This window comes from Amia ocellicauda, chromosome 18, assembly GCF_036373705.1.
Source record: "Amia ocellicauda isolate fAmiCal2 chromosome 18, fAmiCal2.hap1, whole genome shotgun sequence".
NCBI lineage: Eukaryota > Metazoa > Chordata > Actinopteri > Amiiformes > Amiidae > Amia > Amia ocellicauda.
The window spans coordinates 18,027,815-18,088,762 of NC_089867.1; the positions used below are offsets into that span (position 1 = coordinate 18,027,815).

The window sequence follows — 60,948 nt, forward strand, 5'->3', positions numbered from 1 at the left end:
TAATTATTATTGATTGCCTAATTGGTTGCTTGATTGATTGATTGGTTGGTTGATTAGCAGATATCCTAATCCAGGGTGATTAGTTTACACAATGGGTGTTAAAAAAAGATGTAAGTCATATTTACAAATATACAGGTTCAGTTTTACTGCTCTGCATAAATAGAAATCTGTGGGGTTTTATGTTTAGTTTTTTAAGAACAGTCAACGGTAAAAACACAGACCTGTTCTACAGCTTAGCTGACAGTTTTGTGAAGTGCATTAGAGAGACAGCTTGGCAGAACGATGTATTGTTACTCCACTTCAAATCACAAAACAGCAGTCATAACTTGAATCCCACATATATTTTATGTTTTAAACATATTTAAAAATAAGCAACACAATAACATCAAGAGCATGAGAATGTGAAAATTATCATTAAACCCAACTGGAGGTTGGGCTCGGTGTAAAGACCTAACTCTGCATATATATCTGATTCAAATGTAAACTATATGCCATACATTTATACCTATAGATACAGTTTTAGGGGAACCTGCTTCAGTTAAAATTGAATAAGCAATCATTCCACAAAAGGGCCTATAGTGTCATCGAATTCAGATATTGTAAGAGACGCGATAGGGTTAGGCACACCCTTAAGCAGCTTACTAGACATATACATACCGGGTCCTAGCGTTAATATTTATCCTGAACCTCTCCCCAGATGAGCTCAGATTCTCTTAGGGTTTGGCTTTGCTAGATACACTCTGACCCTGAGTTCCACCACAGCTGCAGCACTTGCTTTGATGGAGGAGGGGCGCTGTCTATTATCTGGAAAAGCCAGATCAAAGAACAAGTGTGATGCAGGTTATATTTCCTGCCTGTAAACAAACAGCCGTTTCTGGAATTGTGGAAAGGTGGTGCACCCAGTGTTAAATCTTGTGCCTTGGGGTGATTTTTCCTCTTGCATTCACATGTTTCCAAACAGTGGGGAAAGCGTTGTGGTGTCCAGTTACATAATGCCACATTCCATTCCACTACAGCCTTACTGACTTCAACTGCGTCTCTGTTACCCCTCCAGAGGTCACATCCTCTGTTTCTAATATGATCAGCCTACATACATGCTACAGGGCTCTGTCTTTTACTGGCTGCAAGGTTTAAATAAAAGAAAAATAAACTCTAATCCACCCCTGTCCTTTTTTATTATGATCTTATTGTTGATTGTGTTATATGATTTGAAAACCAGACTCTGTCTTCACCTAGGGAACTCTCTATACTGACCTTCACAGTCCATAAGGATTTTTAGTCCATAAGGATTGTGACAGCTGTGCAGACTTTTCATTATTTAACCACAAGGAGGAAGAAATTACTTTATACTGGGATGATCTCCCAGGGTTCACTTTTGTTTGTTTGGGGGGAGCGTATTCATATTATATTCTCTTATAAATCTCTTTAATATTCACTAAACCTCTGTTGGTGCATTAAGTAAATCACACAAATTGATTGTTTACCCAGTCATAGGACAGGAAGGTATGACCATGGGGTGTTTATGGATACATTGGCATACAAGGCAAAGAGCACAACCCTGCAGGACTGTGACATGCAGCTGTACACCTCAGCCTTCTTCCAAACTCGAGGGGGTACTTCCATTACAGAAACTCCCATTTGAACTCACTGCCTTCAGTAGGAATTAATCTCAGTGCTCTTCTAATGATTCAGTCAAGTCCTTCCCACAGACAATGGTTGAATTTTACCATGAAAGTGACAAACTGGGAGAAATCCTATTCCATATTAACATGATGGTTCCAAACACTCTAGTGCATAGACTCACTGAGGTCCTTATAAAGACCTCATCCATTGGAAAACAGCTGACCAACTCATTGTGTATGTTCTGTAGTCTTTGTGTCCTTACAGAATCCATACTATTGTAATTTTGAATTTTTTGAAATTGTGTCTTGTTTGGAGTATCACCCTTGTTAAGTTTGAACTTTGTTGGTTTTCAGCAATTGTGTTTGTCATACTAGATCAGTGCACAATAAAGTTATAGACAAAACAGGGAGACCAGATGTGGAAGAAAGTTAACTTTCTGTATTATGCCTGTTTGTATTTTTTAATCCTGACTATTGCCACTTTTCTCATTTAGAAAAGGAATAAACCTTAATTTGTTGGAACCCTTGCATCGTCCTGTGTTGTTAAACACTAACTTTACACTATCTGTTCTCCCATGAGGTCTTCAAAGACTAGAACACACATTTAGTATAAGAATAAGTATCCATTTATGTTATTTTACCACTATTATATTATTATTATTATTATTATTATTATTATTATTATTATTATTATTATTATTATTATTATTATCATCATCAGTTTAATTTATTTTGATGTTAGAGCATTTACCATTCAGTTGTTGCTTCTAGAATCTTTGCTTCCAGACCACTGCAATGACAGAGTTATTGACATCTGCACTTGCTCCCTTGGCTAAAACTTGCTGTTTTGAAAACACAAAGCCATGGCCCAGCTTCAGAACTTTGAGACAAGCCAATTGCCCCAATTATCTGTCAGTAAAGTATTTACTAGCAAACACTCACTGCTCCCAGCTTCTTCACCTTATTTTAGTACCCCTCCCACAACACATCCCCCATCGCTATCAGCAGCACAGTTAGAGACCAGTGACAGAACATACAGTGCACAAGTCCATGTTTACAGCCAGAAAGATATGTGTTATAGGTGAACTAGGATAAACATGTGTGCCCCTGTCATGTTTCTTTGACCACAGTGATAAACTTGAACTATATCCCTCAACAAACTCTTCTCTCATTAACAAGCTACAATATTTCTGCCCCAGATGTCATCTCACTATACATGCATAGGGGCTATGTATGTATGTATGTATGTATGTGTGTGTGTGTGTGTGTATGTTCATTGTGATTCACACCAATATTATTAAATTCAGCAGCTGGATAGAGTTGGATGTCCCCATAGAAAGTCACAGTTTCTCTCTTGGGGTGTAGGGCTACATTTCCAAAATACCCCTTATTTAGTCTTTGCTGCACCATGTGCTCTGGATTTTATTTTATTTTATTTATGTATTTTATTCAGCGAGTCTTAAATATGAATACGATTTTGTAAATATATTATTATAATTATTATTGTTGTTGTTGTTGTTGTTGATGATGATGATGTTGTTAAAATATATATATATATATTATTACGATTTTATACACATCCCAAAATATTAATAACTCGTGATACAGTGGCTCAGACTTCAATCAGCTGTTTTTTCTAGGCGTGTTCGGTTGATGACCCTTTCGATGACGTCACGGACAACACCCCCGACCCTCCTCCTGCGTCATCCCCGGCGAGCCTCATGATGGAGTGACCGAGCGCAGCTCCGATTCTGCGCACTGCGGAATTTCCTGGCGAGAATCAGCCGGCTGGATCCGAGGGCTGCGGGGAGCACGTTTCCCTTCCTTGAAACCTCAAATAATTTCACATAACGATTGAGTATGTTATGATGAAAGCATAAACATGTCGCAGAAAGATACGCTTTTACATCTGTTCGCTGGCGGGTGAGTTTGATTTCAGTTTGATAAGTATTTTGTATGAATTATGTGTTGGCGAAAGCTTTTCTTCAACTCGGATGAACCACGGCAACCTTTTATGGACATTAGTTTCATATGTAGATTCAACTATCTTTCCAGCGTTTATTTGGTCTGCAGATCCCGTGTGTCCCGGGGGTTTCGGGGTCAATTTGAATTGAATTTGCAGACCTGAGGCTGGACACGCACGGCGGTGGCTGGGGCGTACAGTGGCATGTTGCAAATGACATTCATTAGTGCGCCTGCAAGGTTAAAACACTCCCACACTGACAGTGTGTTTAAATGGCGTTGGCTCCAGAGACGGGTTTAACGTGGAGGAGGACCGGTGTGTCCGATGCTTTTTTCGGGAACAGTCCTGCATTTGGGCTGTGTGGGCCTATACTTTCATTTTTTAAATGTAATTGCACGTGGAATGATGGAGTTGGATTGAGGGGATCTGCAACCCGAAATGTCGAAACTGTTTCTAATGATCAAAGAATAACACATTCAAGAAGGTGGTCAGCCACCCAAAATGTCGAAGGTGTTTCTAATGATCATACAGTAACGTATTCAAGAAGGTGGTCTGCAACCCAGAATGCTGAAGGTGTTTCTAACGATCAAAGAGCAACAAGGTGGTCTCTGGTCGGCCTATATCGTATGCATTCAGTAGAAGAACAAAGTTGAGACATTATATAAAACTGTCTGCTGTATGTAAAACAGATGGCACTGATCTTAGCATAAATATAGTCCATGTTGTTTGGTGTGTAGCCTCTTTCCTTTCTTTGTTACATAACAGCAGGCATTAATTGCAGTGACAGCGAGAGACTCTATTGGCTATCAGAGACACTCCTTCGCTGGTGTGTGTGTGTGTGTGTGTGTGTGTGTGTGTTAATATGCAGGCTGCGTTATGTTGGTTATTCCTCTTCTAATCGACCAGTTCATCCGACAAACAATTACAGACCTGATGTTTGCATTGTTTTTTATAAAGTTATTGCTATATCAAATAAATAATTTACTGTCCTGGTTTTATTGTTGCTCTTATATGCTGTGCTGTTAATAAAGTACTTATTTTAGAACTGAAGCAAGTGTAGATTTTAGTTCCCCTCAGGGATAGGCTGACATTAAAAGCAAAGGCCTCGTCACAAGGTTCAGATAATGCACCTCATTCCAAAATTATCATATGGGACAGGGAATGGGAGCTGCACACGTTGGAAGTCGATTGCTTAATAGGCACTGTGCATCTGTGTAAAACAGCTCCCAGGCGACTGGGTCTGAGGTATAATGATCTGGTTTCACAGACTACCAATCAGTTGGAGTAAAACTGTAAAAGTCTGTTCTTTGCTGTCAAGGATGTCTTGCTCTACTGTATCTTGGAATTTGTCTGCTTTTGAGAAGGTGATAATGTTGTTACACCACAGGAGTACACATGTGACAAAAACTTTGAAGATTGCTCAAATTCCAGGCCAGTCTGAAGCTGTGGAAAATAAATCTATTTTAACTTTGCGTCTGTCAAAACAAATGTACTTGAAAGTGAGCCATACCAGGACAAGTGTAATTAAATATTTAATTCCTGAGCAAAACTGTTTAAATGTTTGTTGTTGGGTTTTGGAAACTTATCCTTATTTGAACGCATTGCAAATATTTTCCTTGAAGCAAATATGATTTGAATAATAATCAAAGATTATTTATGCGGATTAAAATAATTGGAAAATATTTCACAAAATGCAGAAAGTTGCTAATAATTTTTCAGAAACCATCCCTAGTCTTTCCCACAGGAGCTTTGAAAGGCCAAGCTGTCAACTCATTCAGGGCCCTTGATACGATTGTGATGTCCGATCCCCTCATTCTTATGCTGGATAACCACCCGCCTTCAGGACTAATGTGCACACAGTTAAAATGCAGCAGAAGAGACGTTTCCTGATGTGCTCGGTTGAGGCAGAAATATTTCAAACACACCCTTGACACAGGATTAGAAGGCGCTGTAATCTTTTTTTAACAGCACCACATGACTCGAGCAGTCTTATTTGATCTCTTGGAGGATATCCAAAGGACTATTGCAAAGGCACAAGTTTAATGTGACTGCGTTGTATATCTGTTAATATTATTAGATTTTCATGTTTGCTACCTGCCTTCTGTTTACAGAAGCAATGAAAAGTCCGGGAAGTGCAATTTAGTTAAACAACATGGGGGATTTCTTATTTTCTTTAATTCCCCACCGTACATCTTAAACTTCACTTTGAGTGGCTTGATGATGTAAGAAATGCTGTCCAGCACAACCTTCGGGCCAGCCGATTCTAGATCATGGTTTAAACCTGTTCTGTGACTGGTTTGTGCGTCGCTTTGAAAGTATTTGTTTTGCAGCCATGCTGACTGGTAATTGCGGAAGTGCATTTGCCAAAAGTAAGTGACAACAAACTGGACCTCCCATCTCGACTCAACCACCTTCATTTCCAAGTTATGTAATTAATTACAGGTTTGATCAGAGTACGTTAAGAAATATTCTGGGAGTGCTTCATCATAATAATAATAATAATAATAATAATAATAATAATAATAATAATATACAAAGAAATATTCTGGGAGTGCTTTGTCATTCTATTTATTTTTGTACACTTCCCCAACCTGTCTTTAATTGAAAGCCAGACAGTGGGATACAGAAACTCAAAAGCTGTAGGTATTGAACAAATCTCCAGGCTTTGTGTTAGATCTCTGGTGGACAAAGGCTTTAATCGGGCCAGGAGTCGATCTCTGCACTTCAGTTTATTAGTGTATTGTCTTGTTATTTATTTTGGTACTTGTTGGTACTGCACTGGTAAATTTCCAGTACAAACATTATGTAACTAATAATGCTAACTTGATTAAGCTACGTTTTTGAACTACAGATAAGTAGGTTTAATGCACTGGAACCCTTTGTTTTTGTTTATTTAATTTTAAACTCGGATGATAAATCAGTGACTAAGAAAAAACACTTTATAGTTAGTGTATAATCTTGTTTCAGATTAAATGTATGTATACAGTTGCATAATTGTATTGTCCCCCTCTCTCACACAGTATTGTAAGGACCTCTTTTTAGTTCAACTTTTAACTTTTTTATCAAAAACAGTACCTGTGCCAAGGGCTCCGTGTGCATAGGGGATGGATTTGTTTTTGTTGTTTGTTTTCAGTGAACTTTAGGTCAGTTCAACAGCGTAAGCTCTTTGTAGTCTGTGCGTAGGCCATCTGTGACGAGCTGAATTTTGATTTGGGATTTGACCTTCAGTTTTAATCTATAACAGGTAGTCAAATTTCCTGGACATTTTTGAAGTTTTAAAAGAAATAAAAATAGGCACTTGGCTGATAGAAGAAATTAATGAAAAGAATGACAGGATAAGATTTTCACATGAACCTCCGTGTCATTTTTAACCATATAGGCACAGTCAGTGGCGTGGCATCCAAGACAGCAGGATTTAGGATCAGGTTATAATACCATGTTATTAGCCTGAAATTTCCTGTTGAGTGTAATAAAATAGCACACTTTAATTATGGCAATTTGGTGTCTTCATCGGAACCGGTTGAAACAAAAGTACATGAAACTCAATTGGGTTGATTTCGATGAGATTTAATATGCGTCTATGTGTCTGTATATTTTTTTATTTTGATTTATTTTAAAATAAAATTAATCAAGTTACTGGCATAGGGGGAAAGATCGCAGCATGAGATTTGAAAGTGGGTTCCAGTGAATGGGTTTGGGCCTCAGCAGCCCACAGTTCCTGTTTCTCCCTTGGACTGGGCAGCTAAGATATCGACACCAGCATCCAATGTGGAACTGTGCAAGGAGATTGCCTTTTAATCTCGCCGAGTAGAGACCGTCTTCAGTCCTGACACACCCTTTTCTGGACAGCTGTCTGCCGTGATAGTTAGACAAAGGGAAATTTATTTTCTTTTTCATTCCAAAATGGAAAAGCTTTGCACACCTTTTAAACTTGCACCTATTTATGGTTTGTTTGTTTGTTCTGTAGGATATTCTGTGACTGTAACGTTGTAGCACTTGATTTGGTTACAAACATGTTGTATTGTGTTTTCTATATGTAAGAATTGTTTTCTATCATTATTTGAGAGGACAGATTTGCAGTATGTTTTTCTTATCTCCTCCAAGATTTTGCACTGTTTATTTTGATATCTTGCCTAGTATCGAGCTAAACGCCAAACAGAATTACTGCTTCCAACACGGGGGGTGGGGGTTTATATGCAGGGTAAAATCTGTTTTCCTTTCTCATGAGGTGAGAAAATACATATTTTGTGCACTTTATCTATTTATGAAAACTTATAATCATGTCTTAAAATAAGTGAAAAGGTTTATATTTATAAGTACAATTTAAATAATGATACTGTGTTATCAGAGGGATAGATGCAGATCCTGGTAAAACTTTGCCTGGCAGAAATCAATATCAGTAGTGGCTCTCCTCTGACGTCATTCTCCTATGTTCCTGTGTACCTATGCAGGTGTGGCGGCACTGTGGGTGCGATTGTGACCTGCCCCCTAGAGGTCATCAAGACTCGTCTGCAGTCGTCCGGCCTCGCCCTGCGGCCTGTCTTCCAGGTCCAGCTGGGAACTCTCAGTGGCACCGGCGTGATCCGCCCCTCGCAGGTCGCCCCCGGGATGTTCCAGGTGCTCAGGTGAGAGGCTTCTGTCAGCACTCATCTTCGGTCCACTTCACAAGGACACAGTCCCCCCCATTATTTATATATATATGGGTGTGTGTGTATGTCTATATGTATATGTGTATACATAACTTTAACCTTCTCTTTCTACTGAATATATTTAACACCAGAGCCAAATTACACAGAAGACATTCCGAAAGCGTTTGTGTTGACACCATTTGTGGGCAACATCCATCGGTTTGCATAGACTGTCATCTTAGCGTGCCGGAGCACTTGACCACAGTGCCTTGGTGTAGCAAAGACACCACAGTGCCGTGGCAGAGTAGCTGTTCTGTGCCCAGGTGTCACTCACACAGCCTCGTGAGGTTTGAAATCTTATTTCCTGTCTGGAGGAGAGTTGTAGTGCCAATCTGCATGGTTTCTTTTGCACACTGACATTTCTCTTGTTCTGGCAATGTTTTTTACAGAGCACAATTCCCTTGGTTAATGATTCTAGCTTTAGTTAAAACATTTAAAAAGTAATAAAGAGAGGGGTTGGTGGAGGAGATTTAGTGGACACTCACTTTTGTTCAGCGAGCTGGATTGTACCGGTCTGACTCCTGCACAGCTGCTTATGTAATCCTCGCTGAACATGTGCGGACGCAGGCAACTTGTCGTGCAGCCGAGCGAGAGAAGACTTATTTTTGTTATAGGCCAACAAGTCTGGGGAAATGGCCAAGGAAGCTCAGATGAGCAGTTTTGGCTCCAACGTGGTCTCAGCCGTGACTTGGTTTTGAATTGCACTGCTCCAGTGGCTCTGTCCCCTCCTCTAGCAATGGGCCTCTTTGAAAGTATTGAATGGTAACTTGGCAGAGGATGACGAAGAGGATTGATTTTGTGATTTGAGGAAGAAGAGATCTTGTAGATTTAAGTCTGAACAGGCTTTGTGATATCCACTTGTATGTAGTCACCTTATGGTGTATTACAGCCAAAAGTAGTCGTAATCTGCAGGCCCTACAAAATTAGATTTTGACCTTCTTTTAACAAATTAATCTCGTCTTCTCTGTAGTGTTGAATACATGTGAAACCTATCAATGCACCTTGAATTTAAAAACTTTCTGAATAATAACAATATATATATATATATATATATATATATATAATTCTTAGTACCTCAAATCACTGTTATCAATTGTTGAGACAACTGAAAGTAAACTAAGGCTCAGTTCTCTGAAACTCAAAATGATTATTTACAGTTGCTTTTGTTTAAACTTTGTAATCTTGACAGGGAATACATGACATGCTTTGCACTCTCCTTCCTTAAAAGTTAAGCTTCAATCTTGGCAGGTGTTCATCCTTTTCTGTAGTTTATTTATTTATCCTTGCTTGAACTGACAGGTCTGGCACACAAGGCATTCTGAGGGATCTTCAGAAAGTTCCACAACTTCAGCATCAGTGGCACGTAGCTCAGTGCACAGCCCTGGAGCTTAAAGTAGAACTGACTGACACTCAATGCTGTACTTAAAAATAGCTTCTAGTGAAGCATCTTCATACTCCAAATCTGCTTTTAAACACACTGAATTCAGTATTTCCTCCTATGATCATCTTTGGGCATTGCTGTCCCTTCCTACAGACTCGCATCCACATGTTTGTGCACGTTTTAGTTTGAATGTTTGCATACTTCTGACCAGGTTCTACATTACTGGTGTCATCCACTTTATGGCCCTAGTCCCAAGCCAGTGAGATTGTGATAATTTTAATATGCAATTCCACGCGCGTAGTCACAATAGCTCCTCCTTGCTGCTTTATTTACATTAGTGATAAGGAGCTGTGAAATGAAACAAGTTATCAGTCATGCCCTGATTGTTATAATGTTGCTGTGACACCAGGTACCATGCAACACAGCATTGATGAAACCTTTAGTGAACAAAAAGTTAAACCAACTGCTTTCTTTTTTGGTAATTCCTGACAGTTACACTTGCAGAAACACAATGCCTTTAAAACTTGCTATTCTTTGTTCCCCCCTAAGAAAAGTAATTTTTCATACATAAGGTCTTGTGGTCTTGTTGTGGTTTGTTTGTGTTTCTGTCCGTTTTATTCCTTTACCCGTCTCTCCAGCCTACTGTCTGCTATTCTGGTTGTTTTCTGTTGCGCTGTCTCCACTCTCCACAAGTTTGTGAGCAACTGTTCCAGTACTGTAGCAACTGAAATACTCTGCATGCGCACTAGGCAGTTGCAGGAGTGGTGTGCATTACGTTGATAAAAACTGCTTCTTCACTGAGGAACGGGGACTCTTTTGGTACAGAATTCAGTTCTTTTAGTTCTTCAGTGCGATCCAGGACACAGATTGCCCTAGAAACTATGAAGTAGGGCACAAACAGCATAAAATGGGAATGCGAACTAACTTTAACACTAATCTTTGTGCCGATGGTTTGGGGGATGGCGGTGGCAGGAGGTCAGGATTCTATGTTGATGCAGCAAGTGATGCCAGGGAGCAAGGTGGGGGCAGCTGGCCACCGCCATCTGTTTGCCTAAATATCTCTGATGTAATATCTTTGTTTGCTGAATCAATACTGTGGTTTTGAATATAGGGCAATAGGTTTACTAGCAGAGAAGAGTGGAATGTGTCCTCTTGCGTTACAAATGGTTGTCTTCTGAATGTTATGTTGATTATGATGTCAATTTCATATAATGCTTTCAGTTGCATAGATTAACGTGATTGTATTTGTATTGGTATGCCTCCTTTTTAGTATTTATTTACTTTATATTTTACTTTATATTATCACATCCACAAACTTTCTCAGTTGGTTTGTAAACCCTATAAGTTGCCTTGGATAATTACCTAAGTCCAATGAATGAATGAATAAATAATCACAATAATAATGATTAATCATTATTCTTCTTTTGCTTCCAGGTCAATATTAGAGAAAGAAGGACCAAGGTCTCTGTTCAGAGGTTTGGGACCTAATCTTGTGGGAGTGGCGCCATCCAGGTAACCTACAGCCTGAGTTTTTCTGTGACTCTGTACAGTGGGAATGGTGGGGGGGATAAAACTCAGTGAAAATGTACAGGTCTTTATGTCTATGTAGGTAATCTTAGTAGTTAGGCCACACACAAAACAACCACCAGCTGTGGGCCAAACTAGAATGGGTAAAAAAAAAAATGTGATTCCAGCTATAACTTATCCCTAAGCTGTTGTGCACTATTCCATTATCTTAAGTCATGGTCTTTATCAACCAGAAGATTATCATTGATATGCAAACTCCAGCTGTGCGGTTTACTATAATAGAGATAATTTAGTTTATGTATAGTCAATTAAATGAATGGCAATAGTGTGGTGTGTCGTATAACCCCACCATGCTTTGACATTGACTTGTGTTTGTCTGGTGTCGTTGGGAAATAGCGTTGACTTATATTGGTGTTTTTTTCTTTTTTTTTCTTTACTGCAGTTAATAAGTGATCTAAAAGTAAGAGGGCATAGGGATTGTTAACAAGAACATTCATAGAAGCTCTTGTTTTAATAAAGGTCCTTGATTGCATCATTTACACTTTCACCTTTTGTTCCATCTGGCAAGTGGTACAAATAAAACTTGGACCACAGACCGTGGAGTGTTGAGATTTTTGGGGTTAAAGGTTAATTGGGATAATGGGAGTGGGGGCAGTGTTTGTATGCTAAGAAGCACTATCTATTTGTTTTATTTTTTATTTTTTATAGAAAGTTTTTAATACTTTTAACTTATGCTTTGCACTATGCTTTTTACACAAGTGTACACTGCCATGTTTTTTGGCCTTAGTATAATAGCAGACAAAGGGATTGAGTTAATACTTTAAAGTCATTGCCCTTCACCACTGCAAGGAATAAACACAACCCAAGCTTCACTAGGAGACTGTTGCAGTAATATTGTACCTGTAGGTTGCTCAGTTTGGACTCCTCCCCTCCCAGCTATATGTGTCCGAGTCCCACCCCATCTCATTTTCAGTGTTTATGAAACCCTCAACCTCAATTGTCTTTCGATTTTTATACATTTTTGAGGTTTCATAGCATGTACAGAAGCAGTTCACAACTGCTGGGAGCAGGAGGGGTGGGTGCTACGGGGGTGTTTAGTACACTGTTCGTCTGTCCCTTGCCCTATGGTATGCAGCTTGAAAGCCCCCATTCAGGAGGCTGCAGGGCAATAGAGGAGTCCAGGGCTTATTCAGCTGTTTCAGCCGAATCAGCACCGTTTGTTCCAGAACCAATTCAGCCAGAGCCATGTGGAAAGGACAGGTTTCTGGATTGTGTGTTTGGAATTCAAGCACATAAAACAGCTGTAACGAAATGTATTATGAGCAACTCTCATGTATTAATGGTGTTCTTTCTGTAGTCAAATCTGGATATTAAATTGAGTCCCCTGCATTCAGTATGCATCGACATAAGTACAACATAAGCAGATTACATTCCTCACTCTCACCAGTGATCACACAGCTGTGCTCCTCTATTCCACTGGAAACCGTTTTAGTGGTTTGAAAAGCTACTGACCGCAAGTTGAGCCCTAAAAAAGAAAAGAAAAAAAAATGTCCCATGTTTTGTGAATGAGACTGGAGCCAAAGAACAGATATTTGCTCTCTGTCTCTCAAGTGGGGATACTGAACCAGTGATTGCTAAAGGAACTACTGTTGAGACTTTAATTTGTATTTATTCATTTTTACATTTTTTTTCTTAACCATGTTTCTCTCTTTTTCTCTCTTATTTGTCCTCACAGAGCAATCTACTTCGCTGCCTACTCCAAGTCGAGGGAGAAGTTTAACGCCATATTTGTGCCCAACAGCGGGCCTGTGCACATGTGTTCGGCTGGGTTCGCAGGTCAGTCTCAAGTCTTTTGAACTTGTTTTGTAAGAAACGTGTTTGTGTGGGGGGTGTGGGGGGTGTGGGGGGGGTGGGGGGTGGGGGAATGGACACCTTTGTTACCTTTATGTTCCTGTCTTCGGATTAAGAAATCCAAATTTTAGTTTTCGTGATGTTTGTGAAAACAGCTGGCATTCCCTATGGAAACAGGGTTAAAATGTTCTTATGTAACACAACTGTTTAGCACAAAGGTTCGTCTAGTCTTTGTGAGGCTGTCTTTGCCAACAAGGAGTGGTAATAATTATACATGCTTTATATGTGCATGATTACTTTAGTGTGACATGTCTACCTATTGACTATTTTTTACTTCATATAAATAGTGAGACACCTACTTTGTTTTGAAGAATACACCTGGATACATAAACAAATACAAAATAAATGTTAGTCTGTAGATAATGAGTAGAAACAGGGATCGGTCTACTTTATATAAAAAGTTCTACTTTATTTTGGCTTTTGTATGATTTTTTTTGTTTGTTTTTGCTCAGTCTGGCAGTGAAACGACAACATTGTCTTCACACTTACTCAGCAAGAAACCTCCTCTTTGTTGTCTGGGTTCAGTCCCATGTTTAGCACAGCTCACTGGATGAAAAGAATTCAACAAATTACAAATTAATAATCTGACTTAGCATTTGTGCATCCGAAAAGGAAAAAATCTGAAAAGCATATATGTGTTTATTGCAGCTTTCGTTACAAACTCCCTGATGAACCCGGTCTGGATGGTTAAGACTAGGATGCAGCTGGAGAGGAGGTAAGGTTATATATAGATATGTGTGTGTACATATTTAAAGTGCCTTGAATGAAAGGGCTTGTTCAGTGCTGTAAGGACTGTGCAATCCAGAGTGCAGGTTGCATGTACTACAGCCTGCGTGCTCCCGAGTGCGTCTGCTGTGGCATTATAAATACCCGTCTGGACGAAAGAGAAAGTTTGTGCGCACTGCCTGTATCAGGTGTGGGAAAGAGCACAGGTCAGCAGTGTGATCTGGAACAGGGCGGACTGTGGGCCGGAGCTCAGCTGCTCGGGAGTGTTATTTTAGAATGGGAACTTTTCCCTCTGGGCTTCTCAACAAGGTTGTGTTACAGTTCGTTGGAATAGAACTATAGTTGCTTGCATTTCCTTGACTTTTTAAATGTTTTAATTTATGCACGATTTGTTTTATTTATTTTTTCCAGTCATCCATGTGCACAATATGGTTTAAATCGGACAAACAATTCATAAGCAAAAGTGAAATCTTGAATCTCTTGCAGTGAAAAAACACAGAATATTTAATAAAATCCACAACTGTCTAAATGCTTATGTTCAAAACACCAGATGAAAGCGGTAACACTATAAACAGTGTCTGCATCCTACACAAGCAGCCTTAAACAGCTGCTCTCCACAAACTGTGGCACTTCTGATCTCTCTCTCTCTCTCTTTCTCTCTCTCTCTGCTCAGGGTACGAGGGGTGAAACAGATGAACGCCTTGCAGTGCGCCAAGAATGTGTACCAGACAGAGGGGATACGCGGCTTTTACAGAGGCCTCACAGCCTCATACGCCGGCATCTCTGAGACTATGATCTGTTTTCTCATTTATGAGACTCTGAAGAAAAACCTGGCGGATTGCAAGCTAGAATCTGCGAGCGGCCGTAGTGAGAAAGTGGCTTCAGACTTCTTGGGCCTCATGTTGGCGGCAGCTTTCGCCAAAGGATGTGCTTCTTGCATAGCTTACCCACACGGTAGGTGACTTATGTATCATGGTAACAGGCTGCTTGCTCCTTTTAAAATGCATTACGCTGACTCTTGACTCCTGATTTATCTTTGTGCCCGTCCAGAAGAGAACTTGCATATATATTTAACATATTAGTATTTAATCTTGATTATATTGCACAGCAAATGTTGAAAAAGAGCAGGCCTAGATGTGTATGAAAATACTTTAAACGTATTTAAGAAAGGTTGCCAAAGAGCAGAAAATGGGGATTTGTTGTATGTGATTTATCCATGAATCATTTTCCAATTCAGTTGTTCTTAATTTCTATTCTTGAACTCTGTGGTTTAACAGGTAGAACTGCAACACTGCCACCTTGTGTTGAATTGTGCATCTGCATGTGTGACTTGATGCATGCTTTATTGCACAGAGAGGATAAGAGAGCTCGACTCTTACCAATGGATACAATTATCAAGGTTCAAATATAATATTCTAAAGTTTAATGGTATTTCTGTAGATCACTAACAGCAGGGCATTCCTTGCTATGAAAAAACAAAGAACACTACATGAATGTATGTATGTAAGAATTGTGGGGTCCTCTTTATTGTCATTGGTGGTCTGTGACTGACTTTCTTTTCGCTCTCTTTTCAGAGGTGATCAGGACGAGGCTTCGGGAAGAGGGCAGCAAGTACAAGTATTTTTTCCAGACAGCGCGTCTTGTGTTCATAGAGGAGGGCTACTCAGCTTTCTACAGGGGACTGTCGGCACAGCTTATTAGGCAGATCCCAAACACTGCCATAGTGCTCTCCACCTATGAGCTTATAGTCCATCTACTAGGAAGCCAAACCAAATAGAGCAGCAAGAGGAACCATGAGACTGAGACGAACCAAATTGAAAACAGCATACAGACAAACAGAGCATGGTGTGCATGGAACAGTTGAAAGTGCTTTTGTGGTTTACTGTTGGATTTTGAAGGAGGACCTTTTTCTGAGGATTTCTTGGACATGTACTTGAATTGAGTTAATTTCATTTCAAAGTTCTAAATACAATTAAAGAGGGGAGGGGCTGTGAGCAAGACAGACAGACGGACAGAGAGAGAAAAACAAATTGGTGTTGTTTCATTGTGTTTTCTCACCATGTTTGTGTAAAATAAGGTACTTTTTATTTCTGTATCATCCCCGTATCAGTTGACCAGTAAATCGCAACAAGAACACGTACATGTCAACTAAGAAGTATAGTACCGTGATATCAACGAAGATTTACTTCAGTTTATTTTCATACAAATGTAAAATATCCAAAGATGATCAGTCAAGTTTTTGTTTTTTTAATTTTATCATGTTCGAATGCTTGCTTGACAAGTCCACAGAAAGGCCTTGAGGTTTGCTGTAAAGGTACTGGTCACTGCCCACATGGCACTGTACAGAGTTGGCTTACCTGCATAGTGTATTATAGTTCTTAGTTCTGCAGGGGTTCTGAAGATCTATGTGTCTGTTTACCATCCGCACCTTCAGTAGAGTGGCTGCAGGGTGGAAATTCACTTTAAATTATTACTACTACTGCTGACTTTGCCACCTGTCCTAGAATATTTTATTTGATTTTATTTTTTTGGTTACGTTTGTCTGTTTAACTGTAACATTTATTTTATTGTGAATATAATTATTTCGTCTTGTCTTAGGAAATGCGATATTGTGTTTTTCAAAGGAATGAGGACCTAAATGCATATTGAAACAGTGGTTTAATAAAAAAAGAAAAAAAAAAAACACTAATACATGTTAAATGTGTTACTTTTCAGAGTGTGATTCAAAGAAACCAGTGGCCACACAAACAAGAGTAACATTTGCTTTCCTTTGGGGAAATTATCATTACTTCCAGAACACAATCACACTATTACAAGCATTTTTCTCCATTTAAATATTTTTCACCACATTTTTAAACATGTCCTTTGTGCCACTTCACTTTGAACAGGTGCTGGTGTATTATTTTCTTCAACTTCTGATGACAATGAGTAAAGATAGAATCCAACACTGGAATTTCCAAGGAAGAAATTGACATCCTAAATGGTAGAGCAAGTAAATGAGTCTTGGTTCCTGTAGTCCTTACGTCTGCTGCATCTCTCATTTCAGATTTCGGATTCCTTTTGATTTTCTTTTATCATTGCAGTCCAAATAAAGAAGACTTAGCCAGAGTGGGCCTGCTGTGTGGTGATTTTATAGGGGTGGGGGAACATTTTGCCTGAACGAGAAGACATTTAGGCTGCAATCAAACAATGTTTATTAGCAGGTCATTTGAGAGTCTTACGGCGAACTGTAATGATGGGAATTGGAGCATGGATGGGAATTGGAGGTCAATAGTGTAGAGATGTATTTTCTTTGCTGCAAGATTCCCTGAGGGCAGGATGATATCATACAATGGGTACAATAAAGGTTTCTTTATTATTTTGTTTATCTGGGGGCAGTGTGCAATTTGGAATTGTCTGCATTATGGGTGAATCTGGCAGTACATTTCAGTGTATCCCAACACAAAATGTTCTTTCAAGCTGCAGGAACAGAAGGGGTGCTTTGTGCTTTGAAACTTGAGATCTGTATAGTAAATTCTGTGAACCCAATCTCACACTGATTTTTTTTGGGGGGGGGAGGGGGTGGACATTTGTGGGTTGTATGTGTACTAAATCTGATTTTCTGATTCAATAACCTAGCTACCTTTTGATGATGTGAAAATGTGGAAATCTCATGGGGCTGATATTGAATGGTTACGAATTTGATTGTCCAGAGCCATCGAAGACTGCGACGGCCTGTAGGCATACCTCTCAACACCATCCTCAAAATCTCAGCAAATACAAATTGTAATTATGTGTTACAAAGGAGTCAGCAAGCAGATGGAAGTTTTGATCCTGGAAAGTCCCTTTCAGAATATGGACAACTCAGTTTGGACCAGATCAAACTCAATCCAGACCAACTCTTGCAGGAATATCCCATAGGAATCGCTTGATCAATACAAAACATTTCAATTACTGCAGTGTGATCATATTTTACTATACAGGTGTTATCTTACTGTTCATATTGTTACAGATTGACCTCCACACTGACTTTTTGTTTTGTCTATGAAAAAATATAGGATGACAAATTCTGAAGACTGGACTTATGGCAGAAATTATTATTAAATGTGTATTATGTGTTGTACTATGCTGGTTCATATCAGTGATGGTTTGTAGATGAGTCTAAGCAGTTTAAGATTAAGTGATAGTGACAGTAATTAGGTTGGTAACAGGGGAAGTGTATCCTATAATAGGGCTTCCCAAACCTAGTCCTGGAGGACCCCCTACCCTGCGGGTTTTTGTTTCAGCCGTGCTTCAATTACTTAATTAAATTACTTAAGTAACAATCTGCTTAGATTGGACTTATTAAATTGTGTAAAATAGATTAATCTTCAATAAATTCTACATACAATTCTATAATTAACTTAAAACCCCTACTGTTGAAAACAATAAAAAAGCTCTGATTTTGGAAATTATTTGTTCAATTAAGGGTTTAATTAAGCAATTGAGAGCTCAACTGGAACAAAAACCAGCACGGAGGGGTCTTCCAGGACAAGGGCTGGGAACCACTGGCCTCTAATAAGTGTGCAGTATTTGGCCTATATGGTCTGTGCATGTGTATTTGTGTGTATAATATACCATAGGTTTACCATGCTACACCACACAACACCATATTATACTATGTTTTTACCATTATTTAACCATTAGTTTAACTTGATTTGACCCATGTTAACATTTTACACCATCATGTTACACCATACTGCACTTTATGATATACTACCATGTTTTTGGTATGGTACATCACACTACACTTTACCATATTTAACCATATTTGTACCTTTGTAAATTGTGACCACATGTTGACTATGCTACACCACACCACACCACACCACAGTACACCACACTACAATTTACTCCTGTAGGAGACAAAAGTGTCCCAGCCTCATATTTGGCCCATGGTCCTTTTTGACAACCATAACATACTTAGTTTTACATTGGCTTAGTATACTGATGCACACTGTTTCCTAATCTAAATTCCACTTCTACTACTACCTCGATTACTATCAACGGCATAAACATTTATACTATAACAAAAATAATACACATCATAAAATAGATCAATCAAGAAGTACACTCACTTGCAGACAAAGTATCTTCAGATACTTAAAGTCCATATCCCACATAGAAAACATGTTTTTGGTTATGGGCTTCTGATGTTGTAAGCAATCTGAATGAGACTGAGGATAGTTGGAGTGCGGTGTGTGTTTGTTTTTTGGTGTTAAGTAGGTAGAACATGAAGAAATGGTGGGAGGTCCGATTCCCTACAGATTTGAACCACCAGCAAGAAAAAATAACCAGGTTGGAGCAAGCTGTTTTATTGTAATTAATGTGTGATGTTCTACTTTGCATAAGGGTGTTTATATCTGAATTGTTTAAAACAAAACAACATTATAGCTGCTTACTTTGTTTTAATAATGCGTTCTTTCTGCCTATATAGGTTTAGTTGAACTCTATAGCAGGCTCTGGTTCAGGCATGCCAGTTTGGTTCAAGCACTTAATTGATCTGAGTCACTCATGGTCATTGCCTGCACAATGTGCTTTTGCTATGTCCTTGTGGTTCTGCAAAAAATGTCACACAATTGTCACATAGGCAACGTGTACTACTATACTGAATCACTATTTGACGTTTGGTATGTGTACTGCAAGAACTGTGGTTGGAGTTAGTGATTGTCCGAACGGAATATTTTAAAAGATTTTTAAGTAATCATAATTTCTGCAATCCACTGGGACAACACAGATCCTACTACTGTCCACACAAAGCTGAACACATTCACATCAGTCACACAACCGCGCCTGCAGAGCACGGCGACAGATGCGCGGGGCTGGCTGCGCGTCAGAGGCGGCTCTCTGATTGGCTGCTTGCCCGGGGTCGAGGGGCGGCGCTCGGCTCGGCTACCCTGAGGTTACAGAGCGGCGCGCTGCTGCCGTGCGCTTCCCGGGAAAGAAGACGCTGGAGTCCGCCTTCACTGTGCTGCTCCGTGGCGGTCATGGACGTTTTTAACCAAATATTAGCAGAATACCCTCAGCTGACCCTTGCCGGTGGAGTCGGGGCGACAGTGTGCACTGCTGGAGCCGTCATTTACAGAATTGCAACGAGGTGGGTAGTAGTACTAGTAGCAGGACCAGCACCGCACTGTAGTATAACAATACAACAGGCCCAGGCTTGAGCGGCCGAGGTGGTGCTTTCTGCGGAAAGGTCGAGGCTTTGAACGCATTGCAGTGCCGTGTCGGGTCTTCACCAGCATGCCTGCTCGTTTCTTTAATCGCTGTTATGTTAATCCTATGGCCGTGGGCTGTGCTGTGCTTTGTGCCGGGCGAAAGGGTCAGCTGTCTCGCCATAATCTCGGCACCACGCTGTTTGTGCTGCTAGTGGCACCGCCTTCTAATGCGTTTCTTTCCCCCTTGCTTTGGAGCCGCGCCGGGCACTGTGCTCCCGGGATGTGGGCTGCTCTGCACGTAGTTACTGTAATTCCCATTCTTCCCATTTTAGCAGTGACGTGTTCGCAGTAACATTTCATGCATTTAAACCCTTTCTCATGCGTTTTGGTATAGTACAGTGATTTGTATCGTGTATAAACTTTCGCAGTAGTGTTACATTGAAATCGCTGGAATTCCTCAGGCGATTGTTTGCTTTGGGGGAGGTCCGTTAGACATTGTAGTTATGGCTTTTACCCTCTTGTATTGTGTTGGTTTAATTTAAATAATAAACAGCCTAACAGCCAAGTGTTTTGTGACCCACCGTTCAAGGTGACGTCTAATATTTTATTAAAATGCCTGTTTAGCACCTTAGAAGCGCTGTAATGCAGAGGCGAGTAAAGGAGATGGATGCTGTATAGCATTTCCATCCGTGTACTGCTAAATCCCGCTTCAGCACCGACTTATCTTAGTCTGATTGTATCTGAAGCGGTGGCAGGTACTGACTAAATCATACATGCAAAACAATAGTTATGTGATACATCTGTGAAAAACCTTAGTGAAGTGAAACCCGTGCACGGTGGTATTTGTCTTTCTATTTGAAATGTTTATCTTTTGTGTGAGATTCGGTACCTGGAAGCCTTCATCCTTTAATACTTCTATAGTATATTTAATTTGCCTTCCTTGAAGGCAGCATTAGTTAAGTGCAGTATAATTCGTGACAACTGGGACAGCTGCTGAAAGCAAATGTTACACTGATTGTGTCTAATGGAAACAACTGCTGGACGTTTGGATTTCTTCACAGCTGCTTTTAGATTTTGGCTGGTGATTAAGGAGGCACACTCCCAACATAAAACCTCCAGGAGGCTTTTCTTTTAATGCATTTTTTTTTTTAAATCCGTATAGTAATATTTTTTAGATGTGAAAGGGCATTATGATGCTATCTCTGAAAAACGTGTTCTTTGTTTTCCTCAAATACAGTTTATGGATTCGTTTTTCAGCAGGCTTTGCAATAGTGCACAGAGATGCTTTCACATGTCAGCTGGTCTTTGTTCTCTGTCTGTGATATTCTTTGAACTGCAGAACAAGATGGCATTGATCTCTTTGACACTGAGCTGATATTTACAGGGACAGCTGAGATTAGGGATCCTCATTTGCTTGTGGGTTTTGCAGCACAAAGGCTGCACTAGTAGGACTGTGATTTGGTGGAGAGGAGCTGTATTCTTTAAGGTTAGCTTGGCTGTCTGATATGTAATTAGAAATGAAGGGCACATTTTCTCCTGCTGTGTCCAGTACAGCAGGAGGCAGGTCAGGTTCCATTTGCTTCCTTATTTTTACAATAATCTTTGAGAAGATTAATGTCAAAGCTCGCTTTGGAGGACCACTAGTATAGTAAATTATTAGACATCTCTAGCTATTTTGAAATTTTTTTTTTTGAAGGTTTCTGGTTTTGAAAATAGATGGCACAGTATTTTAGTTTCTTGCTAATGCAAATGTCTTATATTGGATCAGCCCATTATAGTGTTCCTGGTGGTAGCAGATTAAAAATGTTATGTAATTGACACAGTGTATCGGTTTCAATTAAAGCACGGAGCAATTAAAAATAGAAGCAACATCCGTACGGCCACCCTTTTCTCTTTAGGACACTGATAACCAAACGTCTGATATACTGCAGATAGTAATGCACTCCCTTATCACTGATCGCACCCTTGCAGTGTGATGCTTCTTCACAACAAAAGGAAACTCTTCCCTTCTCCAGCATGCTAAACATTGCTCATTTAAAGCTGTGTAATATACAATTTTAGTTTAACGGAAACAAGACCCAAATGTTGGCTGCATTTTCATTTAGATCTGTCCTGCAGTACAGTCAGTGGCTCAATAATAGAATTAATATCCCCATTAAATGTTATAGGGTGCTCCCTTCATGAGAGGAAGGTCTCTAGATGTTAAGCTGCAAAACCAGACGCCATATGTGGTTGTTTCCCCCCGTCCTCTATTCTTCCTCCACTCCTAATCTTGATGAGGTTTTAGAACATCCACATTGGGATTAAGGATGCCAGGGGAGGACGAATGTCCCACTTTTTTTCCTATTGAGTACCTAGCTGTCAATCTGGTTTGACTCACGGGTGAAATTTCCTAAATTTGTATTATTGCACTTTATATTACTCTTATATTTTGTAAGTACCCTGGACAAAGGGTATCTGCTAAGAAATAAATAATAATAAATTACATGCCTCTAAAAATACCCATCCACCCACAGAAATAAATAACAATCTATATTTGTGAATTTCATATTTTGGTTGTGCCCGTTTGACTTTATAACAAAGTGAACAATTGTATTGTTCCAGATGTCACTCGGAGGGTGTAAAACAGAAGCTTGTGTGGATCTCTTCTGCTCTTGCATAAAGAGACGGGAATGGGTGATCACTGAGCACACGAGAAACTGTGCAGCTCAGAGGGATCACTCATCTCAGGAGGTTCTAGCAATTTATCCACCTATTTCAATATTCTTAAATTGTGTACATCTATGTATGAAAATATGCAAAAAGAAAACCACAATGTGAAGGGGTCTGTAAACAAGCAGGGGAAGATCTGTTTTAAGGAGACCTTTATTGCTTCTGTGAAATGGGTGTAATAATTTATTTTTACATTTCCTTTGCAGAAAGAAGCCTACTCATGTCAATGTCAATTGCTGGTTCTGTAACCAGGACACAATCGTGCCATATGGGAACAGAAATTGCTGGGACTGCCCAAACTGTGAACAGTACAATGGCTTTCAAGAGGTAATCTGCCAAATACCCAGCAGTATTAAAGGGAAATAAGTGGAAAAACCTTTTAATAGCAAAACTGCACCTTTTCAACCCATTCACCTTTTTTAATGTAATAGTAATTATTTGTTATAGTTTTTCTGCAACGAACAGCTTAGTTTGATTGCAAGGGCTCAACATTTCAAGACTCTCAAGGAGGGAGCATGACTGCAGATTAAAGTCTAATAGGAGGAAATTATTAATTTCATTTTTAAAAGTATAAGATTTATGGCGAGTATAATATATAACGCAGGTACATTTCATGATGTGCGTGTTAGTTAGTTACACATTAATAAACCAGTGTGAATTGCCCAGGTAAGTTAGCATTCAAACTCTCAATAGGGTTCCTGTTTACAAGCGATATCTGCCACAGAGTGGAATCTCCTTGGAGGTTATACACTATCCTCAAACACCTGACTGGCAAAGGAGCCTGTTAGGCCTTGCATGTAGTCCTGTGTGCATTTAGTACAAGATCAAAGCTGTCTTTTTGACTGTGTTGCATCTGCCTGCCCTTCAGAATGGTGACTACAACAAACCCATTCCTGCTCAGTACATGGAACACCTGAATCACGGAGTTTCTGCCGGTCTTCCTGTGCCAGACACATCCAAGACTCTACACTGGGTTAACTGCCAGATGTTACTGTGCAAGAAATGCAACAATAACCAGACTCTGAAGATCAAACAGCTGGCTTCGTTTGCACCAAGAGAAGAGGTATGTACAACTTTGATTAGTTTCTCTCCCCCCCCCCCCCCAATAAATAAATGGTAGTGTATGTGCTATTGTCAAAGGACAGCTGCGCTCTGTGTGTCTTATAGGGTCACCATTCCAGATCTGAAGAATGGAAGTGACGACTCCCAGCAGGAAACCAAATGCTTTCAGTACTATTCTCCAGGAACCCTATTCTTAATCAATCCTGACGGGCAGAGATACTCAAATCTACATGATAAAATGTAAACTGGCAGGAAATAGTGACTTTAAGCAAGCCCAGTTCTGCTCATTTAAACTGAGTAAATAAAATTGTATTACATGTTGTACTTGCTAGTGTATTTAATTGAAACTCAAATTTGAATGTCTAAATGCCTGCTGGTTCACTGCTGATTTAACACTACCGATTTGTTAACACTGTTGGAACATCCATCCTTTAACAGTTCACCATTAATACCACAACTGGACAGCAGAGGGTACTGCATTCCCACATTTTAAATTTGCCCGTAAGGCCTGTTCTGGTTTCCATTCAGTGTGTGTGAACTGTTTACCAGCTTCTTGATATGCTTGAACTCAAAAGACCCAAAGTAATTTGCAGTGCTGCCTGTGCTTAAGTCAACTGTTTGTTTTTGCACAAACAAAAGGTATCTTCCCGTTGTTTTTAACGGGGGGGAGGGAATAAAAAAAAGTTTTGACAGTCTTTCTTTAAGGAAAATAATGAAAATCTTCATGCAAATAACTAGAAGGTGACAACCCATGTAAATGAGTTAAAGACACCTTGCTATGATGCAAATGTTGCACTGCATCAAACAATGTACAGATCAGTGAGGAGATTGTGAGTGCTGTAGAGAACCAACAACATGTTCTGGAAATGACAGTTGTGTATGAAAACCAGACAAATGTTTCGAGTCAACAGGTTTCACAGTCCTTGAACTTTGTTGGTCTAAGACTACTCTTAAAATAACATCTATTTGTCTGTGATTAGTCCTAATTTGGGTCTGTGAAACCTGCCTTTGAACTTCCTTTTTCGTCACAGTTTAGAAAACTTTTAGAGCATTTGCCATGACTACTATGCAGAAGTTGGGCATTTGTTAGTCAAGGACTTTTTAAGTGAAATTTATTGAAGTTGTACTTTTTTTTTTTTTTAAATACATTTCTCTACTAGCTGCCCTTTGCTTGCCTTCAGTCAGTGGTTGCTAGGGGCTAAATAAATGTCCATGCAGGAAGTCTAGGTGTTGGGGTATTGCTGAAAGAAATAGCATCAGCCCTCGCTGCAGCTGACACCCATTCTCATGCATCAGATCAGAGCAGCATCCAACCCCACTATGTTGTGACAAGGCTTAATATTGATGCATCCTATTAAACAGTTATGGGTCTTAGAATCCTGTTTCTGGGGGTGTTTGAATTGGTGCCAACCATTCAGTCTTGCCTGCCCGTATGCTACATAGTAAACATAGGGTCAGCTGGAGTTTACTTGTAGGGGGTAGCACAGGCTTTCTGCTCTCATGTCTTTTTAAGGGGTGTGGGTTTATAGAGTGGTTTTTCCAGTAAGTTATGATCTGCTGCTACAGGTACTGTGAGTTGAGATAAGGATCCCTCTCCTGTCGGTGAGATGGGTGTGAAACCATGGCTGACCGAATTTCTCACTATGAACCATGGCAGCAGTTGTGGATGTAGTCTTCATAGGTTCTTTCACTTCTTTCAGTTAATCTTTAAATCTTTAACTACGTTAATTCCCCCCTGACAGTGTGACAACCAAGTTGAACAATTTTTTTCACTCCTCCGGACTGTACATCTCTAGTTCGCATGCTCAATGCAGCTAGTACAACCTTTCACGTTGTTCACATTACTTGGTATGGTATCGCCAAACCTCTCCTGCTAATGGGGGGGGGGGGGATACACTTATTTTCTTTTTTATACATGAATAGGTTACTTAACATACAATAGTTTCATAATGCAGTGTGGTGGCTTTTCGATAATTATGCTACGGACAAGTGGACAAGGTGGAGGACATTTGACCCACCTCACTCTCACCTAGAGTCTGCTGTCTAGAGGATCTTATTCTTTGCCTGATAAGGAAGATCAAAGTTAATATTTAAGGTGCAGGAGTCGTGTGTGCTTAGTGTCTTCATTGCCAATATGTTTTGATTGTCTGACACTAAAAATCACATGTTCTGCCTTATGTAAATACTTATTTATAGTGGTTCCTCTTCAGGTCTATATAGTAAATGTCTGTCCTGAACTGAATAATCCCTTTCACTGAAGCCGTGCATATATATCGCATTCAGCTGTTGGCTCCTACCTGCTCTAGTGACCTTAATCTTATATCTTTGTATGGATTGCTTCCTCATTCCTTGTTTGAACAGGTTGTCTTTTGGAGGATGACTAATGAGTCACTGAAAGACATAACCATAAGCTTGCTTGCTTCCTTCCAGACAAAGGTGGGGGGGTATTGTACTGCTCTCTAAAAACAAACGGTCCAGCCCAGCAACGCACTAAGTGTCACTTTCCTCGATTTTACTGCAGTTTGAAGAGGCAAAGTGTTAAAATGCATGTTAAAAGTGAAGGTGCTTGTGAGGTGCATGCTGGAGGAGACGAGCAGCCTCAGTACATTGAGTGTAGCAGAGGGAGCAAGAGTTCACATGCCTGAAATGTCATGGAATGAGTGACATGCAGCCAGCTCCTCTCATTGTGGAGATTTACTGTGAAAACAGGTGTCTGTGGGGGTTGTCAAAAACTGTAAGAAACTTGGATTGGGATTTTATTTTAGAAAAGGTGCATATTGATGATCATGTATTCCAGTATATGAGGGGGAAGATTTTCACACGTTTAGCAGTGTGTTCAAGGTTGTTTGCACATTGATGCCCACCTATGCAGTCTACCTGAACGGGCCCGGTTTGAGAGGTGAATGAGGGTTAGTGGTGTGTAAACATTTGGGGTGTTCCCTGCCTACACATGTTCAGCATATCCTGGCAGTAGAATGCCTGTATTGACATTACTATAAACTAACAAGTTTTTTATTTGCACTTTTCCCCCTCGCTTATGATCTGATGTGTTGTTCGTGTTTGCGGTAGAAAAGAAAAGACATGGTCCGCTACAAGTTTTCATGGACTCCCATAGCTAGCTAGAGTAATCAACAGCTGTTTGCTTCTCAGAGTTTTGTTCACATTGTCTCGCAGGCAGAACCGAAAGTGGTCCGTCAATAAGGAAGTACACCGAACAGCCTTAACATCATGACCACCTGCCTAATATTGTGTAGGTCCCCCTTTTGCGGCCAAAACAGCCCTGACCCGTCGAGGCATGGACTCCACTAGACCTCTGAAGGTGTGCTGTGGTATCTGGCACCAAGACGTTAGCAGCAGATCCTTTAAGTCCTGTAAGTTGCGAGTTGGGGCCTCCATGGATCGGACTTCTTTGGCCAACACATCCCACAGATGCTTGATTGGATTGAGATCTGGGGAATTTGGAGGCCAAGTCAACACCTTGAACTTGTGATTCATCAGACCAGGCCACCTTCTTCCATTGCTCCGTGGACCAGTTCTGATGCTCACGTGCCCATTGTAGTTGCTTTCGGCAGTGGACAGGGGTCAGCATGGGCACCCTGACTGGTCTGTGGCTACGCAGCCCCATACGCAACAAACTGCGATGCACTGTTTGTTCTGACACCTTTCTATCAGAACCAGCATTAACTTTTTCAAAAATTTGAGCTACAGTAGCTCGTCTGTTGGATTGGACCTCACGGGCCAGCCTTCGCCTTCGGTGTATGTGGAAAGTAATTTCTTATGATTACCAGTTAATACATTTCCATTTATAATATGACTGAAATATTCAAAAGCTTTGACACTTGTAATTTGTAAAGTTCTATTAACTGGCTTTTGATTCAGCGTTTTGCATCCACTGACTTCCAGCAATTGTGCAACTCTAACAAAATAAAAAATTGTGCTGAATGCACAGAATTAAAAAAGTTTCCATGGATTTGTATGACTCGGGGTGAGTGAGACCTCTGGCTAAAATGCCAAAGTATCCCTTTAAGTGTATGAGTACAGTCCATTTCTACCTGTTGGTCAATGTGGCATATCTATATATAACGGTGGGGGGGTGGCGTATTTTGAATGCAAAGGGTGGTCACACCAAATACTGATTCAGTTACTTTGCATTTAGTTAATTAATAATCTATTAACATGTCTATTTTTGAAAGCATTCTTACTTTACAGCATTTTTTCACACCCGCCTAAAACTTTTGCACAGTACTATATGAATAAGTGTTTTTCTTTGTGATTTTTTTGTAGGAGAAATATGATGAAGAGATTGAGGTTTACAAACACCATCTTGAGCAAACCTATAAGCTGTGCCGTCCTTGCCAGACCGCCGTGGAGTATTACATCAAGTACCAGAACCGTCAGCTCCGGGCTCTGCTCTTCAACCACCAGCTCAGACGCAGTAGGGATGCTGACAAGGCCTTTATACAGGTGAGCAACTTGCCTGGTGATCCCATGCCCCAGAGAGCATGTGACTGGGATCAATGCCCAATATGCCCTGCAGGAGTGCTTCTGAGTAAAGCATGCTGGTTGCATGGAGTACAGCAACTGCACAGATGCATCTACATATTTTACTTTCCTCACTGTAAAATGTGCAGGTCTAGTTGCATGAAAAGTGGTTGTGAAGTTTGTTTTTCTCCACTGTAGCAGACATGCACACCCTGTGCAAATGAGATTATATTTGCTGGTTTATAATCTATTGTACTTCTAATACCTGAGATGGCGACTGTGCAACGAGTATTAAAATATTCCCTTTTATTTTTCCCTTAGAATTCCTACACCTTTTCCACTCCTGCTTGGGTGATATTTTTACGGATCCTGGCCTTCCTTACCTGCTCTTTCCTGGTGGCACTGATGATCTACGGCTCTGGGGGCCCTTTTATTCACGACAGCCCCTCACAGCCTGCTGCCAATGCGTCGGAGTATCCGCCTGGGAACGGCAGCAGCAGCGAGAGCATTCGTGTCTGGCCGGAGCTCCTGAGTCACCTTCCCGAGGAAGCTGTGGAGAATGCGAGGGCTGTGTGGGACTTTGGGAGACACCATCAGATGGCAGTTGTGGCCCTGGGCCTGTTCATGTGCCTCCTGGCTGTGCTCATGGGTGGGCGCCTCAGGTGACTGCCCCTCTCCTTTCCCGGCACCGCAATTACAAACGCATAGCTGCAGCCCAGCAGTTCACCAGGTTTATCTTCTCACTCCCATTTGTTAGCTTGTTTCAGGTGTGGCCATTTCCCCTGAAACAAGGAAACATGTTGCTGCAGCCATGTTGCCGTTACTTTTAATAATAAGCGAACTTCAGTGAAGCTTGACATGGCAATGAGTATTTGACAGCCATTAGGTGGATAAACGGGCAAGGAGACTGATGTACATCAGCAGACATACACTGCTACTCATACAAGCACTTGATTTTTGCTTCAGATTTACATCATACTACATTGCAATCAATAGGAATTTCACCCTATGTAATGCATGCATCCCGTATGTTTTTCTATATTGAGAGAAAAAGGATGATGGACTAGGGAATTAGTACTTGTTATGATTGTGATATTTTTTCCCCCCCTTTCCTTGATGTTGTAGACTTCGGCGCATTGACGCTGTGGCCTCCATCCTGTGGTTCCTTGTGATGGCTTTGCATCTGGTGGAGAACTACCTGAAAACGGACGTCCCCAGCTGGCTGGACACGGTCAAACTCAGTACCACCTCCCTCTGTTGCGTGGTGGGCTTCACGGCTGCCATGGCCACACGCAAGTCCACCGGCCAGAGAAGAACCAGAGCTCGAAGGTCAGAATCTGAGTGACACTCGCACGGTTTTAGAAACTCATTAAAGCGAGAGGAGGAGAACTGTAGGAACTCTTTATCTTGTGTGAATGACGAGGTTCTGGTTCTCTTCTGTGGAGCTGTGATTTTTTTTTTTTTTTTCTCTCAAATTGTTAACGTTCTCTCACCACAGATGTCTTTAGATATTCACAAGCAAGCATTTTAATTTAATTTTATCAGAATGCTTAAGATTCAAATTGAAGAACTAATGTGCTGTCCTAAAATCCCAAATCCTTTCCTTATGATGGTGCCTGATTGGATTTGGTGCCTGTTCTAGATATTATCTCCCACCTGTCCCCAATCCCCCTGTCGTTTTTGTCACATTTCCAGTATTCTCGGCACTCGAAAGCCAGTATTTGTATTCTTATTATGGTGCTTCTGATATTTAAAAACAATCATTTTTGATTCCACAGGAGCAGATTCCTGACTAAATGATTTGAAAAAGAATAGTTCTCCACCAGAGAGGGTTACTTCCTTCTATAGTTAAGCACAACAGAATGTGTTTAGATTTGGAAGAACCATCCTTTAAGGCAGCTACAATTAATCTGAAAATGTATCCACATGGCAAACTTGTCCTGTGAAGAAAATCTTAGTGCAGACAATGAAGCCATCCTTTCAGAAAAAGTTGATTGCACAACAGAACCTTAATATTTGCCCTATATATTTTTGCCTAAGAAAATTACTGAATGACTGTTTGTTTTCAAATTGAAAGCAAGGAAAAGTGGCATATTTGTTTGAGCAAAATATACTGATTTGTATCATGTTCTGACACCGGATGTGTAGATGTGAGTTGAAAGAAGTTATTGACAATGGAAAATTACTGGGCTTTACTTCCCTGTTGATATGCTTGTTTTGATACTTTCATTAGTTTTCTAATTATTAACATGTTTGTCTCATTAGAATAGTTCTAATACGTGAATACATGTAACCCTATTGAGACTGTTTAATTGGACACTAATAGCACTTAAAACCTAGTGCATGTTTTATCTCCTTTTAAAAACTTCCTGCCTGATCTTGAATTGCTTTGGGGCACAGTGTAACATGAGTCTTTAGCTACTAGATACTAGCAATGTCTGGATTGTGGTTTGTGAAATATCTGGAATGGGGGTTGGACAACACAATAGTTTGGTTTGATTAAATTTTTAATGATAACATTTTTTTGTGGGGGTGGGGGGTGAGAAAATTAGAAATTCTTTCCATCCTGTATAACTTGTCTGCTAAAGAAGGGGTGGAGGTGAGGGAGACAAAAAAAGTTGGACAATGCTTTGGGCATTTTTATTGATGGATATTATTCAACCAAACCTGCGCAGGCCCCTTTAGACCAGCAGTATTGATCTATTTTCCGGTCATTAGTGGAAGCAAAGAACTTCCAGTTCATCATTGGCAGTTAGGTTAGTCTTTCAGATTTTTTTAGGAATCTAGGCAAACTGTAACTCTGACTCCTTGTGGGATCCAATTTGCCACAAATAGTAAATTGATTAATTGTGTCCAAGCCAATTACATTCTTAGGTTTTTTTTTTTTTTCTTGCATTTAGGTGTGGTCAAACATTTACAATTGTGACTATGGCAGACCGTTTACATAGTCTTAAAGGGTAAACAAATTACCCGTTTTGTAGTTCCTTGAAGCTTGGGAGCTGCTAGTTGTTTTGAATGTAGTATTATAGCAGTTGTAATTTTACAAACCACTCTGGTCTCTCCCATCTGTTTCTGTATTTTTTTTTTAATTTCCCCTCTTAGAGTTCAGAAGTAGAAGCCAGCAAGACCTGGAAAAATACTTTGATTCATTATCAAAGCAAAAAATAAGTTATCTCTTCACTAAATCTAAAAAATACATGCCTTACCACTAAAAAGTGTTTGGAGGAAATGTCTTTTAAGCTTGCCATCTTTCTTCACCACTTCAACTCCAGATGGAAAAAATGAAAACCCTTCTCAGGTGCCTGATTTTGAAAATAATGATAATGCTTTAACACCTGAAATTGTTTTAAAATGTAAATGATGAATGAAATACAAAAAATAGATTTTCATTAACCCTTTGCACTCCTGTCCTTTTTGTGAACAAAAATAATGCATTATAGTTTATTTTACAATATTTTACATTATAATAAATAACAAACTTTTATAATAAAACCACAAACAATACACTAAAATGCAAATAAACTTAACAACCCTGAAATACAAATACAGAATACACTGGAACTCTTATGAAAATACACTGAAATGCTATAATAAACAGTGAACAGTAATTATCAACTAAAACTCAATCACTATCAAAACCTGTACCATTTTATGAAATGTTCAATACAATAAACTTGGGAGGATGCGCTACAAATGTACTACAGGGTTTTGCACGGCATTGTGATGGATCTGGCTGACGCAGATACTCTATAGCTTTTGCTAAAAACTACATAAACTACAACTAAACAAGTACAGCTAGCAATAATATGAAACATTTACATACTTGTAAAAGGTTAATGGATTTGCCGGAAAGACATAATACTTCTAGACCCCCACATGTACATTGGAAGCTCTAAACTACATGTGATTGTTAAAAAAAAGTCATATGATGAAACTTGAAACGCTACACTGCGAAGCCGCTAATAGAATAGAATAAGAATCTTGACGTACACGGGTACTGCATGGTACTTTGAGGGTTTTCATTTGATGTACATGCATACGTCACAATGTTGAAGTGGTTAATCGTGTGCTAAAGCAATCCTGTGAGTAATTTCATAGCAAATCTCTAATCTGGCCAATGCCAAGAACAGGGGGCAGTTCATAACATAAACCTATGCATTAACTAATTAACAGGTGTGAAAGAATCACTCCCTGTGTTAGTCTTTTTAAATTGACTGTTGATATTAACATTAATGATGAAAGAACCCACATTTTGTTTTTTCAATCAAGACTTCCAATAACCGAAGCAACCTAATATTATATCTACACCTTAAAGCTAATTACACATTTTAAACTTATTTTGTGAATAGTATTGTTTGGGCCTTAAGGTAGGGGAATGTGTTTTGTCTATACATTTTATTTATTTATTTATTTTCCCCACTACTTCAAATATTCAAATTTTTGTATTCTGTTTGAATGCAAATCCACATTCAAATTTCATAAATAACCACACAGCCTTCTTAAAGAAATTGAACATTCCACAGTATTGGCACAGTTGCTGGTAAGTGTGCCTTAAAGAGTGCATTTATTGAAACATACCATGAAGCTCAAAGATGCTTATTTGAGAAGTTATAAGCCAGTTCTGTGGGTTCCTGTTTTTTCAGTGTCTTGTAGATGCACTTAGTAGCCTCAACAAAATTATGTTCAGTAATGCATCCAACCAAATACAAATGGAGAATATATAGAGCTGGCAAGATTAATGTTGTGATTTGTTGATTTGAGATGTATAACCTATTGATCTTGCTCTAGGGAAGACTAGCTCAGTGATGATGGGCTGTAATTTGCTGTCATTTATGAACCTAGAAATATTGGGGATTTGTTAATGGTCTGTTAGTTCTGCTAGTTTCCTGAATTAATCTACAGCAGGGGTGCCCAAACTTTATCACACGAGCTACTTTTTGTAATGATCTCATCCGGCGATCTCCGCTGCAGTGTGGTGGTGATGACGGTCATCGGTCCCGTGGGTTTGACGGTAATTTGGCTTTGGTGGCGTACGTGTTACCGACGTTAGTTTAACATCTGTACTTGGGGGTTTGATGGCAGCTTAACCTCGGTCCAAGGGGCGGGGGAGGTCTGACGGAACATTTATTCAATTTAAAAAAAATCTTCTTGCGATCGACTGGCAAGCACTCCACGAGCGACCAGTAGATCGTGATCGATGTGTTGGGCACCCCTGCTCTACAGAATCCCGCCCCCATCAATTTTGAATCACTTCAACATAATATGCTACTTGTAATATGCTTTACTTATTGTATTGTTTTGGAAAATGCATGACTATGGCTTTCATTGGTATTATCCAGTGGCGAACCATGACTATTGGATCTAGTCAGTTGCGGAAAAAGAGTTGACGTCATACATATAGATAGAGAACTCGGATGCCTGTCTATACAGAGCATGACTTGAGACATTTCTTTTGTAGGAGAAGCAATTATTTCTCAAATAGTGGTGGGATAAATTCAACCACACAACTACTCGCATTGTTTCAAGACCATGGACAGTATATGCTGTCAGGGAGAAAAAAGTTATGCTGTATTCGATGTTCTATCACCAGCATGCAACAATTAAAAAAAAAAAAAAAAAATGCACCACAACACGAAATGTCATGTGCCCAGTACTTCCAATTGCAATGTCATTACCTTTGTTTTTACCACACAACCAGTGATCTAAAGTTGTAATAATATTTGACACACTGTATTCAAAATGATATGAGTGAGAGAGCAACAGAAAACAAGCTGTAGATGAAAATAAAAAGTCCACTCACCATTATGATTATCATTTAAAAACTAAGTCCATTCTCCTGTCCTTTTTGAAATGGGCAATGGCAGGTTCACATAGCTTGTCTTTTGATTTTAAATCTGAAAAGTTATTTTTTGATTGAGTTTAAAGCCAGGGCTAACAGTCTAGCCTGTCCAGTGTTGTTCCTGGAATATGTCTTGATCCTTTTTAGTGCAGAAAATGTTTTCTACTAATGCTAACAATTTAGCCACCACATCCTCCTTGATTACTCTATGCAGTTGCCATCGTTACATATACTCACTGCAAAAAGCTAGCCGGCTGTTGGCTCAGAATTAGTGACGTATACTTAAGCCCTCTATAGGGCCTTGAGGCATCGTACAATTGTCCCACCTATTACAAGACAATTAATGATTGGTTGATTCTGCTGTTATTCCAAAATGCTGCTCTAATTGAAGTCAATGTCAATGACATTGGCTGGTGCCTTCTATCCAAAGCCTGAGGGCCTAGCCAATGAGCGTTGAGCCCAGCTAGATTATTTCTACCACGAGACTACCAAAGAAATTCTGATTTGGATATTTTTTTCTCTTGGATATTAACCCTTTTTCCAACACAAACTGAAATTGAAATTGAAATTGAAAATTCAATAGGAAGATTATTACAATGAAGACAAAAATATTAAATCAGTGAAAACAATATTACAAATTATAATATTTCAAAATGTATACAGATTTGTATCTATCTTTTGGCCCTGTGTGGGGTCGTAGAGGACCCTGATGGTTCACTACTGGTATTATCCTCAGAGTGATGTGATTAACTGTTTGTATTCCTTTTGTTTTTGTTTTTTGGTCTGCCTTGGTAGCCTTCTTTCATTGGCCTGTGGAATGAACCCCCAAACAAATGTCAAGCCTTTGTTGGGCCTAGAGTACGTCTAGGTCAAGAAACAAACCATAATTCCTGACCACTTAGAAAACCCAACCGTCACTTGATATATGTTTAGGCTTTGCATATTAGTATCTGATTTGTAAAGTTTTTTTTTTGTTTGTTTTCTGCTGCAATGGAATGCTGACTGATCAGATTCTCCATGTTTGGAGCCCAAACTGTCCGTTGCAGTCACTTTTTTTTTTTTTTTTTTTTTTTAATCTGTTATCTGAGACGAGGGGGGAAAGAAAGGGAGAGAATGCAGCATGGAAATAATCCCACACACAGATATGGTTATTCCATCTGAGCTTTCTCATTGGAACGTTCCACTGGTGACCAATGTTGTGTTATGGGTCAAATAAATGAAATTTGTTTTAAATGACTTTTAAAAAGCGCATTGCAGCCCATGCGTGTTTGACATGCTCTGGCAGTGAGAGCTGTGCTGCCTGATCTTCCTGGCATTTCTTTGCAAGTATAGTCCACCCTGATTTATAGTGCCATGTTTGGGACAGGCAATGATACTGGCACACCCCAGGAATCTTGACCAAAGGCTGGCATTAGAAAGTGGGGAAAAGGCATTTGAAAATGGGTGATATGCTAGTGTAACGCTATAAATGGTGACAACTGTATATAGTTATTGCCCTGAAAACCTTCCTGCCTTTACGAAAACCTTAATTAAAATTGCCAAGAACAACTACCACTGAAAATGAATGACACAGAGATGCAGAACATCCTGACCTTACTCTGACTTCACCCAGTCAGGGTGAGTTATTGTGAAATAAGTACACTGACTTACACTACTATTGCTATAACATACTTTTTGAATTGAAAAATCATTTACATTCTAGTACATGTATAATTTTTTTTCTATATAAATATACGTATTTAAAATATATTTATCCAGTTTATGTGAAACATTTTAACTACAGTAAAAGGTAATGAAATGTGAATGACTGTAAATTGTATTTATTTCTTTAGAGGTACAGTGCATTTTGTGTGAGGCCTGTGCTCTTTCTAGACTGAAACAGAGGATATTGTGGTTTCTATTGAGGTTCAATGTTCGATTAGTATGATTCCAAAGGGACAGACCCACTCGTTCTGACTAAAGCCACCTATGCAGTTTTGCTGATGAAGAAAGCATTATTCTGCCTTCCATGACCCGAACCAGTCATTCGTGTTGATAAGCATCAAGGATACAGATAAAGGCTCTGATTGTGCAATACATTAAAAACATTTTCTAGGTTGTGGTGTTCCCGTAGCCTTTGAATGGCCACACCTCCTTTTATATTACATTAATAATATAAAAATAATAAATTGGATGAGTTTTTATAATAAAAAAAAAAAAAACGCCTGGTTGCAAATGTGAGGTTATTTAACATTGTGTGGCATTAAGCTTGTTATGCAAATTCATGTGATCTAAATTGGTATTTATGTATCAATCTCTGAACTCCACATACGGAGGCACTGCAGTGTCTCTGGAAATATTCTCAAGTCCCAATCATTTCAGCTGTCCAGATTTTAATTCACTGTCTTTTAGTGTCCATCATTTACATATTCAGTCAAAAGAATGAATCATGGATCACAATTGTGTGGACTGTAGGTATGTCTAGAGAGAGCATTATGGTTTGAGACTTGCCTCTTTACTGAATTGTCTTTTGGTGTGAAGTGCTGTTATCCATAAAAAAGGACAATATTTAGCCAAAAAAGACATACTACCTACCATATTTAGATAGTTTTTTCTTTTCCTGTTAGCACTTATGACAATTTATATGTAGAACTAGTATTGACTGTGCATTTTACAAATAACTTTGATAGCATAATCACTATGAATTGTACGTTTTTTTTTTTGTAGTTAATTCCACAGTATATGACTGCAATAAACCATTTATACACTATTACATTATGGCTTATTGAAACAAGTTAAAATGATGCATCAAACAGCTGCTGAATTACTGCATTTGCAAGTAGTAAAGGCAGAGTGGTTCATGACACGAAGGGGATACATTGATTTAATCCATAGAAGTGAGTACTTATCACTAACCCTAATGCCTCAGTCTGAAACCATGGTAGGCAATCTGACTTTTTTTTTTTTTTTTTTTTTTTTACTTAATGATTACCCAGTCTTGATAAAACAAGTTGTTTTTTTGTTGGGAGTTTTTTGTTTTAATTTTACTATAGTGTTTTGAAGCGGCATGATATGTGCCATGCTTTGGTCTATGACCTAAAGTATATTGTGTTTTTTTTTAAATGATCGTTTTAGAAAGGAACACTACAGGTTTATTAATAAAGACTGACGTATTTCCTGTACTGTTTTGTGCCAATACATGTGAACTTTATAACGAATACACATCAAGCTTTTTTTTGGTGACATTTGCATGCATTATATTTTGTATTTCGTTTTTTAAATTTTTATTTTAGACTCAATTCAAAAAGCTGATTAGGATTTTGATGTTAAACACAGTCAGAAAAAAGATGCAGTTTCCTAAATAAAAACCCATGTGTGTGTAAGTGATTATTTTAAAATACCCCTCCACTTTTTAAATAGATTCAGGTATATCTGAACTGATGTTGTACATGTTATTTAGAGCTATTGAAATAATTGTATATGTATGTGTGTGTGTAATATATAAATATATATATATATTATTACACACTCACCTACAGGATTATTAGGAACACCTGTTCAGTTTCTCATTAATGCAATTATCTAACCAACCAAGCACATGGCAGTTGCTTCAATGCATTTAGGGGTGTGGTCCTGGTCAAGACAATCTCCTGAACTCCAAACTGAATGTCTGAATGGGAAAGAAAGGTGATTTAAGCAATTTTGAGCGTGGCATGGTTGTTGGTGCCAGACGGGCCGGTCTGAGTATTTCACAATCTGCTCAGTTACTGGGATTTTCACGCACAACCATTTCTAGGGTTTACAAAGAATGGTGTGAAAAGGGAAAAACATCCAGTATGCGGCAGTCCTGTGGGCGAAAATGCCTTGTTGATGCTAGAGGTCAGAGGAGAATGGGCCGACTGATTCAAGCTGATAGAAGAGCAACTTTGACTGAAATAACCACTCGTTACAACCGAGGTATGCAGCAAAGCATTTGTGAAGCCACAACACGTACAACCTTGAGGCGGATGGGCTACAACAGCAGAAGACCCCACCGGGTACCACTCATCTCCACTACAAATAGGAAAAAGAGGCTACAATTTGCACAAGCTCACCAAAATTGGACAGTTGAAGACTGGAAAAATGTTGCCTGGTCTGATGAGTCTCGATTTCTGTTGAGACATTCAGATGGTAGAGTCAGAATTTGGCGTAAACAGAATGAGAACATGGATCCATCATGCCTTATTACCACTGTGCAGGCTGGTGGTGGTGGTGTAATGGTGTGGGGGATGTTTTCTTGGCACACTTTAGGCCCCTTAGTGCCAATTGGGTATCGTTTAAATGCCACGGCCTACCTGAGCATTGTTTCTGACCATGTCCATCCCTTTATGACCACCATGTACCCATCCTCTGATGGCTACTTCCAGCAGGATAATGCACCATGTCACAAAGGTCGAATCATTTCAAATTGGTTTCTTGAACATGACAATGAGTTCACTGTACTAAACTGGCCCCCACAGTCACCAGATCTCAACCCAATAGAGCATCTTTGGGATGTGGTGGAACGGGAGCTTCGTGCCCTGGATGTGCATCCCACAAATCTCCATCAACTGCAAGATGCTATCCTATCAATATGGGCCAACGTTTCTAAAGAATGCTTTCAGCACCTTGTTGAATCAATGCCACGTAGAATTAAGGCAGTTCTGAAGGCGAAAGGGGGTCAAACACAGTATTAGTATGGTGTTCCTAATAATCCTTTAGGTGAGTGTGTATGTAATATATATATATATATATATATATGTGTGTGTGTGTGTGTGTGTAGTGGTTTTAAAATTTTACCAAATGAGAATTTAGCCTGATTTCCACTGAAAATTATCAGGTATCTGCCTTTCTGAGGTACTGCATCTTTTTGCAGGTAATTGTCTGTTCTTCCCTATACCTTGGGTTTAAGTGCTCTGTATTTTGTCCCCTGTTATCTGAATCAATTAAATAAACTGCTGTGAAAGATTTTTGTTTTCGTCTATTAATAATTCATAAGTGGACTCTTAGAAACCTGCAACTGAAAACAAATTTCATATTCCAGAAATATACAACCTGTCCTGGTAAATTTCCTGCATTGTTTTTTTTAAACTCATAGTATTGCTTTATATTTTAAGTCTGAAGCAATTTGTTATATTGGCATTCAGCTGGAGGGTATCACTAGGTATATAGTATTTTATAATGCTAGGTGTAAGAGGGTGTTGTGTGTCGCATTGGCAATGAACTATAATCCATAAACTGCTGTGGTACATGTCAAATTGATAGGATGCTGGATGGGCATGGAGATCTGTGGCATTGGGTTTGTTTTCGGTCAGCCAAGAAGACCAGTGAACCAGAGACTTCAGACGTACTGCAGTAGCCTGAAAAGGTTCAGGGGAGTTCAGGCAGATGTCGCCTTATTTAATTTTGCCCTGTTCTGTGCATTATCATTTTTAACTGTGGTATTTTTAAAAAATTTGGCGAGTTAGACTTTTGTATGGTGTAGTTTGTTGTACGTTCCCTGGTAGACCTCCACCCTCTAACATGCCTATTTATTTATGTATTTCATGGCTATAGGGTATTCATGCGAAAAGGACAAAAAAAAAGGATGAAAGCCTCTATATAAAATCTGATTACATCACTCATCATATGTTCACTGCATCAGGGTTCACTTGGCTGAGAATAAGTGTTAAATGTGTGTTTTTTTTGTTTTGTTTTTTAAACTCGGTTAAGCGTAAACCAAGCTTACAATAATGAAGGTAATCGGATTCATTCAAGGCACCTTATGGTCAGAAGACGTGCATTGAATGAACTGTTCCGTTTAATGTGTCCAGATTTAAAACTCATTAATCATAAGGAGAGAGCAGTGTGAGCTGCAGGTATATAAATATATATTTTTTTCTTTTCTTACATTTCCCAGTATGTAGGCTAGATCCAGATAATAGCAGTGCAGTGGCAATACACAATGAATACCATATCATGTATATATCAACTCCTGATCTCTGGATTAAACTTGCTTGCATAAGTCATTATCCCTGGAATTTGAAACTTACTACTTGTATTGTTTTTTTAATACCAGCAGAGGGCAGAACTTGGGTTATACTCGAAAGTGTTTAAGCCACATAGTTTTTGTGTGTGTGTGCTTGATATCACCTTCCTGTAAATTGAGCAGATTTTAGATTTTTAAATACTCATGTTTTGACCCAGTCTAGTACTTCACTAATGTAATAAATATAATTTTACCTGAAGCATTAAAGATTAATAAAATATTTACAAATCTACAACTTGAACTGAAAATCTTTGCTGCCTGTGAATATATTGAGGGTTTTATGTGACCAAAACAAACTGTACTGTTTTCGCTAGGAAAGTAAAAGTTCAATCAATAGGAGTACTAGACAGTTCAGACGTTATTTAAATATGCTGGTTTCAGATCCCCTTCTACTTTTTATCGCAGACATACTGCAATGTAGTTTTCTTGAATTGTCATGTGTTTCCCAGACCTGAAGGGTATTTAAAGCAGAGTAGTTAAGTCACCTGAGAATCACTCAAAATAATAAAATAAAAAATCTATCCAATTAGTTTTTGTTTTGTTTTTGTTTTTTATTTTTTTAAATGCAAATAACTCTTAGGACATGTCTCAGAATCTTTAAACCGCAGTGTTTTTCTTTTCATGAAAACTGGATTGACGGACTGTTCCTCTAAACCTTTTTTTTTTTTTTTTTTCCTTAGTCTTTCCTTTTGATAGATTGCACCTGGTTCTCCTGTCTAGATTAATGGTGAAAAGAAACTGGCAAACCGGGTACGGCTTTCCTTCCAAATGGGGGAGGAGGTCTTCCTAGGACAACATAGAGGTCCCCTCCACGTCCATTAACACATTGACAAAAAAATACAACAGCTGCAGAAACATTACCCTTACCTATCGCTTTATGAATGTTTATTAATAATTAAACCTGGTTGAAAACTGAACTGAAGAAACCACATTAAGCAGCATTTGTTGTCTTCTGCCACACTATATTTTTAAGATGAACATGGATTAATGTGCATTTGTTAGTTGTTAATGTGCGTTCTTTTATGCTTGTGTGCGTTCTTTATATTCAATTTTATTTCCTGTACTTTATTAAATAAAGCAGGGCCATCAAATGTGAGATGTGTTTGAGGAAGTTAATAACTTCAGAATTTTGGAAAACATCAGAATTCCACTATAAATATTCTAAAAATATATTCCCTACTCAGTATAATTTACACGTTATGAAGGTTTCAAGGAGATTACCTGATTAAGATTAATTTTAAATTGGTTTTAATTTTATTAACTACGTCTGGATTTCAGTACAATTTTCAGTTACAATGTTTGTTCTACAATATGTAAGTGGAAACAAGCCCATGCAGAAATACTCTTCAGTGCTTTAATCACAGTTTTTTTAAATGTTAAGTCCTAACCCATTTCTCTTAGTCACTCGTAGAACTCCGAACCAATGAGAGGAATTAATGTTTTAGTGGTTTTTTTTTTTTATGCTTTGGAAGTTTTTTTTCCCAACTGGGAATTTGGGATATTTTACAGGGTGCAACATATGTCTGACAATGCATTACTTGTTCATCTATAAACTAAGCAGCTTTAAAGAACAGGACAAGCGCTGGACAGACCCTTGCTCTTGTTTTGCAGGTACCTGTCGGGGGGCTCACTTACCTCCTTCTACAACGGCGACACCACCCTCCTTTCTTCTGCTCTCTCGGGCCACTCCGTGTTCATCCCCATGCCTCCCCCAAACCTCTCCCACCTGATCTCCCACCAGCTGTCCCACCGAGTACGCAAGGCCTCTCCTTCCTCTCTGCCAGGCCGCCTGAACCGAGCCTTGTCCCTGGGTACCATCCCCTCCCTCACCAGGACAGGTGAGTCGACAGACCCCCAGTGCTTCACACAGTAAATTGAAAGAGGTGTAGAGAAAAGGCAGACCTGTTGTGTGTGCACAACACTGCTGCGCAAAAGTCTGAGACTCTTTGGGGAAACCATAACTTTGTTTAAGGTAACTGCATTTTTTGTTTTTTTGGTTTCTTGTCACACGTCAGATAGACTGAGCTGTATTAATACCAGTCAGTTTTTATAAGACAACACTAGATGAGGCTTTGAGTAAAATATTGATGCTCATACAATTCACAACCTGAAAGTGTCTACTTTTGCGCCCACAAAAAAAAATAAACTGCAAAGAAAAATAACTAATATGTCTGCATTTTCCTACAAAGAAAATGAATATGTACACGGCAGTACAACCTACCAGGTATGGGGTTTGTCTGTGGCAGTTCAGTTTTATGCTTATTGTTACATTACAGTTATCTCCATGGCGAAGCTCTAAACATAAATAAGTAAAGAAAAAAAAATATCAACAAATGTCTACAGTGTTGGGTTGCAAGAATCCGTCTTTAAAGTGATTGACAAATTCTTTGCAGAAGCGTTAAGGTAAAAAAATGCTGTAGGCTAAACCATCTTTCGTCCAACTGATGCATATTTCAGTTTAGTAGTTATTTACAGTGTCATTAAATAGAATTTTGCAGCCGTGGCCGCATGACATTTTTCACTTGGGCGTCAGCACGGTTGGCTGAATGCTGTTGAAATGTTCAGTGTGTCTGTTAGTTTTATTTTTGCCCACAAACAGGCTTCCCCCCATTAAGGTTGATGTAGGCTCTTCAAGATTAGGGAGGGTAGAGCACTACCATACCACAAACATGATCCCTTGTTTCAGAGAATCCATCAGTCATGTAACATTTTGTTTGAAAACCTTATTCGATTTTCTTTTTTTGTTAATTGGGATTGCATCTGTCTCTGTTGAAGTCTGGGCGTGTGCGAGACTGTATGACTGATGGATCCTAAAAAGCAGTCTATCCTAGCCCAGCATTTTCGGTTAGGAAATTACAGTTTGCAGTGGTGGCATGTTACATTAATGTGACAGAGAAAAATGGATGGAGGTTTTGCAATTCTGTCTAAAAACTTACGATTGACTGCTGTTAAGTGTTTTGGAAGGCTGAAGTAAAGTGCGGTTTGGTTCCAGTTCAAGCACGCTGGGAACTAACAGGTAAAATTGACTCTGAAATGTACAGTGGCAGCAGTGCAAGATTTAGACTATACTGTAGCCAAATGTGAAGACGAATCTGCAGTGGCAGTAACAGCAATGGGTTTTGTCAGGCCCTGCGCAAATTTTGTATTTGTACACAATGTATTGCTGTTATTGCACTCAGTTAACATTTAAGATGAGGTGCCTTCTACATGTCGAGGAGGTGTAATGATCTTTTAATTGTAGTATCAAATAAAAGGTTTGTTTCACTGGATATAATTGCATAATTAAATATTGGATTATATACATATGCATATCTATCTTTAATGTCCAAACAGTGTTCATAAAATTGACTGTTTGACCACATTGTTTACATAACATCCACTACTGTAAGAGAAACAAGTAAAGTGTTGTATGTTGTGTACGATAATGCAAAAATAATTGCCTAAGCAAAACCAAACAACAAAACAAAAACATACTTATGTCTGTCTGATTTCCTGAAGACTAAGCATCATGTTTGCATGGTCATTTACATTTAGACATCTATCAGTTCCATGCACTGCATTTAAACAAACAACAAAAAAGAACACTGCTTTATTTTTTTAATTGATAACTTTTTTTTATTTTGGTTGTTTTAGCCATTATTGCCAGCTAGTGCTTTGCTGTTACCCTGTACTGGATGAGGCGGTCATTGAATATGGTTGGATAATCTAATTTGCAAAAAAAACACTACCTCTGCCACCCAGTTGTGCACTTAAACCTCTGGTGTTTTCTAAGGCCTGCGCTTACATGTAAGCCTCTGTTTATCAAGCTGAAATGCACTCTTTTAAACTGCCTTTCAAAAAATGTCTGCTCATTTTAGAAGGAAGGTATATGTGAACAAATGCGAACAAAAAACGTATTCTATGTATATGATCTAAAGACATCTGAAGGTCCATTTTGCATTTCATCAGTCTTCTCGGCTTGCGGCCAAATCTAGGAGAAATGGATAAACCTCTTTGCTGTCATGTATAACCTGTGAAGAGGTGCATTCTGGGAAGAAAACACTCTCTGCATGGGTCACGGGCTTTGTGTGCCGAACTGGGAAATGAATGCACATGTCATTCTCGGAAAGCAAGTGGGGAGAAGCCTGGCAGTGAATTTCGTGAATAGTTCAGTGAGAAAGTAAAGGCAGATAGTTTGTGTGAAGTGAGTGGTGAAAGCTGGAGCTGGCGGAGGGGAATTAGATTGTACTGCAGTTATGTTGCTCAACATTTGATTGCTTGCTTTTGCTTGCATGAAGTTAGTATTTCAAGTTGTCATTTTTTTTAGTCTTAAGTGTAATTTTCAAATAAATTAAAGGTACTACAGTAGAGCTGTATTAATTACAAGAAATGTACAGGTCTGTGCATACTGCAGTTCTGTTAATGAAGACTCCTCAAAATACCGAAAGCTCAATTTAAGGGCATTCAGCGAAGCATGGTATTTTTCTCAAGTTTCCTTAAACAGAATTATTTTTGTTTGTTCTTTCAGACTACCTACTTAAATAAATCAATGACAAATCTGACCCAGTTATTCCTCCTGCCCAGTCCTGTTCCACGCATTTGTCAAAATAAATAGTCAAAATACTTTTCTTTTTGCCTCCTTTTTGTTTGATTTGATTTATAAAGTGATAAGTATTATATTGCATTCTGAAAGTAGAGAAGATGCACTGGAATAGTTGAGAAAAAACTAAACTTTGCAACATACTTTTCACAAATCCAGTTTTGTAAACTGCACATTGCATTGGCACAGAGCAAATAATGTGACGTTTCAACTGATTCCATGTTAAGGTAGCGCCTTCTATCAGTTTGTATCTTATAGAGGAAGTGTGTAGCTTCTGTCTTTCAACCCCCAGTAGCTTTGAACATTCCCATTGAACCTTCTCTTCTTTTGGGTAGAGGTAACAAATTCCGACATGGTTCTGTTGCATGAGAAAGTGTCTCACCCGAAAAACGAGGAAACTGTGCAGTGGGCGTGGATTAAACCAGCTGAAGCAAAACAACTTCTCTTGTTTTGTCACTGGTGCCAAGCAGTCGGTTTATTTTTGTTTTTTTGATTTTTAACTCAAAATCCAGGTTGTAAACCAACAAAGTAGGCTCTTTAAAAAAAAAAAAAAAAAAAATTATACATCATTAAATTGTATCAATAATTATTTGATTTTGAGCTTACTTTTATAAATTCTTCCATGGAAACCCATAGACCAGCTTTAAAAAAAAAAGCATCCTGAGAGATGCACAATAAATGTATATTTTAAGTACATTAGCCAATATATTATATGTAACTGAACAGTCCAGTGCATTATATTCCAGTTTCACTCAAGAATTATAAGTAGTTAATAGTATTAATAATACTTGTAATGATGTGCATTGTACACCACATTTATTCCAAGTGATGCACAGTGTTGTCCCTGAACTCCATTTAATTACTTGTCATTTTGTGTAGTGTAAATTTAGTGTAGCTTATATTTCAGAGATGGAAATAAGAATCCCATCGCAACGCACTTTGAGCAGTGCACATGGATCAAGCTGCTACCTAATCTCAGTTCCAGCTGAAATATGTTTTCCAGCCCTGTTTGTGTATGAGGGTCTCGCCTCAGTCTGGTGGATCTTTGTTAAAAAGCATCTTTGTTGTGATTTTTAATACAGTGGCAGCTAACACATTTTTGGTGGATTAGCGGGGAATGAAAGGTAGATGAACCTCATTGGGAACATTCCATTGAACACTGATACCTCCTCGCAGAGATCTGTTTTAAATTTGAGTTTCTTACTAATGATATAGAATGATTCTATGGGAAAAGTGACATGAATGGAGTACCTTGCCCCCATTTGTAGATTAGGACACAGCATGTTTCCTAAGGTTAGCTAGGGATGATTTGAAGAAACAAACATTAAATCTCACTATGCTTATCTCCGTTCACATGTGGGTAGCAGCCTTCTTTTGTGATTGTGCCTGTGGTATTCCACTTCAGACACAGGGAGAAAACAAATGGCTTATACTGTATCAGAAACACATGCCAATAGTTTTTACTCTATATCTCTTTGCTTCTTGTCTCTTGTTGAAAGAATTCAAAGAAAGGAAAGCCAACAAGAATACTTACTGTTTTAATGTTGTCTGTATACATACACTATACATTTGATAGAATCCTGTTCACTAAAACACTTTCCTTAATATATTCCGTAGTTTTTCTTGGTAGAATGTGGCTACAGTTTCTAGCAGTGCGATCTATTGATCTGGATGCCCAATCAAGACCATTTGTAGGGCAGTGTAAAGGGGAAACAGTCGCTGTTGTTCATCCAAGAATGAAATAAGAAAATGTTGAGTGGAAATGTTAAAGCAACCGCAACCACAAATCAAGAAATCCCTGTTATGTGTAGGTTCATGTGAAGTTTCTGTTTTTATTTATTTTGATTTTGTTTGTTTGCGTTTCCAAGCAGCAGCTTCTACTCAAAGCAGCAAATACTCAACCGTGGCTGTAGACAACAGTCTACAGAGTGGCCGAGTGATGTATCATTGGATGATTGGTGTGCATCTCTGGGTGGAGTGCAGCTGATCCTGTGGGCTGATTAGGAACATAAAATGCTGCCTTTTATTTAATTACATTTCTACTGTTTTTTTCAGCTGTGAGTCTGCATTTGTGTATGTACAGGGGTCTGTACATCAATACATTTGTACATTGTCAACCTTTCCATTTCTGTCTTGATGCTAGATGTGTACTAAATTGAGCACCATACGTACAAACTCTTGCATGGTTATATAGAAATAATTAATATTATAAAACGCTCCCTGAGGAATACTGTGTAATTCATAGAAACCTCAGGATTGTCAGTAGGAATAGGGTTGTCAAAAATACAGATAATACTGCCATACCACATTTCAGAAACGATCCTGAGCTATGCATTCGGTAATATCGAAGTATCGGAGCTCTGTAGTTGTGTGATTGCGTCTTACACCTCAGGTGAAAACAGAGATGGACGATGTTGTAACCAATGGACCTTATTCACGGTCCCAGTGAAAACAAGGCTCTGAAAGCATCATTTCCAGAAGTGCAATAAACAAACATACATCACAGTTGTGTTCCTAGCCATGTGAGTGATTTCCTTTGACAGATATAAAGCCCTGTCATTTCACAGATTTCCAGTATACAAAAGGAAAGCCTGACTTATCACAATTCGCCAAGACATTGCACCACTTTTCTGTAGTATTTTTGTTCAATTTGGTATTGATTGGACTGATTACGTTCGGTGAGATCTTAACACTATAACCGATGAAATTTCGGATTAAATACAACCACAGTTGGATTATACTTAATATTTGTACATACAAACATCACACATTTTAACGGCAGCAACACTGCATTTACGTTGACAATGTAAGTATTTTTCTTATTTTTTAAAAACAAGTCCATATAGGCTATATAAACATGAACAAACTAATACATTTTACAAAATCAACTGTTTAAACTGGTGTAGAAATCGTTATGCACATATGTTAGCAAACATACAATTGAAAAACAAACAACTTTTCAACACTGCAGTGCATTTACAGACTGCATCTCAACAGCGCGAAACAGCGACAGGTCTGCTACATTTGACGAGTTTACAGCAAACGCCGTATAGGTATTTAATTCATTTTTTTTTTTTTTTAGTAACATATAAGGACAGATAAGCGGGAGAAATTCACATATACAGATCTATTTTTGTATTGCAAAACCCGTCCGAAATATGCGGCTATGCGGTTCTAGTGTCCACTGATTCATAACAATTTAAAAATAACGTGTATTTACAAAACAAACATTATTGATTCGGCTTTATCTAAAGGCATATTCATAATATAGGCCTAGGTAATGCTGCTCTATTTAGTTTTTTTATTTTCTGGCTATATCTGCCGACATGGCTTTATCTATTAAAACGTAAGTTACACAGTATAAATTAGTTATCTTTACTGTATCCAGTATTAATAGTTTAACGGATCAACTTTTGATCAAGACTGTAGGAAGCACATCATGATGATATATTTGCTTTATTATTTTTGGTCTGTATAATGACTGGTGTGTGTTCCATGCAAGTTGTGTATATCAAATAAAAGGACATTAAATTCCCATATGGAACATATTTTCAATATATTATAAATCTATGCAATGATGATGCAGTAAAACATGAATGTGCCTATTGAGTTTTACTACAACAAGCCAGATTAAACCAGTCATGGAATGCTCTTTGTTACATTGGCCGAAGAAATTACCAAAATATACATGAGTGTTATTAGCTACCTGCACTCTATTGTTCTCAAGAAAATGTTTGAATGGTTCTGAATTCTGGAAAAAGTTTTTTTAATACTATGATACTTGTGTTTACTGCTCCGGCCCATTTGATCTGTAGTGAAGATTGTGCATCTTTGAGAGGAATGCTAATGTATGTTGTGTGGGCAGATTTTTTATTTTTTTTTTAATTGGTATTGAGTATTGTGAAATTGAGCTGGTATCGTATGGAAGTTCAAAATTCTAGTATCGTGACAACCCAATTAGGAAACCTCCTAGAATGAACAGTCTCCTTTTAGGGCAGTATTTTCATCTTATTGCTGGGAGCACCTTGCATAATAACCATGCAAGAAACCTGCCACCCCTTGTGTTGTACTGTCCTGTGTTCTGTTGCAGCACGTGCCAATTTGGAAACTGATCTGCCAAAGATAAAAGAAGAAAAGGTGGGCTTTCATTGCCAGCAACACACACACATATACATGTACACAAGTTCTTGCACACGCACGCTGCAATTCCTTTGTCTCCACAGAAAGGACACATTCTTTTACTCATATTCCAATGGCAGTTCTCGACCGTACCAAATTATTTAAATGTGTGTGCTTTGTCTGTAGAGCAAGGAGAATATTGTTTTTCCCTTAAACCAAAAAACAAAAAAAACGGCTGAACGGGAAAGGAATATAAAAAAACAACTATTAAGGACATTGTTTTAAATATCAACTTGGGTCATTAAAGATTTTTTATCTCCTACTAGTTAATTAAAGGTTAAGATGCACAACTGATACCCATGCCTGTGTACCCTCTAGAATAAAGTAGTCAGTGATAATTAAACTATTGCACATGCAATAAAACATTGTAATTACACAGTGCACCCTGCATAATTACCCATTATAAGGTACTGCCTCTCATTACTGGCCCTACTGTTTACATATTTAGCGTTTTCTCTAGTTTTGACATAAAAGTGAACCAGCATTAACATCAACATGTTGAGCAGAGTGTGGGTTTAGTGTGGATGAGCACTTTGCTTGGGGTAGCAGTCAGCTGTGTCTGTAATAAATATGGAGAGATCCTATGCAGTGCAGTGACTGGATTAGAAGAGCTTACTAGTTCCTTGTTGTTTTTTGTTTTAGTTTACTTTTGTCTTGGTTTAGTCTTGAATAGTCAGCATTTTTTCTTTAATATGAACTTGGAAACTTTGATTGTTGTACCTGCTGAGATTACTAGATGTACTAGATTTGTGTGGTGGGGGGGGTTCAGTTTTGGTTTTGCATTTTTGACAGTCCAGTGATCTTGGCAAATATCTGCAGGGTTTGTGTGTTCATTTTGCCTGACTGCAGTTTACTTGAAGGTGAACCCAATTAAGACAATTACGGTAATGTGTGTGGTTCCTTTCAGGGTTGTAATTCTACTTCACTCTCTCAGCCCAATCATGCAACGAAGACCTTTTGTCAGTGTTGCCCGGTTCCAATTACAATTCAGACGTTCAAATATAGATTCAATCGATTTTTTATTTGTATAGTACCCTTTGCAGGGTAGACACTTCAGTGCTTTACAGAGTGATAAACATACTACAACAAACATACAGCTAAATAACAAGAAAACAATAAGTAAAAATAGACCTTTAACAGTTTAAATGAACTAAAATAAAACAACATTAAAGAAACCGTTGGGCACAGAGGAGAGAAAAACAAACTGTTGGAAAACTGAAATGCTGTTGGAATTGAAATTTGAGCGCTTTCAGTTTCTTCTGTATTTGTAAGTGACCATGGAAGCAGAACTATACATGGTTTCTGTACATTTGTCTTCCTCAATCCCCCCCTCCCCCTTTAAGTTTTGCAGCACCTTTGGAGCCTCTTTGTTCTTCATGAATGCTACAATGTTACAAAAAGTTCAGCATTACGGTTGCTGCATCAAACTAAATGATTTGATTAATCTGTCGATTCATGTTTTGATAGGTGAATGCGCTTCAGAAGGAGTTAGTTGGGACGTTGAAAACATGGAATGACTAGCACAAACACCCTACTGAGAATCAAGGCAACAATTATGTCCTATTTTAATAGATGTATAGAGATACCAGCTGAAGTCTATTGCAGCTGTGTTTAAGAGCATCTTCAGTGTGTGTGCTCTCAAATCTGTCCCAATGAAAGGGGGTGCTTGTTTATTTGCAGTGTGAGAAAGCTCAGCCAGCTATGTAATCAGAAAACCCTTCCATTATAACCTGCCTACGACTGGAGAAGAGCTCCCTCTGGGCCTAATTTCGGGACTGGAGATTACCTGCCATTGCTCTTGTCCTCACCTCCTAAGCCCTGTTCTCTCACAACATTTATCGCAAAAGAGGATGTTTTTTTGGATGCAGAAGTTGGGGACTTATAATAATATAATAACAATATAATAAATAAACCTTTGACGTAAAATGTGGCGCCACATCCTTTGATAAAGCAGACGGGTTTGTACAATGGGGAGATGGTTATTGTTTTTGCCCCCTCTAAATATTTCATGCCTTTCTACTGGCACCCTGATTAAAAAGAGTGATAAAAGATGGCAGGGTCTCACACCAGTCTGTTTGGTATTGCTTAAGGCTCAAGCCACCTGTGGCTTTGAACTGATGCATATTCTGGAGGCAAAAAAAAAAAAAAAAAAAACGTTTGCTGAAAGAGTTAAGCTGAAATTGGTGATTTATTGGGGCAGCAGATGAAAGCACAGCTACCGCATGCGTGTTGTGTCTGAGGGGAATGTTGATCCTACTGCAATGAGCCGCCCGCATGCTCTTTAGATCCACACTGAAGCAGGAGCTGATAAATTAAGGCTGAGTCAAAGGACAAAAGCAGCAGCACTGTCACAGAGCAGAGCAGGGACAATAGCCACAGCTCCCACTCCCCTCTACCCTGCACAAGATCATAGTGTCTGGAGGTGGGGTTTCAGGTGGTGGCCATGTCCCTTTAACCCCCTTCTGCCCACCACAGCAGTTGAAAGACAGAATGGTTATATCTTCCCTTAGGCTTCCATACAAAGCATTTTGTTGCATTGTGCCTTTGCTGATATTGTATGTGTGTGCTGGTATATATAACAGGGAGGTATTTCTGCTATGAGTCTTGCAGCTGGTGTTGTATTTTACATTGTTGTCACTGAAATTCTTACCTTTTGTGTGAAGTGTTGTTGGTATGGAGGGGTGTTCTATTGCATGTCAGCAGTCGGGTTTAATTGCACTGCACCACGTGGCAAAGGATGTGCTTTTTCATTGGCCTTTTGTTGTTATTCCTTGTTGTTGTAGTTGTTCACATGTCTTATGGCACCTTTGTTTGTTTGGTAGAGTTCAAGTGGTTAAACAAATTAAATCCATCAAATTAATTGGTTTAATAGGAAATGGTCTGAGGTTGTTTAAGCTGTTATGGTGCAAGTGTTACAGCAGGCAGCTGAGAACCTAACTTCTGATTCAAGTTCAAGGATTTGAGTCTTTTAGGAGAGACCAAGGCAGGACGAGAAAATGTTAGCCTGTTTTGTTAATGGAGGTTATCATTTATTAATATGAAAGTATCAGTATTACATTGCCACACATCTGATAACTTTAACACTTTAAAGTAAATGCCTTGGAGTTGACCTTCTGACCTGCAGGTGTTTGGGTGTATTGTTCCAGACTTTGAGAGAGCCCGGTGGGGTCTACTGACCCGAGAATTCCAGTCCCATTCTCCGTCACGGCGGAGGATTCCAACACCTTAAAAGATTCCTCCTCTTTTCTTTTCTGTTTTTTCCCCCTCTTGTCTAATCTCAACATCTTCTAACAGAGGAATGCAAGATGTGCATTGCAGCCATTCCAGTGGCAATGCACTGTTAAGACTTATATTTCAGAATACAATAGTGTTTACAATGGACGATAAACCTTCCCACCCCCCTCCTCTCTCCTTAATTATGACTTTGTTGTAATTCAGGGATGCGTTGGATGGAGTTTTCTTCTGAAGGTGCAAAATCAAGTTTTACTTAATACAATGTATTTTGGTGATTTAAATATCAGTTACAAGCAGATTTGGGAGTTGTTTTTTTGCTTTCAGCTTTCTGATATGAAATAGAAAATACACAATAAGCCAATCTCAAAAACTGAATGTGGTTTTATATCTACATTGGTTGGAATTATTGTTCTAATGTGCCCCTTATTTAATTAAATCTTTATGCAGGTACTATTGTGTGGGTCTTTCAGAAGGTGGCTGAAGGCTTCTGCCCTGGGAGTACAGGTACCCACAGTGCTGTGGAATCCCAAGTGCGATCACCATTCTAATATTCTATTTTTGTTTTCCTTTTTAGATTCTGGCTATTTGTTCAGTGGGAGTCGTCCTTCCTCCCAGGGTAAAGACTCTCCACCATCAGGTGAGATCCCAGTTTACATGTGTGGAGAATTGTCTGCCTTTCACAACCTAAAATACTTGTATGCCAAGGGCATGTAAAGTGTGTATATGCATTTGCCTAAGGAGTACAATTAAAAGTAATTGCCTGGGTAGACTTCCAGTACAACTTTACTATTTTATACAGTAGGTAGATGCATTATTAATATTCACAGATAGAGAGCACAGCATCCAAGCACTATGTTCACCAGAAGCAGTTACCATACTTTACTAAATTATGTAAAAGGACATGCCACCGAAAGTCATTTATTTGTCGGAGAAAAAGGGTATGATTCAGTTCAAAGTAACTAACATGGTTATTAAAGAAAACGAGGAAATGAGTGGAGAGAGATCCCAACTTTTTGCATTAAATAATTCTGACTTTCTGATTTTTGAAAGATGTAAATACAAACTTAACTTTACCTTCTGAACTCTCAGTAACCCCTTCAAAAAAAAAAAAATAGGCCCAAAAATGAAAAAAGTAACACTTGAATGTCAGGACTCATACCTTCAAAACTGGACTTTGATGGTCTGTATCTTTTTTTATATATATACTGTATATACAGTGTCCATATTTCAGGAAATGAATGCAGTGTTTTTTGTTTTTGTTTTCCCATGTTATCCTTGATGTAGGCTTTTACCAAGAACACATTCATTACATTTGATATACTGTAAAAGCAGCCCTCCCAATGCAGGTGGTTGACACTTGCAATCTTCTTCCCTTTTTATTTTTAAACCTTTTTCTTGAGCAGATTATTATTCATTGAAGTCAGGGAGTCGGCCTTCTTCCCCAGGCCCCTCTCCCACCCCCTCAGTTGCGGGGTCGGTGACGTCCACCTCGAGCTCTGCCAGACACCGGCGGCCGCTCATCAGCCCGGCGCGCCTCAAACTGACTGGACAGAAGCTGCAGCTCTTCTCCCCACACGCCGAACCCCCCCTCTCTCCTGTGGGCCTGGTGGAGAGCTCCCCCTCGCCTAGCAGCGTTTTCACTCCGGAGGGGTCTGCATTCCCCCCCCACCACCAAGGTACGTACCGCCCTGTCCCCACCTTGCAGGGTCTTTGATCGCACATCAACCTGCTGCAGGGCTTTCAACTGCACATGCACACACTCATACAAAACTGTATTTTAAGTAATTTAACAGATGCTTTTATCCAGTTACTTTCAGATTAATTGCAGCAGCGGTTGTGGAGCAGATTATAACACCTTAGTTTTACATCCATTCTAAAGGATACATTTATCCACTACAGCATTATTCTTATCTACTGGTGTAAGACAGATTTCCGATACACAGGAAAGGATTGGAAACTAAAGGATTTAATCATGCAAACAAGAAAACAGTCCATATCATCCTTTTCATTGCGTGATTCTCCATCTTTCATTGCCTCAGCATCTCATCAGTACCAGGTCCATTTCTTCATATGTGTAGATTTCGGTAGCTTAAGGAAAAATCCCAATTATCACAGTCAAAACTGATACAGCAGTTGATTGTTGACTTGAAGCGTGGATTGATAATATCCCATAGTTAAAACTCACAAGCCTGTAGCTTTACTAATAAATTATACCTTGCCATACAGTGTAATTATCACTGTGTGATTAAACCCCACCTTTTAACTTTGATGTGATGAAATGGAAGCTTTTTAGTACCAGAAGAATAATAAATAAATTTAAACAACTTAATCTTCTTCATACATGGTTTCCTCCATCATCTGATTTCAAAGCTTTAATATATATATATATATATATATATATATATAATACACACACACACACACACACACACACTTTTTAATTAAATTGTCATACCTTTATGGCTAAGGTTGTTAACTAGTAATTACTTCTATTGAAAGTCCAATGCACAGCCCAATATTGATAAGTTTTTTTTAGTTTTTCCAAAGCTTCATTCATGTTTTTTCTTTCAATGTTTATTATTTTTTAAATCATTATCTGAACCCCCATGGTGGTAGAATGGTTTGCAAAGTTTCTTGTTGTGAATCTCTGAAACACCAAAACTGCTTTTCCATCTGCATTTAGTCAACCTGCTACCTTGTCTGTGTTTGCACCAGTTTTCTAACAAGACCAATACGTGACCGTAGCTTCCACACAGTGCTTTAGTAAAGTGTTGGATGCTGATATTTGATGATAAAAGGTTACAGTACCTGTCGTGTCTCTTGCAATTACTTTTGCTTAAAGAAGTTGAAATCCCCTTGTAATGTCCCACTTAACCAAAAGCCTTATCGAGACTTTGTAGTGCAGTGCAAGACAACCGAGTTAAATTATCCAATCTGTAGTGGATAAAAAAAAAAAATTGGGGGGGAGGAAAAGACGCATAGAGAAATGCATTATCTTATGCTCTGCTGCTTAGCATAGTGTTTAGGTACTTAAGTGGTTAAAGAGAGTGTGTCTGTAATTAAAGTGGTGAAGCATTTAAGATGATAAAGAGAAAGAGTCCTTTTAATTTCTTAGTGCGTGTTCTTCGTTGTCTTTCATGACTGAAATCATTGCACTGTTATCTGTGAGGGGGGTCCCCACACCATTCCCAGGAAATGGGCTGGACAGGAAGTGACTTCAGGATTTGGGGCTGTCTTTGTGGATTAGGGCCACAAAGCCTTTTGAAAACAGCTTGAGAGGAAGGCTGGTTTAATTTGAACAAGTTACCCACAAAAAGCTGTTGAAAGAGCTGCCTTGTCACCATTTCTGAAAATGGAAATGTCTGTACCACATGTACATTTACCTCTGATCTTATGGAGTAGACCTATAGAGTGTATAGATCGTAAACATTAATCTGTAGCATTAAATACTCTACCCTGTTTGGTCATAATCATTTAAAACCTGCCTCTTAGCAGTCTTTTAATGTATTAATGTAAGTTAATCAGGAATACGAGAGAAAAACAAAAGCCTACTGTCTTTTTTTGTATCCTTTAAAAATGTAATGGTATTAATTGATATTGTTGAGCCACCAGTGTAAAGTTGTGCATCATTTGAATTGTCTGAATGTGTGATTTTCTTAACGAATTAGATTAACAGTTTCTGTGCTGGGAACATCCCACCAAATTGTATGTTTAGAAAATCATATGAATGACTGAGTCCTAAACCAAGCATATAGAATAAGGATGTGAGAGAGAATATGAAATGAAGCTTAACTGGCTAGTTGCTTAGGCCTCCTATGTTGCTGGTCAGATTGACAGAGCTGATGTTTTTCGCTTCAGTGCTCTATTACTCCGATTACAGACATGAGGTCCCTGCTGGAGGGAGCCGGTCTGTGCGGAGACGTGGACAAGAAGAGGGGCAGCTCCTCTGGCTCGTCCGCCTGTCTGGTGGACACTACCACCGGGGTCGGCTCCGAGGGTGGGGCGCTGTGGAAGGGTAGGTATACATTTTCAGAAACCTGCAATGTTGCATTTTGTTTTTAGTTTTAATTATTTGTTAGTGTGTTTATTTATTTCACCCCTTCTTTAAGGTATTCCTTCTTCAATGGCAAAGAAACTGATTCAGTATTATTATTTATTCAGCACTAGCCAAACATGCACGTTAACTATAGCTTTCCTTTGGCGGTGGGGAAATCCGACCCTGTGTTCTGATCGGTCCTTACGGTCATGATGAACATGAAAAATGATCATTCGAAAGCTTTACAGTTTAATTGTTTTTGTTTTTTAAACCATCTGTCTTCTTTCATTTCATCTTCCTCTGGACCTCAAAGGCCTCCTGGGGCCCCTGATGTGGCGGGGCGTGCTGTGCACAAGTCTGACGCTGAATTTCATCTTAACGGTGGCGTACCTGTACCACACCTGGACATGAGTGAGCCAACCCACCTGGTGCTTTTACAGAGCTATGGATGCTTCGGAAACCAAAGCTGGTGTGCTGATGGTGCTGGCTGAATCTCCACCCGGACTCGCTGTTTTAAGGTGTACTTTCACAATACTGCATTTATTTATTTTGTTTTCTTTCCGGTTCAAAATCTATTCTGGAATTCCTGCCTAACTCTGGAGACTTACCCATCACTCTGCCTTGCATATGACATTAGGAGTTAGTTTTAACCTAGATACAATGGGAATTCGGTGCTGCTAGGGCCTGTGTTTTTATTTCACTGCAAATCTCTACATGCTGCTGTTTCGGTGTCGCACCCGAGGTCTGAATCGGTGCCGAAAATGGGAACTATTGAGTGATTTCTCAGATGTCTGAATGTCACGGAGTAAAAATGCCACTGAGAGAGTCATTTATTTATTTTTAAATGACAGTGCATTGAATGATTGAGCATATATTTATCACAGTCCCAGTTACATTTAACTGTGAGAGATTTTTGTACAGGTAATTACTCAAATGTAGTATTTCAACCTTATCCAATGCAATGAAGAAACTTCAGCAGAGTGCTGATGTCTATAGAAATTAAAAAGTCTGAATTAACACTAGATTTACAAATTTTGACATGGTGCTAAGATGGTGCTCCATTTATGGTATATACTGTGTAAACTGAAATTATATACTTTGACAAAAAAACATGTGCATTACAGTCATTTGGATTAAATCTGGGAAGCTCTATTTCCTTGCATATTAACCTTGTGAAATCATGATCATCGTGCCTTTGTTTCTTTAATTTCCCATAGTGCCAGCCATCAGAGCTGAAGTAAACCCATTTTCACGTAGTACTGCCACATTTTGTGAGGAACTGTTGTAAAATCAATGGCCATTTAAAAACCTGGGAATGCAATTTGTTCTTCAGTTCAGCCAAGGAAACCATTGTATACATGTACCTTTATTACCCATTCACAAGGAAGAACAGTGCAGGTAATGTCTTTGTATGATAACAAATTGGTACATTCTGGGTGGAGTATTGAGTAACATCCTCTCGGTTTTCCTCAGCCAAGTATAAGATTCATGTGCGGAAGTAGAAGTTTTTGATATACAATAACTTGGAAGAAAATTCTACGTGGAGAAAAACATTTTGGGAATGTACTGGCTGCTTCATTATTACAGTGATTTCTTCCAATAAACCATTCATGGGTATAACTTATTACAGGGCTGCTAAATATTTTGCTCTCAAAATCCGGTTAATCCTCCAAGAACCAGCTTTTGCATTAGGTCATTGAAATGGCAGACAGTATCTGGTTTGTGACAATGAAATCTCCATGATTGTAATCTTGTCCAACACTGTGTTCCTTTTCTGTACAGTATGTTACAACGCAGTCATGCTTTTGTTTTCATTTCTTTAATCAGTTGAGAAACGAAAGCCCAGATACATTTTATTTATTTTGTACTTCACATCAAGCATGCACAAGAAAAGCGCAAAAAAATTAAAAAAGCTTGAAAACACTACTGTAATTATAAAATGAGTAATTATTTCTGAAGACGACAACCCCTGGCATCCAGAAACACATGGGACTCCTTTGTTGTCTGCTGTAGGTAAAGTGCTGCCTTGAGGTGGTAAGCCTTGATGTTGACTTGGATTAGAAGGAAGGGGGTGAGAAGAAGCTTGTAAATGTATTTTAATCAGGAAATCTTTCCACTCTGATCTGTAGTGCACTATTTTAATACAGCTGTACACAATATAAATTAATAAGCCAGTGTGACTATCTACACAACACAGCCATTAGGAATGCAAGTATGATGTGTGAACAATTGAGTTTTAAAATGTTACAGACTTGAAATCAACAGGTCTTACAACACTCCAGCAACAAGAAGCACTCCCTTGTATTAATTCTGGTATGCTGTGCTTCAAATAGTCACTGTCATTGTAATTTTTGTGGTTTAGATTTCTATTCTAGTTTGTTTCCCCACTCGTAATAGTGCACTCCATTTAATAGTAGCTTGTTTGGCATTGATAGCGAATGTCAGAGGTTATCTTATGGTGATTGTTAGTGCTTTATGAATATGACCCACCACCACTGATAGCCTAAAAACATTGTCCAATAAAAGATGTTTGCTAATCCCCTCTGTTTACGAGATTTAAACACTCATTCACATGGTGTGGTTTGCAGAAGACTTGGGAGCATTTCATAAATTTAATATAAGATTCTGCTCGCTTTCACTATTACCCTGTTCATGTTCAGTCCTATGTTAATGTCATAGTTTTTCTGTAGGTAGTTGTTTTTTATTCAATCATAAGTTTCACGGCAATGATAAATATAGGTTCACTGATATATCGTAAGGTACTTATTTGGTGTCTAGGGAGGGCAGTTGTAATTTTCAAAGGCTGCCCTTTGTCTTTTTTGTGTGTACAAGGATTAAAGCTGCTTAAATGTGTGGGTCTGCCTCTTACTGCAGCACCACCCCAAACTGTAAATATTTTGAATACTTGATGCTGAAAATTATTTTTCTGGATGTGGTTTATAAATGACTGTGTCTTAGCGTGTCTGTGTGTGTGTATGTGTATCTGTGTAAATGTATGTCTGTTTACATATGTATACCCAAAGCCTAGATATGCTACTGTTCACTTCATTTTAAAAAACACCAACAAAAATAGTTTTTAAATGGCAGATTTGTTTTAATTTGTGTATTGGCATATTCAGAATTCTTGCCGGAGACTGTGCAAGTTACTTACTATTGTCAGCTTACATTTATAATCTGGTGCTAACACCCGCAGAGAATCGTGGCCGGTTATTCGTAGACAGGTGTGTGTCACAGTGCAGCCTAATCATACATCTTGGCTAGTATGCAGGCATCTTTCCAATGCTTTTGTTTTTTGTTACATCAATGTCTTAAGTCAGCAGTCAGAAGTTCTTCAGAACTGCAGAGTGTATTTGCAGCAGTCACAGACTCTGCAATATGTAATATCATTCACAATTACCCATTAACTGCACTGATTATCATTTTATTATTAAGATAACTGAGATTTACTGAGATTTTACAGTGGGAAGAAATGTAAGATTTAATGTATTAGTTGTACTTCTCATTCTGGGTTTATAACCACAAAGCAACAAATATCAGGTATTGTTTTTCTTTTTTTTTCTTCCCAAAGCACTGTGTAAAAACAAGTGAATTGGTATCCACTTCATATACATGAAATTTACAGCTTCCATTGTTTTTTTTAATCATCCAAGGATTAAAAAATCACTTTTACTGTGCCTACTCATTTGTTGTCATTATTTTCTTCACACGTATGCATTCACTGTTCATATGTACATACACAGTTTGTCAGATTGTTTTCTTCTGATTTGCAAAAGGTCTACAATCTTTATTCAGGACTGGAAGCTTACTGGAATGTTTAATTGGCAATGATTTCTTATGAAACTGGTGCAGATAAAATTGTTAAAATGGTAACTGTTCTGACCTTGGGAAAACCTAAAATGTGAATATTGGATTGTGTGAGTGTAACTGCTTTTATACATTTTGTGGAAATTGTCCACTTCATAGTGTGAACATGAAATACTGTATGGAATCGAAGGCTGCAATCTAAAACAAATGCCAGGATGTGGAAGGAAGCAGAATTTGTTTTTGGTCATGTTTTATACAGTATGTGGGTTGTTTATAAACTATTTCTAAAAATACAGATATGTTACTGCAGAATATTTTTATTGATAAACGTCTGTGTACAAAACAAACTGTGTCAATGTTACATGATCTCGAGTGTGTTTAAAATGTACTAGCCAACCCAAATAGAAACACCTGTGAACTCGTCATTTTAATGCTGCTGCATGTTGTAACTGAAAAATAAAATGTGCTTTTTAAAAACAATCTGTACTGTTGCTAAAAAGAAAGAAGAGCGGGAATATTTTTATAATGTAAATCACACCTGATTTTTTTTTTTTTTTTATGTTTTTGTAATTTGTTTTTCAAGTCGAGCAGTTCAGAGTCAAATATTTCAGGAAGTTCATATTTCAAGACTGTTTATAGCAAGAAGCATACATCTTGTCTTTTTATAGCATGCTTGACTTTGACATTAGACCAAACAATAAACATTTATTGAGCTACAGTTTAAGGAAAGCTTCTTTGTTTTAGTTTTTTCTGTGCTTAATCAATCATGTTGAGCTTTTTTCTATGTCTTTCTATATAGAGATAAGCAGGTGTAGAAATTCTAAAGCCCCATGTCTGCATAAACTGATAGTTTGTGTTTGGGTAGATTTTATACATGAAAAAATGCTTTCAATGAATCACTTCTACTTTGAGTGTTCTGTGTAGTTAAATACTGTGTGCATATCAGGTCTAGTGATCTTCATGGTCTTTTTCAGTACTGCAAAGGAGAAAATAATAAACCTG

General features: G+C 38.7%; 2 protein-coding genes across 3 annotated transcripts; both read left to right on the forward strand.

Moving 5' to 3' along the window:
• The first annotated feature begins 3,365 nt into the window (after positions 1-3,365).
• On the forward strand, positions 3,366-16,926 carry slc25a33 (solute carrier family 25 member 33). Its single transcript, XM_066690999.1, has 7 exons — positions 3,366-3,545; positions 8,037-8,210; positions 11,089-11,166; positions 12,917-13,017; positions 13,741-13,807; positions 14,492-14,772; positions 15,393-16,926. Exons 1-7 carry the CDS (start codon positions 3,505-3,507, stop codon positions 15,593-15,595), a joined length of 945 nt encoding a protein of 314 aa, XP_066547096.1. The 5' UTR covers positions 3,366-3,504; the 3' UTR covers positions 15,596-16,926.
• A 2,813-nt stretch (positions 16,927-19,739) lies between these two features.
• Positions 19,740-60,675, forward strand: tmem201 (transmembrane protein 201). Of its 2 annotated transcripts, none has more exons than XM_066691259.1 (11): positions 19,740-19,933; positions 22,913-23,033; positions 23,575-23,769; positions 28,053-28,232; positions 28,572-28,912; positions 29,376-29,579; positions 41,726-41,952; positions 52,681-52,743; positions 53,510-53,782; positions 55,965-56,121; positions 56,456-60,675. In XM_066691259.1, exons 1-11 carry the CDS (start codon positions 19,824-19,826, stop codon positions 56,631-56,633), a joined length of 2,049 nt encoding a protein of 682 aa, XP_066547356.1. In that variant the 5' UTR covers positions 19,740-19,823; the 3' UTR covers positions 56,634-60,675. The 2 variants fall into 2 exon arrangements, with proteins under 2 accessions (XP_066547356.1, XP_066547357.1); XM_066691260.1 differs by having other exon boundaries at positions 55,987-56,121.
• Positions 60,676-60,948: the final 273 nt, after the last annotated feature.

What these genes read in the sequence shown, in the direction of transcription:
- slc25a33 (XM_066690999.1), top strand. Translation starts at nt 3,505, where the DNA reads ATGTCGCAGAAAGATACGCTTTTACATCTGTTCGCTGGCGG. An exon ending in TTACATCTGTTCGCTGGCGG is followed by an intron (nt 3,546 to 8,036) that starts GTGAGTTTGATT and finishes GTACCTATGCAG; the next exon opens with GTGTGGCGGCACTGTGGGTG. An exon ending in GGGATGTTCCAGGTGCTCAG is followed by an intron (nt 8,211 to 11,088) that starts GTGAGAGGCTTC and finishes TTTTGCTTCCAG; the next exon opens with GTCAATATTAGAGAAAGAAG.
- tmem201 (XM_066691259.1), top strand. Translation starts at nt 19,824, where the DNA reads ATGGACGTTTTTAACCAAATATTAGCAGAATACCCTCAGCTGACCCTT. An exon ending in AGAAGAACCAGAGCTCGAAG is followed by an intron (nt 29,580 to 41,725) that starts GTCAGAATCTGA and finishes CTTGTTTTGCAG; the next exon opens with GTACCTGTCGGGGGGCTCAC. An exon ending in CCCCTCCCTCACCAGGACAG is followed by an intron (nt 41,953 to 52,680) that starts GTGAGTCGACAG and finishes TTTCCTTTTTAG; the next exon opens with ATTCTGGCTATTTGTTCAGT.